Source organism: Pinus tabuliformis, chromosome 5_1 (assembly GCF_031772625.1).
Source record: "Pinus tabuliformis cultivar Carrire ecotype Pingquan chromosome 5_1, CPIR1, whole genome shotgun sequence".
In the NCBI taxonomy this organism is placed as follows: Eukaryota; Viridiplantae; Streptophyta; class Pinopsida; order Pinales; family Pinaceae; genus Pinus; species Pinus tabuliformis.
Window position 1 is genome coordinate 552,800,679 of NC_142305.1, and position 63,559 is coordinate 552,864,237.

A 63,559-nucleotide genomic window follows, 5' to 3' on the forward strand; every position below is an offset into this window, starting at 1 on the left:
TTCATTTCAGCCACCTCCTCTTCATCTTCATCATGAGACAAGCAGTTCTTGACATTGACTGTTTTCTCTATGCTTCCATCCCAAGCTTCCTCTTCTATGAATTGAACATCCCTGCTGACAAAGAACTTCTTGGTAGATGGAATGTACAGCCTGTAGGCTTTGGATTCATCACTGTATCCAATGAAGATGCATTTCTCCCCTTTGCTGTCCAACTTCCTCCTTAGCTGATCTGGAATGTGTGCATAGGCCACACATCCAAAAACTCTCATGTGGGTGACTCCTTGCTTTCTCCCACTCCATGCCTCTTCTGGCACTTTGTTCATGACTGCTTTTGTAGGACACCTGTTCAATATATAAACTGCACAATGTACAGCTTCAGCCCAATACTCATTTGGCAAATGCTTTGCCTTTAACATGCTCCTTGCCATATCCATGATGGTCCTGTTCTTCCTTTCAGCAACTCCATTTTGCTGTGGGGTGTACCGAGTTGTGAACTGTTTATGTATTCCATTTTCTCTACAAAACTTTAGGAATTCATTTGAGATATACTCACCTCCTCTATCAGTTCTCAATACTTTCTCAGCAATTGTAGCTTTGCTGTCTTCACTCTCTCCATGCCTTGATAGGCTGTCTTGAGGGTTTGCCATGCTTCATTGGCTGTCTTAGCTGCTGCTAACCTTGGAAACATACTCTGGTCTACTGCTAGATACAACAACACACGGGCTTTTGAATCTTTCTTCCTATTGTTCTTCAGCAGATCCTTCTCTCCTTGAGTTAATGCATTGAACTCAGTTTCATCTGCTGGTTCTTCAAAGCCTTCTTCAACTATTTCCCATAAATCTTGGGAAGCAAGCAGGGCTGTCATAGTTATTGACCAGTAGTCATAGTTCTTCCCATTAAACTGTGGGAGCTGGGTGTTAAACAAACCCATACCAGTGCTTGTGCTGGCCATTCCTTGACTGTGTATTTAAAACACTGACTGTCTCTTCAATAACAAACAAGATAGCTATGAAGAATACCTGAATCCTTTGTTGTCTGAGTCTTCTGTCTACCTGAGAAGTTTTGCTGCAGCAACAACCTTCTTCTTTCAGCTTCTTTAACTTTTTTAAAGAGCCTAAGCTTGCTCTGATACCACTGTTGGGTATTTTTTTACAAGGAGAAAATACCAAAAACCAAATATTCAAACACACAGAGGCAATGCTCTGTTTCTTTTGCTCCAGGATCTTTTGTGCACACAGAAGACTTAAAAAAAATTCACTGAGGAACAGAGGATTTCACCATAAAATATTTCTATTCATTAAAACAAAAAAAACATTCACTGTGTCTCCATATGAGAATTTACACTGCTGGAAAAATTCCCATTAACATTTACTGCTGTAAAAGCAAAACTTACACAGGCTTACAAAATTCGCTCCACCATTTTCTTTATGCATTTGCAAAACCACACATGGTTTTTCTTACACCTCTGTTTTACTATGCCTCACAAAAACATTACAAAAGACATTTGTGCACTGCTGTGCATACAGCCTCTGGTTCTTCTTTTCGCTGCTGCGAACACATTCCATTTACCTCCCGTGTGCCATGCATAATAAAAGTCAACACACTCAAAAACATAAAAACTTATTACATATGTTTTCACATTTAATACATACCGTATATAAGAAATATATATAAAAGACATATATTATACGTGCCCATACCCATAATAAAAAGGCCCACCTAAATCTACGTAGCACCATTAAATTCAATGACTCTCTCTCACCTACGGCGGTCAACCATAAACCTTTTACTCCACGCAATGCATTGAATTTAATATTTGCCGTATACAGGTTTGGAGCAGCTTCGGGCAATCAACGGTTGAAAGGAGTGGAGCAAATCGAACGGCGAAAATGATGTCGGAAGGCCAAAAAGTGCTGAACGTTAACCTCCGAGAAAATGACGTTGCGTTACGTCAGGGCTGAACCACGTGTCATCACCAAAATTTCTCGGGTTCAAACATCGGAAAAGTACCTTTGCCTGAAATCAACCCGAGAGCTTTCCGACGGGTTTTCTTAACGTTTTCTGGCAGTGGTCCGGCTGCGTTGAAATTACATTTTCAACAAAGCACCCAACAACCTCGCTCTTTTATGGAACTAAACATGCCACATTTAAGGTCACTTATTTAGTGTAATATTATAATGAGTTACTCAAACAGCAAGGCTCCCACTAATCCTGAAGGAAATTGGATATAATTTACGCAATGCATGACAACTACCCTTTGAGAACAATATATGCAAATTCAACATACAAGTAATAATAGATGAACAGAGTCAAGGGATTTTTGGAAGATCTAAAATCATGTTTACAAATGGACTAATTGTTTTTTATGTATACTCTAAATGAAATATTCATTGTACATAGCAAACCTTCCTGAAGATGTGAGCTGTGAAAATATCTCCCAAAATTAGATCAACAACCTGAACAAAAGTAATAACTATGAGACACTCTTAGGGTAAGCGTTCATATTAGCGAAAATAAGATTTGAAATTTCATGTCATGTTATCGATTCATAGAACTTGATCACAAGGAATATAGAGTTATAAAAACAATAATGAACTTGAAACTTGAAATACCACACATACATGTTCACCGATTTTGTATAGGGGCATTTTAGAGGCTGAAAATGTTTCCCTTTTAAGCTCCAGGTACAAAATATTGAATTGGAAGTGAAAGGGGAATTTTGTTACCCATACTAATGTATAGATCCATGCACCAACTCGTAAATGCCAACATAAGCACATTTTTAATCTAACGGAAAAAATAATTAAGGAATGCACGCCAAATCCCCGCCTTTTTTTGGAAGTGCTTCAATAAACATGCTGCAACGTTTTACATTGCAAATTCCAGACTTGCAGACCCTACAAAATTTTTAAACCCCCCACGTGTGGAAGCCCTGATCTAGAGGAAACATTTTGCAGTGAACCATGAAAGATGCTCTAAGGAGCTTCACTGCAAATAGGAAACATCCTTCGTCTTAGTTCCAGGTCTAAGAGTTATGTCGCCTACCAAAATTTCCAGTGACTTGCACCCAACCTAATCCCTTTGAATCCCATGTTATACGAATCCACGCACGAGAATGAAACACTGGTGAATAGCTTGAATAACACTCCATACACCTCACCCGTGGATCAATGCCCGACTCCAAACAAAGTTTTTTTAATGGAAACAAATTGAGAAGTTAGTCTAACAACTAGTCAACCATGGCCCTTACCAAGGAAACTACATGTTCTAACTACTATTTGGTAAGATTTTCGTTGATAACACTCCTCCGCCCCCTCCGAAAAAAAACAACAACAAAACCTAAAAATTTCTAGATTTGACCTGCACCTCTTTCCCTTAAAAAGCCCAGGTGACCAGCTTAATACTACATTTACCTCACAAGTCACAAGTGAACGAACGCCCCATTGGCTCCGAAGAAAACTATTCTTTTAGACGAGAAAGAAATGCTCAAGAATACAGTTTACAAGCCGCTCAAACGACTCTTACTAGTAGAAAATGATATATTTTAGCAACGATATGGAAACATTTTCACTGATGAGAATTTTTAAAAGAAAAGAGGAATTTCACTTAAGAAGGCAGCATAATAAAAAATGCTTTAAGCATACCGCCAAATAGTTGCTAAACAACACGTACAAACGGAAAACGACATGTTTTAGCGACCACAGGAGCAATGTTTATAATGTTTAACGTGGAGAATTTCATAGAGAAAGCAACAAATCCTCTAATGCTTTAAAATACAACCTAATATATACTCACACAATATGGAAAGAACATACTTTGGCGACGACTTGCTGAGAATTTCATTGACCATAACTTAAAACAAGGAAACTGGATTTTAAAGCAACAAAAGCTAAAATGCTACACAAATTACAACTGCGTGAAATTGATTTATTTGTCCAAAATGCGAACGGAATGTAATATGTCGCTTACGATTTATTCAAAAACTCAAAATGTTGCTCAAGGCCACAAGAACACAGACATAAACACAAGCTTCTCCTGAAATCAAACCTTACGAAAACAAATAAATGCTCGAAGAATGTAAATCACAAGGGCAGAGACAAAAAAAAATGGCCATTACCTCTTCAACAATGTTTATGCTTCCTTGGGAGTTATTTCCTCGCCAATCGTGTTCTTGCCCATCCCGCCAGTAGGCTGTATGCAAGGTCAAAAACACTTGTACAAAAATCAAGAAGCGCAAAATTAACCTGCCAATTCGACATATGTGCAAAGGACCATAGAACAGTCTGTTACCTAGTGCATATGTATAGTTGGACGAGCGACGGGAGACGCATTTGTGGTTTGATCACAGGCATTGTTGTTTGTGGTTACGTAGGCCTCGTGGGGGTTCAAACCTGCGCGCTGTCGGAAGGCCCCACCGATACAAGGCGTTCCCATTGTAATCGTTTTCGAAAAATATCATACTTCCTTTTAACTTTGTTATCCACTTAACAATGAAATAAAATGGAACGGAATTGTTTTTCTAGGTGGAGAGTCCATGACCCTCAAAATTTCCAGGTGGAGAGTCTAGGTGGATGCACTAATTGGGAGTGACAACGAAGCTTATGAATATCCCAGATAATCTCATCTGCAATTATTGTGTATTCATCTTGTGTCCTGCATGCTATGTCTGATCCTCTACATTGCCATGATCACATAGTAAGAGTGAAAGTAAATAAATTTCTACTTGGTTGGCGAATAATATATATGGAGTTATTTGTTCATTCATATGTGGGGCAGTATATGCTACTATATAATATACTCAGATTTATATATGGAGTTACTTTTTCATTAATGAGTGGGGTCAGTGTATGTCATTCATCTGATAATGTATTTGGTTAAATCCCACTGATGGCATACACTACCCCGTGCATGATGGATAGCTCCATATATATTGATTGCCCACTTGGTTGAGATGAGCAAGGGTAGTATGGACGATGCAAATGACAATGTAAGTTTGCGTGAAGGCTTAAAGGAAGGCATAAACCATTATTAAATGAACATTGCAAGGGAAACCCAGAATGAGTCCACCTGTAAGTGATTGACGAGAGGCTATCAATATTTCTAGAACTATAGTTCTATTAATGTATTGGGGTAGTATATGCCAATTCGTGGATTTAGACAAGTAGTAAATCCAAAAATTGCCTAAATCTAAAAATTGACATACACTGTCTTCATGCATTAATATACTTATAGCTCCAAAAAAATATTAATTATCTTCGTGAAATCAACATTATACAACAGCTAATCAACAATAAACACCAACAACACAATTAACAAACTACAAGTGAAAAATGTGAGCCATAATTACAAAATAAGACCAAACCCAAATCAACCCATGAAGGAAAAAAAATTAACTAACTACAAGTGACAAACGTGAGTCATAATTACAAAATAAGAACAAACCCAAATCAACCTATGAAGAAAAAAGAAAAACTATTTTCATTTTATAATGTTAACCTTATAGTCTTCAATTTGATTTTGTGAAATCGCAGATTAATGGATGGTCAACAGCTGAATGCAATGCGTGTATCACCTTTTTAAAACAGTGGGACCCTTGGAAGAAGCGTGTTTTATATATCTCATCAATTACATCATATTTTATATATGGTTGCATTATTGCAACGAATCATATCGCATATGCGATTAGAATCTGAGTGAAAAGTTATTATTAAACCCTACCAACCACCCGGAATAACACATAGAAAATACCCATCATTACATTCTATTAATTAAAATAACGTAAAAATACCCATCATTAGGTACTTGACTCTTACTATATTGGGAACGGAAGAAATCAATGGATCGATCTTGACGCTGTTGAGATTCTCTATTACTATCTACCTGTTAAAAAATAATATTTACAATGTTCGAAAACGTATTTTGTCTTTGGGAATATATTCCTTTGTTTGCTATGAAGTTTGAAAATTATTTTTTTCAGGGAATATGAAGTTTGAAAATTATTGTATGTGAGGAATATAATACTACGTATGTGGGGAAAGGAGTTTTCGCGAGCTGGGCGTATGCCATCGAATCGGTAAAAGGTGTTTGAATTGTACGCAGAAAGAAAAGTGAAGAGTCACTGGAAGCATTATCCACACGAGGGTCATGATAAACATGGAGCAACAAAACCACACCGAGGTTCAAGGTTCAGAGTCTTCAGACTGTCGGTACCATCAATCGAAATTTTACGGTGACGCCATTTCTGAATATTAATTTGCCTTTAAAGGGTTTTAATGCGCATTGTCGAATGTTCATTTGAGTTTCTATTGATATGGCTCAAAGGGTCTGCGGGCAGGAAAGACAGAAAAGAACAATGAGGGTCCTGGAAAGTCATCCGTTGATTGGTAATATGAAGCGAAAGAATTTACAATATACAGAGATAGGAGGGAACAATGAGGCTATGGGAAAGCCATTGGTTGCTTCATAATATGAAGGTAAATAATTTATAATAGGAAAATACAGTTTAAATGTTTGTTTGTTTTTTTTAATATATTTTAATAATTTTTTATTTAAAATTTAAATTTAGGTTAAAATGCTTGAAATCACAAATTTAAGTGGTTAAATTTGTTTGAATATTAGTTGACATTCTAAAAACTACAAATTATAAGATAATAAAAATTCACTGCTTAGAATTTTCGTTTTAATCTATAACAATATTTTTTTATAATTAAACATATTTTTTATAAAAAAAATATCTAAAATTAAATCTAATTATTATAATTTCGAAAATTATATAATCATTATATGAAAATTTTAATTGAATACAATAAAAAATAAAAATAAAGAATACAAATTCCCTAAGGAGAGTGTTGATACGAAGGGGCATTGTCTATTAATCAAAATGATTGTGAAGGAATTAATCAAAAGGTGAGAGTTGCCACCAAATGGCATCTGACATGGTCAACAATAACCTACAAATTCATTATAACCTATTTGTGCATGAGAGAGGTTGAAGGCCAGATGTATAAGAGTCTAAAGAAGGATAACATATCGTACATGTAAACTTGAGGAGTCGACAAGCGATAATCATGAATGAATTTGGGTGGACTATGGTATATGATTATACTAGTTTGGGAAAGGTTGATCATGAAAGGTGACCCAAAGTTTATATAGGTCCTCAATGGCTTCCATTTTCATAGATCATGTGGGAAGTTGTTGTCCTTTGTATTTTTACCATTTTCATGAAATAAAAGTATAGGGAGTTTATATAGTTCTTCAACGATTTCCATTTTCATAGATCATGTGGGAAGTTGATGTTCTTTGTATTTTTACCATTCCCATGAAAGAAAATTATAGGAAACATGTCAACCAATGTAAGTTGAGGGATTGATCTAGCTTTGCATGCAAGGCTAGTACTTGTTCTCAGTTGGAAGCTAGTCAACCTAGATCATGCCATGTTGATTGCACTACAACTGTAGAGACGGAGTTACATGTTTGCAAATTTCCTTATTTCCATCCTAAACTTTTCCTTAATCGTAGAACTGATGATATCAACATTTTCTCATAATTTTGATTTCATACCATTTTGGTTTTATGTGCCCTCTCTATGATTGTCAATTTTGGTGGGGCTTTATTGCATGGATTTTTGAGTTGTGTTTTAAGCGTTGATGCAGGCTTTGTTTCCATCTTGTGACCCTTTTTGGACTATCATCCTCCTAGCTTTTCTTTGGTTTTTATTCTTGTCTTTACTTTTTCTTTTGATGGTCGCTCCCTATGGTTTCCTTCCCACTATGGCTTGAATTCCCATCCCCTCTCTATGCCAATATGTATTCTACCTTCCATCTTTTATCTCCTATCCCAAGGTGATTTTTAATAATTTGTTTGGTTGCATGGCTAAGTGTTTCCTTTCAGCGTCTCATCATGGAGGGAGAAGAGATTGATTGGGTCCCTCCTCGACCTCTAACTCCTCTCCTCTCATTGCTAGTGAAACAAGTGCATAGTTAGCTTCGTGTGCCACCTTGGGTAGTTATAGAAGAATTATCACTAAAGTAGTATAAAGAGCCATTTTTGAAGTGGAAGACCAAGTCTGGCAACGAAGAAGGCTTATTCTTGACAAACATGTTGAAAGAGAAACCAAAGATTGGATCCCTTATGTAAGTATCTCTACTAGGGATCATTCCTCAACCTACATGTTAATGGTCAACTTAAACTAACACATTAAAACTCTAATGGGTAGAGTTCTCACTGACAAAGTTAATGCATAATAGGGACTCATAAATTCCATGGATGAAATTATGAAGAAGCTTCCAAATTCGTTGGGGATTTATGATATTTCCTCTTTTGACAATGATAGTAAACAATAGCCACCTCTCCATGTGGATTCTCTTCCTATAGTATCATCAAGTGATCCTCCTATTTCAATAGGAGCACAACTCAAGGAACCTTTTTTTTTATTTTTTTATGTTTATCATTTTATTCTTTTTTAGTTCATATTTTTAATTTCATTTGAAATACAATATTGTTATCCATAACACTTTTAATAGGAAAATTTTGAATTCTTTTTAGTTTTTTGTGGTTAGGTTGAGCGTTTTAATTTCATTTTGAAATACAATATGTTTATCCATAACACTTTTAACATGAAAATTTTGTACTCCTTTTTTTGTGACTAGGTTGAGCCTAGGATGGGGTCTCTCTATTTATTGGATGGAAGAAAAGCAATCAGCCCATAGTTGGATGTTATCACCAGGATTGTGTAAAGCTCGATCAAGTTTGGATGCCCCTTGGGATAGTTTAATTTCCCCAAAGTGACTTCCAACCTCAGCCCCTCCCATAAAATTGAAAAGGATTAAACCCACAAACCAATTAATTTACAACTTCATAGACAGAAAAATTTAAACCTTCTATTATACATCTAATTTTTCAAGCGATACATAAAAAAATAATTATTATAATAATATAAAAAACCACATTTTAAAAAAATTAAGAAATAAAATATAATGCAATTTTTTATGGAAAAGCTTTTGTAAAATGAATAAAATAAAAAATATTTAATTTCCAAACGAATTTTCTTTTAAATAAACAATTTGGGAAAAAAATTACGAATAAAATTTATATCATTTAATATTACTAATCAAATTTATATATTTAATAATTAAATTTTATAAAATTTTACTAAAATTCTAAAAAAAAAAAAAAAACATAATTCCGACTTATGCATAATGTATACATCTAAATTTGAGCATTACTCGTGAGATCATAGAAAAAAAAAAATTATGCATAAACTTTGGGATCAAAGTTGCCCTTTAAAGAATAAATCATACCAACCATGTAAATACTCTACATTTAATGCAAAATATGATAACTAAGTTGTCATATTTTCATTCATACTTTTTTTTGGAAATATATATATATATATATATATATAATTTCGGGGGAACAATGAATCTAATTATATCGATTAATACTAAAATAGTTATATAAAATTGAAGTAGTTAGATTGAAGTATGTTAAAATTAGTTGAATTTTTATTTCAGCGATGTTTGGATCTCAGTCTCCGATGGGGCAGTGTCCAAAGCTGCTCTTTAAAGAATAAATCATACCAACCATGCAAATACTCTACATTTAATGCAAAATATGATAACTAAGTTGTCATATTTTCATTCATACCTTTTTTTGGAAATATTTTTATGTTTATTAAAATTTATCTCATAAAATTATTAGGTAAAATAAAAGCGCAGCACATTATTTGATATTGTTGTAATTTTGTTATATATATAAAATTTATGGGGAACAATGAATCTAATTATATCGATTAATACTATATAAAATTAAAGTAGTTAATTAGTTGAAATTTTATTTCAGCGATGTTTGGATCTCAGTCTCCGATGGTACAATGTAGAGGCGTTTGCTCCTAGTAGGAGCGTTGCAAGATGGGTCTAAGGGAAGTGAAGTGTAGTGTAGTGTAGTGTAGTAAAATATTTAGTTAATCTTGATCGTTCAATAGGTAGAAGATCTCATAGTAGAAGTTATGTTAATTTAGGGTAGAAGTTATGTTAATTTAGGGTTTTTTTTCCTAGAAGGAAACCCTCTGTTTATATGAAAGAATTGTATTATGACTTTGTATTATTATTTTATGTGAGAGAGAGAGGATACCATTGAGAGTGAAGAGGAAGTTACAATGAATGTATTGTAGGATGTATCGCTTCAATTTGTTGGATAATATAAAAGGAATGACTATTTGTTTCTCAATGGAAATAGCCTAAATTGGGTGACCCACGTATATCTATGTCTCTCTTATTTTATGATCTTCCTTGTTTGCATTTACGCAATATTTTATGTTTTGAATGTATTTTTTAGCTAATTTCTAACAACTCGTATCCAAGTCGAAGGTTTATTTCAGTGATAAACTCACAACAAAAAAGGGTTCATGGTTCAAGTGGGAGTAATGGTGGAATATGGTAGGTTTAGGGCTGAGAAATTTAATGGCTAAAACTACTAGCTATGAAAGATGCGAATGGAGGATTACTTACATAAAAAATATCTTTACCTACCATTTAACAGAAATTCAAAGAAGTAGACAAGTATGATGGACGAAGAATAGGATATTATTGACAAAAAGGTAGTAGGAAAAATACGGTTGTGTCTAGAAGCATCGGTTGCCTTCAAAATTTCAAAGGAAACAACGATGGAGGGTCTTATGAAGCCATTATCCAACATATATGAAAAATTGTCATCCTAAAACAAGGTATTTATTATGAAGCGCTTGTTTAATATGAAGATGTGAGAAGGTGGATTTTTTGTTGATCACTTAAATGAATTTGACATGGTTACAAGTCAGTTAAGTTCTGTAGGGATAATTTTTTATGATGAAGTTAGGGCTCTATTCTTTTTGTGCTCATTGCGAGAAAGTTGGAATGACTTAGTATGCATATTAGAAAATTTGTCGAAGAAAGAACACCAGAAGAAAGACTATAAATCTCGAAAGGGAAATGAAGGAGATGAACAACAAGAGAAAAATCATCAAGCAAAAGTAGCTGGTGATGTGTTGCATGATGCTTTGATAATGTCATTAGAAAATATTATGGATACATGATGGTAGATTCAGGGGCTTCATTCCATGCAACACCTGATAGGAAACATTTTCACAACTACGTTCAAGTAGATTTTGACCACGTTCATTTTGGTGATGTTAAACCATGTAAAATCATTGGAATGAGTAAGGTACTTATAAAGCAATAGAATGGAAACCAATTGTTAAAGGAGGTATGAAATTTCTAGATCTAAAGAAAAATCTAATTTTAACAAGGAAGTTGGGTGGTGAAGGTTGTGTAACTACAATTATAGACAAAACCTAGAAGGTCTCTAAAGGAGCCCTAGTAATAGCAAAATGGGAAAAGGTTGGCACATTGTATTTATGCAATGCTATTTCTAATTACGTCAATGCTTTAACCTCCACGGGAGCATATATGACACTCTCATTCATAGGCTCGAGCACATGAGTGAGAAGGGGATGCAGATTATTCACTGAAGAAACTTGTTGTTAGGTTTGAAGCATGTTGATTTGTATTTCTGTGAAAATTATGTTTATGGAAACAAAAGAGAGTCAAATTTATCAAAGTTGTGAAATAAAACAAGAGTAAAAAATTATATATTATGCATACATATGTATGGGGATCTACTTAGGTATAATCTTTTGGTGGCTCTTGCTATTATCGTACCTTTATTGATAATGCAACTACGAAAACCTGAGTTTATTGTATTCGAAATAAATCTAATGTCTTTGAATCTTTTAAGAAATTGAAAGCGTTAGTTGAAATGAGGTACAAAAGAAGGTCAAGTGTCTCAGATTAGATAATGTAGGTGAATACTACAAAAAGGATTTTTATAATTACTGTTCATACCATGAAAGTCATAGAGAGAAGACAGTTCCAATAACACCATAAGAAAATGATTTGTCAGAAAGGATGAATAAGACAATAATGGAGTGTGCAAGGTGTATGAGATTGCATGCAAGATTAGATTTACAATTCTGGGCAAAAGTTATAGATATTGTTGTTTATCTAACAAATATAGGTCCTTCAAGTTCTTTGAACAATGACATTCCAGAGGAGGCATGGACATGTAAGAAGGTAAACTATGCATTTCTAAATAATTTTGGTTGTGAAGCATTTGTTCACATTAATAAAGAAAACAAAATAAAGCTTGAGGCAAAATCAAAGAAGTGTACCTTCATTGGATAGTGTGTTAATGATTTATGTTATCCCTTATATGATTTTGAAAATCATAAAATCGTCAAGAGTAGAGATGTGGTGTTCAATGAAAGTGTATTGTACAAATATCAATTATAGGAAAAGATATAGGAAAAGGAAAACTTAGAATACACGGTGCTTGATGAGATCACAAAAAATTGAAGTCAAAGGTACTAGGAAATCATAATGATCAACAACAACTACAAAAAAAATAACATCAATAGCAACAACAGTAGCAGGCATCTCAAACTCCTGCTAGTGTTATTAAAAGATCTACCAAGTCAAGTGTTAGGTCCCTATAATACTAGTGTAGTCCCTATTATTATTGTTGTTCCCATGTATCCCCCATATTGTTAATTTTGTGCCCCAAAGAAACTCACTATTATTAATGTTGTTCCCTTACCTTATTATTGTTATGTAGGCTCTGATTATATTGTGACCCCTTCAACTCCTCTATATACAAAGGATGTATAATAAATTATATCATCCAATAATTGTTCATTTATGTGATGTAAAGGAGGTTTACCCCTCGATGACACTATTTCTCAAGTCATTGATCTATCTTTTCTTCTAATTTGTGAGTTGGTTGCATAACTTTTGGCATAAAAGCTTTGGATTCTAGGGTTTTGCTGCTTCAAACAGGTCATTGTGATATTTCTTCTATAGATTTATTTCTACGAAGCTTCAGAAGTAGAAATTTCGAATGTATGGAGAGAATAAATTGGTGAACTTCGTGTAATATTTTTAGATTTTGGTTCTCTATATTTTCTAAGATATGGTTTTAAGAAGTTAGGTCTTTTGTAGACAACATAATTCAATCTCAAACACGTGACCTAGGGAAAATCCTCATAGCTTTCTCTCTGACCATCAAATTTTAATTTTGTAAAAATCTACTGAAAGTGCATAGACTTTAGTTTTTTGTAAATCATTTTCAAGGATGAAGTTTGAAACAGTGACACATGGAACTTCGTAACAGTTCACTCTACTGAACCATTCTATAATTAGGCCATCATGGAATATTGGGTAGTACCTTTTCTAGAAGAATCCAATCTTGGTCAGACTTGTGATATTGGAAATAAGACTCAAAGTGATACTACAATACGAAATTTCAGACCTTGGAGATTCGAAATTATAGAGATACAACAATTTGAATATCGAGCTCCTAAAAAACAAGGCAAAGGTGTGTATTTCATTAAAAAAATTGCATAGCCTTTGTTTGAAAATTTTAGTTTCAAGTTATTCAAAGGGAATAGTGAAGCATAAACGTCATTGTTTGATTTTGAAATTCCTCAAACAAAAAAAGTGGATACTCGCAGTAAGGAGCCAAAAATCTCTACTATGGCACATTAATAAGAGGAAGAAATGCAACATGATATATCAAAATTACGAGACCAAAAGCAACAAATTTCTCTTTCGCAAAGAGTAACCAAAAATGAATTGGAAGAGATGATCAATGTTAATATGGATGGTTTAGAAGTAAAAATAAAAATGGACATGGGAGGTTTGAACGATGATTTATAAGCAGAAGTATAATCAATGATGCATATCAATATGGAAGGGTTGAAGGAAGGGTTAACAAAATTGCTACAAGAAAGGCTTCCTAGTGGTGACAAGGTAATCCATGAAAATCATTATGAGGAAAAAAAATTATGAATTATCATTTTATAGAATCCAATGTTGGGTTTAAGACCCACCACATTCTAAAGATCAATATGAGGAAGTTTCATGGCAAGGATCCAGTAACATGGATACTATAGATGGAGAAATATTTTGATCTCCATGATGTACAACACACACAAAAGATATGCATTGCATGGTTATGTTTAGAACCTAATCAGTTTGTGTTGTAACATTTTTTGGTTTTTGTAAGTTATAATCAATTAGTCAAAAATGAAAATATTTTTCAAAAAATGTTAAGCTAGGATATGGACAAAAAGAATATTGAATAAAAAATGTTAGGAAATATCTTGATAACATGTCCATATCAAAGAAAATGTTAGAATAGATGCCCTAAAAAATGAAGGCAAAAACCACATGTTAAGTTAGAGAGAGAAGCAAAAAGAAATAAACTCTGAAAGTGTGCAAGTCCAAGTGCCACTACCTTTTACTTTATTATGCAAAATAATGGTTGTGTGCGGCTTGTCATAAATGCCACAACCCATGACAGTCAAATAGTTTAATCTTGACTAGTTCATGCTTTAAATTTCATGTTTATAGTTAGAGAATAAATATCTAGCTAACCTATTTAATCTTCGAAGATCAGTAGTTAGGTAGAGAATAATAAGGAGCTCATCAGTTTAATTTCAGCCCTTGGATGTTATAAGGTTAGAATTAGATAGTTTGTTTTTCAAAAAAAGGAAATAAAGTGTCTGCTAGCTTAAATGCACCCAATTAAGTAAAGAAAAAAGGTTAGGGTAAGTAAAGGGTAGGTAGAAGAAAGGTTCCAGAAGTATAAAGTTGCTTGAGGCATAAGCACATTGATCATTCTTCATCATGTGTTGCAGTGTGCAGGAGAAGTTATCAAGGTGAAAACATGTTCACAAGTTGATTTTGTTAACTTCCCCTCATTTCATTTCACCCCCACTACAACATTACTAATTTCCTCATTATCCCATCATTTCCTAAGAAAATACCCTTTACCCTTCATTTTCACCTTTGCCCCTTGGTTTCACAGATTTTCCTAGTAATTTACCCTCCAAACGCATTCCCCTACCTAAAAACCCCTTTTCCCTAGTGTGAAACCCATTCCCCTCTGAAAAAATCATTTTCCCATTGTAATTTTCCTACTTTTCCTAGAAAACCCATAAAACCCCATAATACCCCTTATCCTAACTTTTATTCCCCCCTCCGATTTATAAAGCTAACTCTGGTATATTCATGTTTTCCCGACAAAAACCCGTTTTACCCATAGAACCCCTTTTAACCTAAGTTTTATTAAACCTTACATTACTTAACAAACCTCTGCAAATCATCTTTTTCCCGATATAAGAAACCCACCACCCTTGGTGTTGTTAAATAAACCCTGCCTTAGTTAATCTTGGTCCCACTGCATACATCTGTGCATTATGTTTTAACCCGCCTATGTTTAAACCCCGCTTATTCATTGAAATAATTACAAATCCTTTGTAATTATTCCTCGGGCCCCGCTAATCTCCATCGACTGTCCTTCGTGCAACTCCACCACGCGATAATCGTCAAATCATTCGCTCCCAGATCCAATGACCCATAGCAATATCGCGCACTCCCGATCTCCTAGATTTACTTGCTCGAGAGCACGCGAGATTCGTGGTTTTGCTCAAGGCCCTTGTGGTTACGTGGGAGTCCCACATTAACTTGCGTGCCCTCAGAGAAAAACCACCCCACGGCTGAAAGCTATGTGATGATCCTCTGAAACTGCTTCCCCATGAAGGTCGAAACCATCACTGTTCACTTATCGGTTTTCACACCAAATTTTTAAAAGTTATACCATTTCTCGTTTAAATGCCAAAACCATCATTTTCTCTCTTTTCGCCCATTTACACAGTGAAACCCGCATAACCCTTCCTGCGCCACCCTGAGCTTTTACAACCCATTTTGACCTACGATTACCATCCAAACACTGCCAGGACTCCGTCCACAAACCTCTCAGCTCAAATAAAACCATTATCACCTCCCTATTTGCCTTTGTTTTTGTTAACAATTGTTGTATTTTGCAGGCGATCATATAAAAAATGTTTGTTCCAGATTCACAAGGAAACCCATTCACAATCCTTTATTCGAAGAAAAATACAATTACCATTTACATAGAGCAGAAGTTATTTACATAGTAAATGGTAGAACAAAGAAGAAATCCTCCATACGGAGACAGTAAATGTTAAACAGAGGAGGCAGATAATGATATAAAGTTAAAAGAAAAACATATGAAATATATAGAAAGATGATCAATAGCCAACTACTTAATACTGAGACATGTAAAAACTAAATGATTCACTGTTGAAATACACAGTAAAAACTTGAAATGTACAGTAAAAGTAAAAAGCACGGTAAAGGTTATTGACAGGTCAACAAGGTCAAAGAGTATCAAATGAAAGTGTATTAGATGAAAGGTCATAAGTAAATATGACATCCAGCGTGAAGACCAAACAACCAATCAGCTTAAATGGCAAAAGATCAAAGACCAAAGCCAACAGAACCTAAATAATAGGGACAACAAGCAGCAGTTCAATAGCTGTCTCTATCTTCTTGCATGAAGATATTTCGTTTTCCTTAAATAAATCTATTTTTGTAAAAACAACATAGGATATTTTCTTAGTTTTACTATTGTATTTATAACTCTCCTTACGAGTTATTATGGGTTCACCATTGAACCAGGTTGACCATTGAAAGAGAGTTGCACTCTTAATGAAGCATTTGTAAACATTTGATGTACTTAGCTTTTCTAGACCCTTAATACAAAACAAAGGATTCTGAATTCAGTTTTACACGGTTTTTGTTCCCTATAAGTTTTTCCAGTATTATGCATTATGTTTTTCTTCATATTCTTATGCCTTACAGAGATAACTAGGTAGGAATAATTGTGTTTCAATCTATTTCTATAAGCTTCTAAAGTGATAATCTATCAAGAGAATGGATTAATGAACTATCTGTTTAATTAATTCCCTCTGAATCAATAAATCATCAGCATCTTGTTGTAATCATAACCATATTCTCTTGAACTTTCTGAACATCGGTCAGAGGTTTACATACTTATGATTACACAGTTTTCTATCTGAGGATTGTGATAATCATATTATTTTTGTTTCTGCTCACCACTATTCAAGCTATATCACTGTGTGAAATTTTATAACAGCCCTCTGTTTTTGTATTAATATTATTCAAAAGGTTAGGCATTACAGTGTTACATCTGTTTCATTCATCGGTCTTCCAAATTAAAACTAAAACCCCAAAACAATTATCTTAGATGCTCTGGCTTGATAGTTGACCATTATCAACTCAGAGGTACAACATCAGTCTGGCATCATTGCCGGGTGTTTGAATTCCATTAAGTTTTCCTAGGATAACAATATCCTTTCTATTCCTTTAAGGTGACTAAAAGTCAAGAAAGGATAAAATCTTTCACCTGGCAACTCCACTAGCTCAAACTACCACCCTTTAAGCACACCAGATCTCATTCAGAATCTGACTTAGTTAATCCTCTGTCAGATCCTGAAAAACTTATAAGAAAAGCCAGTTCTAAAAGGAGACATCAACCATCTTCCTCTTCCTCTTCAGCCTTGCAGTCTAAAGAGTTAGTATCATTTGATGCTTTTAGTAATATTCCATCTGATCCTGATTTGACACAAATACCTCCTAGGGTTTCTGAACTATTAGATAAAGAAGTTGATTTAGATTCAGCTTTCCTCATTCATTCTTTTGAAAAGCATCCAGAACCCCCATTACCACTAGGATCATCTAAAACTGAGTCTGACTTGGGTGTTCATTTACCTGAATACAAACCCATAGATTTCATATCCCCTACCACTTATTCATTTCCTTCCACTTCTGAACGACTTGAAGCTTCTACTTATGAACAACCTGAAGATACCATCTCTATATATATACAAATCCACTCTTTGAAACAAAAGAGGGTATTCATTCATAGGTCCCAAAGTTAGTTCTTAAGACGCCTTTAAAGTCATTCAGGAGATCCCCTCCTTCTTCACCTCCACATAGTCACACACCCCCTCAATCACCTTCTTCTACCTCTTCTTCACCTTCTTCTTCTTCATCCACAAAAACACCTCATACACAACCTACTACTATGGCATTCCAACCTATTGTACAGGCTAGGTATGCAGCTTTAGTCTTACGTGCTAACCTGGATGCATTCCCAATCGAATACTTGAAATACCTTCCCAGATATAATGGAGAAATTGGTCCCTCAGCTGAGGACCATCTTCAATCTATTTTAGATGCTATAGACAACATGAATATCGAACAAGAAAATGTTTACATGAAAATGTTTGTACAGTCACTTGAAGGAAATGTAAGAATTTGGTTTAGGCAGTTACCTGTAAATTCCATTAGAAATTAGGAGGAGCTTACAAACATATTTAAAAATCAATGGGGTGTAAATAAAGATCCTCTTTATTTTCTAACTGAGTTTGAAGAACTTAAAAGAGACTTTGGTGAACCTGTATCAGATTTTATCAAAAGGTTTAATAAACTTTATCATAAGATGCCCCCTGATTGTAAACCCCCTGCAGCAATAGCTAAGTCTAGGTTTTCTAAAGCCTTTGACGATGATTTTGTTGAAATGCTAAGAGAGAAAACTTCAAGAACTCTTGAAGGTATGAAAACAAATTCTATAGAGGTGGATGCAAATAGGGTTGCTTCGACTTCCTTGAAAGCTAAAGAGGAAAAGGCCCAAAGAAAACTCAAATATATACAAGAACCCTCTGGTTCCTCTAGTTCTTCTAAGACTAAAACAGAAGATTCTAAAATAGATGAAATAACTTCTCTTCTTAGAAATATATCTAATAGAATTTCCAAGATTAGGACTCAACCTAGGAAAGTTCAATAAACAGTTACTAGACCCCAAAATCAAAATCAAGGCCAGTATAGAAGGAATCCACAATTAAAAATTCTTCAGACCTAGTAATGATCAGCAGGTTCCCACTCCTTTACTGATAGATGACCAACAACCTGATGAAAATAATATGACTATTACTGAAGATATCAATAACATGGATACCTATTCTAATCAGACAATTATGATTCGTCTCTGACAACAAAATCAGGTTCAAGAAGTTCAAGAATCCCCACAGGTTTCTAAATACCATGCCTTCTCTGAATTTTTAATTAGAGAATTGAACAAGAGATATGATCTTAGGCCTAGACCTATCCCTGGAAGACCTCCTAAGGGGACTCCAATAATTGAACCTCGTACCAAAGCTACTGAAACTCAAACATCTATTATTTGAGCATTAAATCAGTCAACTGATACTGCTCAAATTGATAAATATTGTTTGACTACATTTAATGTTGAAAAAGAGTTAGAAAGATTTAAAATTCCAATTCCACTTTCAAAACTTTCTAAAAACCCTGGGTATAAAAATCAAGTCTCCAAATGGATACAAAACACCTCGGTTGATGCTGAAAGTGATATCATTAGTCTGCAATATGAAAAACCAACAATTGTCTTTGGTCCTAGCTCAATATGATAGATGAAATAGTGCCTCCTTTCTATGTAACTCTTAAGACAAATGATTCCATGTTATATAATTGTACGCTTGATTCTAGAGCATCACATAACCTCATGCCAAAAACTATCATGGACCATTTGAAACTTGACATAACTAGATCCTATCATGACTTGTACACCTTTGAATCTAAAAGGGTACCCTTCTTAGGATTGATTAAGGATTTAGTAGTCACCCTTGCCCAAATTCCAGTGAAAAGTGTAGTGCTTGATATAGTTGTCACATATATCTCTCCCAAATTTGGAATTCTCCTTTCTAGGTCTTGTTGTGCCAAATTAGGGGGAACTCTTCATATGGATATGTCTTATGCAACTATTCCAGTTTATGGGGGAGAACCACTAAGCTTATAAATAGAGGTAAGATTTGTGCACACTGTTTGCAAAACTAACCAGCCAAGGAACCATCCCATTTATGCAATTGTTCAGGATTTTGGTTTCTTTCAACTCTCTTCAAACCAGATACATGAAACTCAAGTTAAAATAGAACATGTAATTGAAATTCCTATACCAAATCAAACTGATGTATGGAAACTATTTTTTGATGGTTCTTGTACAAAAGATGGGGCAAGAGCTGGGGTAGTTTTAATTTCACTAGAAAAAGAAAATATCACCCAATCATGCAAACTTGACTTCGAAGTTACAAACAATGTGGCTGAATATGAAGCTTTCCTTTTGGGACTGCAATTAGCCAAAAGCTTAAAAGTTCAAAACTTAAATGTTTTTACTAATTCAAAACTTATTGTCAAACAAGTGAGAAATATTTTTCAGACTAAAAATGCTAGACTTAGTTCTTATCGAAATGAAGTTTGGGATTTAATTGAAAACTTCTTTGATGATTTTAATTTGACTTATATTCCAAGAGATCAGAATATTCATGCAGATGCCTTAGCTATTTCTGCTAGTTCATTTAAAATTCCTGATCAGACCAATGTACTCTATCAAATACAAGTCAAATCCATACCATCCATCCTAGACAATCCAAAACACTTGCAGATATTTGAAGATGATGAACATTTGAAATATTTTCTGCAGGTTATAGATGGTTTTTTAGTTTTACAAATTGATGAAGATAGAACAGAAATAAATGAAACTGTAAATGGAAATGATACTTCAAATCTCAAAATTGTTGATCATGACATTATTCAATTGTCTAACAATTTTATTCCCAAAGGCCTCATTCCTTTAGAAGAGTTTTTCGATCAAAATGATGTCCTCCAAAACCCTTAGTCTATTTCTTCACAAGATGAGATAGAAGAAATTAATATTGGAACAAATGATGGTATTAAAAAAATCCAAATCTGTGCATCTCTAGATCCTGAGATGAAAGCTCGATATCTTAAGTTACTTCAAAATTATAAGGATGTTTTTGCATGGACCTATGTTGATCTAAAAATCTATGATACTTCCATTAATACAGCATAAGATTCCTTTAAAGCCAGAAGTAGTTCCTTATCAACAGAAACTTAGGAGGATCAATCCAACTCTTCTACCAATTGTAGAAAAGTAACTTAAGAAAATGCTAGATGCCCAGATCATTCTCCATCTTAGATATTCTAATTGGGTTGCCAATTTAGTTCCTGTTAGAAAAAAGAATGGAGAAATTAGACTTTTTGTGGACTTTAGAAATTTGAGCAAAGCATCATTAGATGATAACTATCCTTTGCCCAAAATGGATCAGTTACATGAAACGGTTTCAGGATCACAAAGACTTTCTATGCTTGATGGTTTTTCTGGCTATAATTAAGTAAATGTTGATCCAACAGACAGAGAGAAGACAACCTTTACTATACCGTGGGGCACATTCATGTATGCTAGAATGCAATTTGGCTTATCTAACGCTGGAGAAACATTTCAAAGAGTTATGGATGTAGCTTTTGTGGGTCAGGTAAATAAATTTGTGGTCATTTATTTTGATGACATAACTATTTTTTCTAAAGCTGATCAAAAACATCTAAAGAACTTGATGAAGGTTTTTGACAGGTGTAGAAAATTCAGAATATCATTTGAATCTTAAAAAGTCTTTGTTTGCTATCAAAGAAGGAAAATTGTTGGGCCATATAATTTCAAAAGAAGGAGTAGTGATTGATCCCAAGTGTTTGTCAGCCATTGAAACATTAACCTTACCTAGAAACAATAAGGAGATTCAAGCTTTTCTAGGCAAGATTAATTTTTTAAGGAGATTCATCCCAAACTTTGTTGAGATTGTAAAAGATATAACTGACATGCTCCGAAACGATCATGAAGTTAAATGGACTCTCTTCCAGGCATGCCTTTGATTAGATCAAGAAAGCTATCTCTGAAGCTCCCACCTTGGCTAGCCCTGATTACACTAAACCATTCAGTGTCTTTTCCTTTGCCTCAGAAACAACCCTTGTTGTTGTTCTACTACAAAAGAATGAAGATTCCCATGACCAAACCATAGACTGTTTTAGTAAGGTTGTGAGAGATTTCGAGCTTAAGTATGACATAATTGAGAAGAAAACTTATGCCCTTATTCAAGCCTTGAAATCATTCAGGATATATGTCCTACATTCTCCTATTACTGCCTATGTTCCTAACAGTGTTGTGAAAATGGTTTTAACCCAACCAGACAGTAATGGAAAGAGAGGTACATGGATCACTCAAATACTAAAGTTTGATCTAACTATTAAAACTACAAAGTTGGCAAAAGTCCAAGGATTATCTAAGCTTCTAGCTCAATCCAAATGTAAAGTGCTCAGAACAATTCTGTCTTAGAGATACAAGGGAAGAATCCACAAGAACTTTCTCAAACTTCAGATAAGAATAATACACAAGAACCTTCTGTCCTTGCAGAAGAGGAGAATCCACAAGAACCTTCCCTTCATATTGAAGAGGAGTATCCATAAGAACCTTCCCTTCATCCTGAAGAAAAGAATCCATAACAACCTTTACCTTCAAATCAGATCAGTGCCTTATACATTGATGACAAATTTCTGTTGTCAGATTGGTACCAAGACATTGTAAATTTCTTGATCCATTTTGAATGTCCAGCATCATTCTCCAAAATCTAATGTAAAACTCTCAAACTGAAAGCAATCAAGTATTGTACCATAAATGCAAATTTGTACTGGAAATACCCACTAAATATTTTTTTATTATGTTTAACAGAATCAGAAACTGAAGGAATCATTGATTAGTTTCATACAAGATTTTGTTGAGGACATTATGCTTCGAGAGAAACAACATATAAGATATTAAGGGTAGGATTTTATTGGCCAACATTGTTCTTACAAGTAGGAGCAAAGGTTATAGGTTGTGTTCCTTGTCAAATTTTTGCTTGTAAGCAAAAATTAGGAGCTCTTCCAGTGGTTCCATCAATAGTCTCAAAACCTTTTAGCCAATGGGGATTAGATTTTATTGGAGATATTCATCCCACTTCAAGTAATCAGCATAGATGGATCCTCACTGCAACAAACTACTTCAATAAATGGGTGGAAGAAATTCCAGTAAGAAATGCTACTGATTCAGTAGTAATCAAATTTATTGAAGAGAACATCTTACCTAGATTTGGTTGCCAAACTCAAATTGTCACTGATAATGCAACAACTGTTTCTAGTGTTAAGATGATTGAGTTTTGCTAGAAATATTAGATTTTTTTTACATCATTTAACTCCATATTACCCACAAGGTAATGGCCTTGCAGAATCCTCCAATAAAAGTCTGGTAAAGGTAATAAAAAAAACTCTAGCAAATCATAAAAAGAGCTGGGACTCTCATTTAATTTATGCAGTATGGGCAAATAGAATTACTCCAAAGAGATCTACTGGCAAATCTCCTTTCCAGTTAGTTTATGGAAAAGATGCAATCTTCCCTACCAATTTGACCTTCCCTGTTTTAAAATTCCTGCAAGATTCAACAGATGAACCTGATGGTTTCTCAAGGTGAATAAATCAAATTATTGAACTAAATGAAACCAGAGATGAAGTTCAATACAAATTGAAAGACTATCAAAATAAGATGAAAATCCTGTTTGACAGAGGAGCCAGGGAGAGGGACTTCAAGGAAGGTGATCTAGTTCTAAGATGGGATTCAAGGAGAGAAGAAAAGGGAAAACATGGCAAGTTTGACAACTTGTGGTTTGGACCTTTAGCAATTGCTGAAGTGATTGGAAGAAACACTTATGTACTACAAAAGCTTGAGGGGCTATATTCCACTTATCCTGTAAATGGAAGGTTTCTCAAACATTACATTCAATACTTAGAAATTGAAGTAGATTTCATTACTACCATTGTGAAAACTATGGTTTCTATTACTTTTCAAGCTGTTAGTGTGATTTTTTACAGCAAAAGACTCCATATCCCAAGGAAAAGGCACATGGATCTGCACATTCTCTGCATTCTACAGGAGAAAGTAGTCCCCAGTTGGAGCCAATGTTGTAGCATTTTTTGGTTTTGGTAAGTTAGAATCAATTAGTCAAAAAATGATAATAGTTTTCAAAAAAAGTTAAGCTAGAATATGGAAAAAAAAATATTGAATAAAAAATGTTTGGAAATATCTTGATAACATGTCCATATCAAAGAAAATGTTAGAATAGATGCCCTAAAAAATGAAGGTAAAAACAAAATGTTATGTTAGAGAGAAAATAAAAAAGCAATAAACTCTGAAAGTGTGCAAGTCCAAGTGCCACTACTTTTTACTTTACTATGAAAAATAATGGTTGTGTGTAGCTTGTCATAAATGCCATAAACCATGACAGTGAAATAGTTTGACCTTGACTAGTTCATGCTTTAAATTTCATGTTTATAGTTAGAGAATGAAGATCTAGCCAAACTGTTTAATCTTGGCAGATCAGTAGTTAGGTAGAGAATAATGAGGAGCTCATCAGTTTAAGCTGAGCCCTTGGATGTTATAAGGTTAAAATTAGATAGTTTTATTTTCCAAAGAAAAAGGAAATAAAGGGTATGCTAGCTTAAATGCACCTAATTAAGTGAAGAAAAAGGTTAGGGTAGGTATAAGAAAGGTTGCAGAAGTACAAATTTGATTGAGGCATAAGAAAATTTATCATTCTTGATCATGTGTTGCAGTGTGCGGGAGCAGTTATGAAGGTGAAAAGATGTTCACAAGTTGCTTTGGTTAACTTCCCCTCATTTCATTTCACCCCACACTACATACTTACTAATTTCCTCATTATTCCATCATTTCCTAAGAAAATACCCTTTTCCCTTCATTTTCACCTTTGCCCCTTGGTTTCACACATTTTCCTAGTAATTTACCCTCCAAACTCATTCACCTACTTAAAAAACCCTTTTCCCTAGTGTGAAACCCATTCCCCTTTGAAGAAATCATTTCCCCTTGTAATTTTCCTATTTTTCCTAGAAAACCCATAAAAACCCATAATACCCCTTATCCTAACTTTTATTCCCCCCTACGTTTTATAAATTTACCCCTGCTATATTCATGTTTTCCTGACAAGAACCCTTTTTACCCATCAAACCCATTTTAACCTAAGTTCTATTAAACCCCACATTACTCAACAAAACTCTGCAAATCATCTTTTTCCCGATATAAGAACACTTTTATCTAAGCACCATTGGTGTGGTTGAACAAACCCCGTCGTCATTAACCTTGGTCCAACTCCATAAACCCATGCATTATATTTTAACCCGCTTACGTTTAAACCCCACTTATTCATTAATATAATTACAAATCCTTTGTAATTATTCCCCGGGCCCCACTAATCTTCGTCGATTGTCCTCTGTGCAACTCCACCACGCGATAGCCGTCAGATCATCCACTCCCAGATCCAACAACCCATAGCAATATCATGCGCTCCCGATCTCCTAGCTTTACCTGCCCGAGAGCACGCGAGATTCGTGGTTTTGCTCGAGCCCCTTTTGGTTATGTGGCAGTCCCACATTAACTCACATGCCCTTGGAGAAAAACCACCCCACGGTCAAAAGCGGTGCGATGAGCCTCCAAAACGGCTTCCCCACGAAGTCCGAAACCATCATTGTTCACTTATCGGTTTCCGCGCCAAATTTTAAAAGGTTATACCATTTCTCGTTTAAACGCCAAAACCATTGTTTTCTCTCTTTTTGCCTATTTACAAAGTGAAACCCGCATAACCCTTCCCGCGCCACCCTGAGCCTCTACAACCCAATTTTACCTCTGATTACTGTCCAAACATTGCCAAGACTCCGTCCACAGACCTCTCAGCTCAAATAAACCCATTATCACCTCCCTGTCCACCTGTGTTTTTCTTAACAATTGTTGTATTTTGGAGGCGATCATATAAAACATGTTTGTTCCATATTCACAAGGAAATCCATTCAAAAGACTTTATTTTAGAAAAAGACAATTATCATTTACACAGAGCAGAAGTTATTTACACAATAAATGATAAAACAAAGAAGAAATCCTTCACACAGAGACAGTAAATGTTAAACAGAGGAGGCAGATAAAGATATACAGTTAAAAGAAAAATAGATGAAATATACAGAAATATGATCAATATCCAACTACCTGATACTGAGACATGTAAAAACTAAATGATTCACTGTTGAAATACACAGTGAAAACTTGAAATGTACAGTAAAAGTAAAAAGCACAGTAAAGGTTATTGACGGGTCAACAAGGTCAAAGGGTATCATATGAAAGTGTATAAGATGAAAGGTCATAAGTAAATATGACATCCAACATGAAGACCAATCAACCAAGCAGCTTAAAGGGAAAAATATCAAATACCAAAACCAGCAGAACCTAAACAATAGGGACAACAAGCAACAATTCAATAGTTCTTTCTATCTTCTTGCATGAAGATATTTCCTTTTCCTTGAAAAAATCTATTTTTGTAAAAACAATATAGGATATTTTCCTAGTTCTACTGTTGTATAAATAATTCTCCTTGTGAGTTATTATGGGTTCATCATTGAACCAAGTTGACCATTGAAAGAGAGTTGCACTCTTGATGAAGCATTTGTAAACATTTGATGTACTTAGCTATTCTGGACCCTTAATACAAAGCAAAGGATTATGAATTCAATTTTACAGTTTGTGTTTCCTGTAAGTTTTTCCAGTATTACACATTATGCTTTTCTTCATATTCTTATGTCTTACAAAGATAACTAGGTAGGAATAATTGTGTTTCATTCTATTCCTTTAAGCTTCTGAAGTGATAATCTATAAAGAGAATGGATTAATGAACTATCTATTTAATTAATTCCCTCTGAATCAATAAATCATGAGCATCTTGTTGTAAGCGTAAGCAAATTCTCTTGAACTTTCTGAACATCGATCAAAGGTTTTCATATTTATGATTACACAATTTTCTATCTGAAGATTGTGAAAATCATATTATTTTTGTTTCTACTCATCACTATTAAAGCTATATCACTGTGTGAAATTTTATAGCAGCCCTCTGTTTTGGTATTAATATTATTCAAAAGGTTAGGCATTACATTGTTACATCTTTTCATTCATTGGTCTTCCAAATTAAAATAAAAAACCCCAAAACAAATATCTTAGATTCTCTAGCTTGATATTTGACCATTATCAACTCAGAGGTTCAACAGTTTGTATGGTATCAATGGCTTGGTTCTTGTAAACCACTTGTCGCTTATTGAATTTTTACAGAGGAGATGTTAACACACTATGAGGATACAAAGATCAACACCTTGTTTAGCCAATTGATAAATCTCAAACAAAAGTGTTCAATGGCGGAGCACATTCAGGACTTCCAAAAAATGAATATCAAGCTAAATGATATTCCAGAGGAGTATAGGATTGATATCTTCATAAGGAATTTAAAGGATAACATCCAACATGAGGTTTGCCTTTGGGAACCTAATTCTTTGGAGAAGGCATTTAGGGTGGCATGGAAAGTTGAAAGAAAAATTATGGCAACAAGGAAGTATACCACTCACAACTATAAACATGGAAGTGTTATTTCTCCTAGCCTTCTAAAACCTACAAGGTTTACACCACAAATATTGGAGGAAAAAAGATCAAAAGAGCTTTCTTACAGTTGTGATAGAAAATACACTAAAGATCATAAGTGTGTTGAGAAGAAATCATTTTACATAGATTGTGAAGATGAGGAAGAAAAGGAACAAGAAACATCAAAAGAAGAGGATATACACCAAGAAACAACCCTGGATAAATACTAAATGAGGGTGAAATCATGAATATGGGTTACAGTTTTGGGCCAAATGTGGCGATGAAATTTCAAGTTTTTCCTCTTTTATCGAATTGCAACCCTCAAAATTCATACAAGAATTATGAGAATTGATTCGAAGTAAAAAGAAAATATATGGAGAATTATGTTGTTGTCCTAATTAATTTTTTTCCAAAAAATATTAGTGTCATATAATTTCTCAATTTTTCATGAAATCCAATATATGTCCTTCAAAATTTTCACGAAACTTAAGAGATATGTGTGTGTTCACGTAGCATAATTTAGTCTAAAAAGTGTAATGTTTAATATATATATGAGCATGGCCTACACGAAGAGAACTAAATTTTTCATATTAAAAATGTTTTTTTTAATGCAAAATTATATTTTTTATTACTTTTCGAAGTTGGCAAAGTAATATTTCAATTGCATTTTGGATACACATGTGTTCATGTAATATTTTTTTCAACTAATTAAATAAATTGAAAAACCAAGAGTTCCCTTTTGAAGAGGAATTGTAAAAGATAATAGTCGTATTTTTTGAAAAAATTTCATTGTGTATATTTTATGTTAATGATTTTTTAGTGAGCCCATTTGAAACTATCCGAAAAAGTTCTAGGTGTTATGTTTAAAGTAAATTAGATGAAAAATATTATATGAATTCGAAAGTGTACTTTTCATATTATATTGGATAGAGGATTCTTTCACGAATCCAATGTGATCAACTCTACCACTTGACGACACATTTTGCCCTAAAACCGATAGGGTACAAAATGAGTTTGTAGAGAAATTTGAAAAGGTGCTAAAAAAATCATTTTTATAACTTCAAGAGCTTAATTGAGCACTTTAAACACTCGATTGAGTTATTAAATTCAAATTTGTTGATCGAGCGTTAAAGAAACCCTTGATCAAGCGGCATATGTGGTTAATGAAAGGCTTGATGAAGCCATTAAAAAGCTAACCTGCTAGTGGCCTTACCAAAATTTTATTAATGGTATTAATAGTGAATCATATGTCTCAAGGTCTCGATCGAGCTATATTTTAGTGTCTAAATTTGATTGTGCAAAAAAAATAGCAAACATTCTTTCATACAAAAATATCAGAGTGGGGAAATTACAAAAAGATTTTTACAACAAACATGGAGAATTAGATATTTCGATCTAGAAAAGAAAAGAAATTTCCATCCACAAAGGAAATATGAGATAAAGCTAGAGAAATTATGAGAATAAGACACCAGAAATTGAGAGAACAAGAAGTTCATGCAAATATTGCGACTTAGAATTGTCTCACTTCTCATATTACTTGCTCCATATTGAATGCATTAAGAAATATGATTGAAAACTAGAAACAAATGGAGAATGAAATAATAAAACTAAGATAGAATAAGAATTGAAAGTAATACCATGTAGTTAAAAAATGAGATGTAACAACAACTAAAGAAAACCAATTGAAATCATAGAAAATTGGAAACCACATGAAACCATGGTTTATTGAAATTTTTTGAAACCACAAGAATTCATGCAAATTATGAGTCACCTTTTAATTTTAATGGTTTAATATAACCCAAAAAAATTAGGGATGTGATTTAACTAAAGAAAACTATTGGAACATAATTTCCATATATTATTTACATGAATTATAATTCATGGAAATTTACTTACAAGAGGGATTAGAAAAAATTGTTGTCAAATAAGTTTTGTAAAACCTATAAACATTAGTTTGATTAATGTTTTCTATCCAAAGTATGAGTTAAAAGAGATAAAATGTGGCAACATCTACAAGGAGTAAGAATATCCCTACTTCCAATGTGCGTGAATTCAGAAGACATTCCTTATGAAACATATATTTAACAACATTTAAATTTCAGAAAATTCACATTATATATAACATTTAATGTTTCTTTAAATCCTAAATGATGATACCTACCTTTTAAATCCTCACAAGTTTCTTCTTTAAATTCTCACATGAAGGTTATGAGAATTAAAAAGAAACAAGTATTCTAAAGACATACAAAGTGTAGTCTAGATTCGTGCTTGCATAAAAATGAATGTATTATTGCATATAACTATAATTATGCATGGAAGACTCATTTGATTAATCAATATCAAATTTATAAATAATAAATGCAAAAGAAATATATTAACATGCATGTATTGATGATATGCTAGAAATGTTTAGAGTGTTAATCTTCTGAGATTGTCGCAATCTAATGTTGATTAAATTCATTTAGTTGTTTCTCAACATATGTAATCATGAAATATATTGCAAAATGTGGTTCAAAAGTAAAAAAGAATTTTTGAATTTAAACTTTGTCAAGATTTGATAAAAATAATTGAAAACATAAAATACATTGGATATCAATCTTTGCACATGCATAAAAACGTAGAAACATATAGCTTTTTAAATCCTCCTAACCCTCATTGTGCCCTACTAGATTGTTGTGGTAAAATTTCCATGTACATTCTCCCAAAAAAATAATCAAATTATTTGTGCCCCTCTTCACCACAAATGATAACAATGTAAATTCATTGTTGACAAGGTCTTGAAGCATATTCCTTGTTCTCTAAATCCACTAAGACCTTTATCTCTTGATTTCTTTTTGTTTGATTGTCAACAATTTCATTTTCATTTGCATCTCATATTTATTCCACTTTTTATTTGGAATTATGAAATTCTCTATAGTTGTGATAAGTTGTTCCTTTAAGAATGATATTCTTACTATTATTTTATGGTAATTTTAGTTACACGTTTTAAAACTATAAATGATATGGTGCTTTTAATGAAGAAAGGATTTTCCAACTAATTTGATTTTGTATAGTAGGCTTTCAAATATTAACATGGTGAAACTTTATTTGAATAGGTTCCTTATTTTATCATGCAGTGTGTATTTATGTATTGTGTGGGTTTTTAGTCACAATTTATCGTATAGTTGATTAAATTTGTATGAATTTATAGATATAGATTTTATTTTATCTCATGAAATAAATTTGGCTCTTAAATTTGGTAATCTCTAGCTTGAATTTTGAGGAATCTCCCATTCTCTCAAATTCAAAATGTTCGCCAAATCATTAAGTTCTTTAAGTAATAATTCCCTCTGAAATATGTACATTTAGAAGTTTCCTATATAGGAATTTAATCTTAATTCCTATTAGTAAATTTAGCTCGACAACTTTGCAAATTATTATACAGTAGATATAAATAATTGACATTGTATTTAAATAATTGAAATGTTTGGTATACGATATATGAATAAAAATATAATACTTTCCTTGTTACAGTGGCGGTCACTTTTGGTTTGGGATTTATATCCAGTCTTTTGAAGCAATAAAAAAATTGTTTCTAAGAATAAGTAAATTTGAAAAAGGTCTTGAAATGCTTCAATTTGTTGTAGATATCACTTTTAGTTTATGATTTATATAGTCTCTTGAAGAAAATAAAAATTGATACTAAAAAGAACTAATTTTTAAAAAGGTCAAATGCTTCTCTTCATAAATGGAGACAATATGATCTAACAAATTAATTTTTTTTTAAATTGACAATATTGTGTTTGATTAACCATTTATAGAAATATATTTTAACCACACATTATTATTATATAAAACATATATTTCACACATACTTGCAATTCAAATGAATTGTATGTGCACTAGATTGACCTTGCACACAACATCACTATTAACAAATTTTCTATACTAACCATTACATGTAGAGTAATTGAGGCATATTATTTTACTTTGGAATGTTGCACACAAAAATATGCTCACATAGTATAATTAGGAAAGAATTAAGTGGCCCATCATCCACACATCATTTATTTTCCTGAAAGGAACAAACATCACATAGTGTAGGGGAATTGTATTAAAGGATCATGAACCACATATCCACATACTTGAAATTAAAACACTTTGTATGTACACTAGATTCACCTTGCACACACCATCACTAATAACTTATTTGGTATACTAGCCATTACAAGTAGAGTAATTACTTATATTTTACTTTGAAATTTTCACACAAACATATGCTCACATAGTATAATTAGGAAAAAAAAGAAAGTGACATATCATCCACACATCATTTATTTTCTTGCAACGAACAATCATGATATAGTTAAATTAAATGAATGGTAAAGGATCGCCACATATCCACATCAATTCACACTTTGTATGCTCACAATTTTACTTGCAGACACATTCACCCCAAATGCTAAGATCACTTAAACTTTTTATAAAGGATATCCTCTTTCCCGAATCTTTGTATCTTATTTATTTGAATTTCTATTTTGTTGCACACCGTGAGTGAGGCAAAGCCTTTCTAAAAAAATCTTAACTTGAACACACTAAATTCCCCACAAGGGCCACAAGATAATTTATAGTTTAGGCTAGGACCATGGCAGTAGGAAGAACATAAGACATCATGGTTTTTTTTCAAATTGGAACATAGAAATTTGGATTTTAGGGAGCTTAGAATCCAACATCATCTAGTGACAAATCTGATACATAGAGAGAAACCTGTGAAGGGGGTAAGATATAGGTGGCAGATAATCATGGACCTTCATGTTGTCTTTTGACACATGGTAAGGGTTCTAGGTCCAAACTAACAGCTAAAGTTTAGATTCATCCATTCCCACTCGATGTAGGTAACTTAGCATCCAAATCTTAGGGAATATTTCCCTATAGGTTGATGTGTGGGAGAACTTAGACCTGAGGTGGTCTTGGTCAGGCTACTAGAAGCATTTCCAGCTCTTTCAAGACATATCCCTAATACATTTTTCCACTTTAACCCTCTCCATACCTTGGTTGTTTTTTTGGTTACTAGAAGCATCACTAGTGACATTTATGATGTGGCCCCAATACGCTAATGTATAATATTTTAAAATCCTAGTTGCTTCTTGAGGAGAATGGCGTTAGGTATTTTTAGGAATTTTTCTCATACGCAAAACCTTTGATAAACTTTGTTTGTTGATTTTTTCACATGTTTGAAATAAAGGGAAAATTAACCATTTGTTTTTTCACTTTGTCTTATGTAGGTGATTCATTTGGTTTTCCTAAATAAAATCTATGTGTTTAGGTGTCCTTATAAATGCAACAGCCTAAGTGTTGTTGATTTATTTCCTTTCTTTCCAACTGATTTATTTATCAGAATATAATGGTTCTCATTAGTTACATGTTTCATAGGGATTATATCATCTTCAGGTGCCTCCTACAGTAAATTCACATTATCATTAAATTTATTTTACTTTTCATATATGGTGAACCTTTTAGCTTTAATCATATTATAAATCCCCCTTTTTGTTAACACACGGATCGATACCTTTATTGACCTTCTGTCTTCTTCAACCCATGTTTCCCAGAGGTCAAAACCCTTTTCTTTTCATGTTCCAACTAAGCACCCTTGGTCCATGTGACTAGAACCCTAGAATTTCCAAATTAATATTTTTTGAGTGAGGAGGAATTCTTTTACCTTTCATCATATTTTGAATAACACTTTTTGTTAGCATAGGGATTTATACCTTTACAGGTGTGCTCTTCTTCGACCCATCTTTCCCTAAGCTCAAAAGCATTTGATTTCCATGTTTGAACTTATAACCCTTGGTCAATGTAGACTTCTAATACTTAGTTTTCAACTATCAACTTGCTTTTCACTTAACTTTTCCCTAGGGTTTGTGACTAGAACCTTAGGTTTTCTAGATTGATTTTTATTGATTGAGGATGAATGTTTTCATCTTTCATCATATTCTGCATCACTATTTTTGTTAACACAAGGAATGATACCTTTAGTGACATCACTCTTCTTCGACCCATCTTTCCCTGAGCTTGAAACCCTTTTATTTCCATTTTTCAACTTATAACCCTTTGTCCATGTAAAATTAGTCTACCTAGTTTCCAACTGTCAACTATTTTTCATTTAACTTTTTCGTAGGGTTTGTGACTAGAACCCTAGGATTTCTAAATTTACTTTTATTGATTGAGGATGAATGCTTTTATCTTTCAGCATATTTTGCATCACCCTTTTTGTTGACACAAGACTGATACCTTTACTAGTGCACTCTTCTTTGACGCATATTTCCTTGAGCTCGAAACCATTTTATTTCCATGTTTCACCTTATAACCCTTGGTTCATGTCAACTTCTGCTACCTAGTTTCCAACCATCATCTTATTTTTTATTTAAATTTTCCCTAGGGTTTATGACTAGAACTCTAGGGTTTCCAAATTCATTTTTATTGAGTGAGGAGAAATGATTTTACCTTTCATCATATTCTGAATCAACTTCTTTTGTTGACATAAGGACCAATACCTTTATTAGTGGCTCTTCTTCGACCATTATTTTCCTGAGCTTGAAACCATTTTGTTTCCATTTTTCAACTTATAATGCTTTGTCCATGTTCATTTCTACTACCTAGTCACCAAATGTCAACTTGTTTTTCATTTATCTTTTCCCTAGGGTTTGTGACTAGAACCCTAGGGTTTCGAAATTGATTTTTATTGTTTGAGGATGAATGCTTTTATCTTTCAACATATTCTGCATCATCCTTCTTGTTGACAGAGGGACTGATACCTTTACTGGTGCACTCTTCTTCGACCCATCTTTCCCTAAGCTCGAAACCTTTCTATTTCCATGTTTCAACTAATAACCCTTGGTCCATGTCAAAGTTTTCTACCTAGTTGCCAATTGTCAACTTATTTTTCCTTTAACCTTTTGCCAAGTTTGTGACTAGAACCCTAAGGTTTCCAAATTATTTTTTGTTGAGTGAGGAGGAATGCTTTTACCTTTCATCATATTTTGAATCACCCTTTTTGTTGACATAGGACTGATACCTTTACTAGTGCATTCGTCGTTGACCCATATTTCCCTGAGCTAGAAACCCTTTTATTTCCTTGTTTCAACTTATAACCCTTATTTCATGTCAACTTCTTTAACTAGTTGCCAACAGTGAGCTTGTTTTTCATTTAACTTTTCCCTAACGTTTGTTACTAGAACCTTAGGGTTTCCAAATTCAGTTTTTTTTAGTGAGGAGGAATGCTTTTACCTTTCATCATATTTTGAATCACCTTGCTTTGTTGACACAAGGATCGATACATTTACTGGTGGCTCTTCTTCAACCAATCTTTTCCTGAGCTTGAAACCCTTTTATTTCCATTTTTCAACTTATAACACTTGGTCCATGTCAACTTCTACTACCTAGTTCCCAACTGTCAAGTTGTTTATCATTTAACTTTTCCCTAGGGTTTGTGACTAGAACCATAGGGTTTCCAAATTAATTTTATTGATTGAGGATATATGCTTTTATCTTTCATAATATTTTGCATCACCATTTTTGTTACATGGAGACCGATACATTTATTGGTGCACTCTCTTTCACCAATATCTCACTAAGCTCGAAACCTTTTTATTTCCATGTTTCAACTTATAACCCTTGGTCCATGTTAGCATTTTGTACCTAGTTAGGAACTGTCACCTTGATTTTCATTTAACTTTTTGCTAGGATTTTTTAATAGAACCCTAGGGTTTCCAAATTAATTTGTGTTGATTGAGGACTAATGCTTTTAGCTTTCATTATATTTTGAATCACCTTTTTTTGTTAACACGTGGACCAATACATTTACTAGTGGATCTTCTTCAACTAATATTTCCCTGAGCTTGAAACCTTTTTACGTCCATGTTTCAAATTACAACCCTTGGTCCATTTCAACTTTTGCGACCTAGTTTCCAACCGTTAGCTTGCTTCTCATTTAAATTTTCACTGCAGTTTGTGACTAGAACACTAAGGTTTCCAAAATTATTTTTATTGATTGAGAATTAATGCTTTTATCTTTGATGATATTTTTCTTCACCCTTTTTGTTGACACAAGGATCGATACATTTACCTATGCACTCTTCTTTGACCCATCTTTCCCTTAGCTTGAAACCCTTTTATTTCCATGTTTCAACTTATCACCCTTGGTCCATGGCAACTTCTACTACCTAGTTTCCAATTGTCAACTTGTCTTTCATTTAAATTTTCCCTAGGGTTTGTGACTTGATCCCTATGGTTTCCAAATTGATTTTTGTTGAGTGGGGAGGAATGCTCTTACCTTTCATCATATTTTGAATCACCTTTTTTTTTACAAATGGACTGACACCTTTACTACTAGCTCTTCTTTGACCCATATTTCCTTGAGCTCAAAACACTTTTATTTCCATGTTTCAACTTATAACCCTTCGTCCATGTCAACTTCTGCTACCTAGTTTCACAACTATAAACTTGTTTTTCATTTAACTTTTCCCTAGGATTTATGACTAGAACCCTAGGGTTTCCAAATTGAGTTTTGTTGAGTGAGGAGGAATTCTTTTACCTCTCATCATATTTTGAATAACTTTTTTTGTTGACACACGGATCGATAACTTTACTGGTATGCTCTTCTTCCATGCATCTTTCCCTGATATCAAAACCCTTTTATTTTCATGTTTCAACTTATAACCCTTGGTCCATGTCAACTTCCTCTACCTAGTTTACTACTAACAAATCATATTATGACCTTCCACTATGGTGATTTCTTAAATAAACATGTGGACATTTAGTATTCACTTATTTTATTATGATGAATCACCTGACTTACAAGTATATCTTGTATTCCACTATGCAGGGATGAAAATTTAACAATGACATGAGGGAGAAGATGTGTCCCATCAAGTTGATCAACTAGATGATCATCAAGATGTGCCTTTAGATGAATATGTGTCGTATCAAGATGATAAGTTGTCACTAGGGGAACAACATGTGTGATGTGAAGCTAATGAACCAATGGAGGAAGAATATTTTCCATGTCAATTTGATAAACCACTAGAATAACAAATTGTTTCCTTTCAAGTTGATAAGATAACAGGGAGTTTCAGTGGTTTGGAAAGGGATGGACCGTTTGCAGAAAGTTTGGATGCATGCACAATAGAGGACCTTGGGGAGCCATCAATTGATTACAGAACTGTAGTGGCGGCTTTTGTAGAATCAGGTGGACTGCAGTAACACCTGAAGACAGGTCTCAGATCACAGATCATCTCTGAGCACAAGAAAGTGTTGGCGCGGTTTCGTCATGAACAGTCGCGCCATTTTTGTGCGGAAGGAAGAGCTGGCGCGATTTTTTAAGGGAAAGACGCGCCAGTTGGCGCGGTTTTGAGGGTGATAAGCATGCTAGCGTGCCAGAAAGTACAATTGGCGCGAAAAATAAAGGATTAATCGCGCTAATTTTGGGAAACGCGTCCATTTTGTTTCTGGCGGGGGAATTTCGCTGTCGAAGGAGTGCCAACCTCTTTCTCTTTGAAAAATCTGCAATTTTTGTAGATCGAAGTTGCCCGGTGGTGGCACTTTGAATTTCCGGCTCTGTTTGGCGGCAGCAGAACGGAGTAGCCCGATGGTGGCGTATTGGAGTCCCTGATCTACTCGGTGGAAGCAGATCAGACTTGCCCAGTGGTGGCATATTGGAGTTCTTTGATCTGCTCAGTGGCAGCAGATCGGACCTGCCCGGTGGTGGCGCATTCGAGATCTTTGATCTTCTCGGTGGCAGCAGATTGGACCTACCTGGTGGTGGCGCATTGGAGATCTTTGATCTGTTTGGTGGCAACACATCGGATTTGCCCAGTGGTGGCGCATTGGAGTTGTTTTGATCTATTCGGTGGCAGCAGATCAGATTTGCCCGGTGGTGGCGCACTGGAGTTACTGATCTGTTTGGTGGTAGTAGATCGGACTTGCCCGATGGTGGCTCATTGAAGTGTTCAGTTGGATAGAAATTTTATCAGTCCAATATGAATAACAGTATAGAATCATATCTCCACGAGTCTGGCAAACTCGATGGATTGAATTTCTCCAACTGGAAATTCAAGATGCAGACTTTGCTTGAAAGTGCAAATGCGTGGTCGATCGTTACAAGAAATGAGCTGAGATCAGGAACAGCTACACAAGAACAAGATTGGGATAAAAGGGAGACAAAAGCAAAGGTTATATTGAAGATGTCCATCAAGGACAGTGTTATCCCACATATTAGAGACTGTAAATCAGCCGCTGACATTTGGATGACGATCAAAAACCTATACGAGACGCAAAATACAAACCGTGTCTTGTCACTCAAAGGCAAGTTGTTTGCATTAAAGATGGAGGAGAATGAGTCCGTTGCTGGATTCATTGCTAGAGTCAAAGACCTGAGTGACAGATTGGGAGCTATCGGAGAGAAAGTTTCCGATTCAGATCTGGTCACGCTCACGTTGAACAGAATGACTGATGAATACCAGACGTTCATCACAGGGCTGTCAGCAAGAGAGAAAGCCCCTGCATTTGAAGAGCTGACAGGGATTCTGCTACAGGAAGAAGAGCGATGACAAAATTTGAAAACTCAGAGCAATGATCTTGCTCTGATCGCAAAAAGGAGACAACACCAGCAACCGTAGTAGAAAGGATCCAACACATTTCAGAAGAGACCGTTTAAAGGTATGTCTGCTAATAATTTTCCCATCAAGAAATGTTTTTATTGTGGGAAACCTGGACATGAGATTAAAGATTATTATAAGAGGCAGGTAGACGAAGGAAGAAACAAACAGAGAAAACATAAAGGTTACTTTGTTGGGGAAGAAGTGGACCGCAGCCACGAACTTTGACTATTTACAGTCGATTGTGTTCTTTCAGCTTCAAAGGGAGATGAGGATGACATATGGTATGTCGACTCTGGCGCATCCTCACATATGACTGGTAAGAAGGACTGGTTTGAATTTCTTGAAGAAACTTCATGTGGGTCGAAAATCTATTTAGGAGATGATAGTGGATATGAGATCAAAGGACATGGTGACATTCGTGTAAAGTTACCTAGCGGTGACATTAGACACCTTAAAAATGTATTGTATGTTCGAGGAATTAAGAAAAATTTGGTCTCTGTCTCAATGATTACTGATCAGGACATGCAAGTTCAATTCTTTAAGACTAACTGTGTCATTAAGGATAGCCAGATGGAAACAATTGCAACAGGAGTGCGCGTGGGGAACCTGTATAGACTAGATGTGAAGAGTATGCCACAGCAGGCAATGGTTGCAGCTGGATCGACAGCCAAAAATCTCTGGCATCATAGCTTCGGCCATATTAATCTGCAAAACCTCATCCTACTTCAAAGAAAAGGTATGGTCGATGGACTCCCTTTTTCCATAATGTTAAGCTGGATTGTGATGGATGTGGATTAGGGGAAATTCATAGAGAACAGTTCCCTTTGCATGTTAAAAGAAAGGAAAGAGATATTTTAGAACTGGTGCATACAGACATCTGTGGACCCATGCAAACCAGGTCATTAGGAGGAGCATATTACTTTCTCTTATTTACAGATGATTGCACTAGATTTTCATGGGTATACTTTCTGAGTAAAAAGAGTCAAGCCTTTCAGTATTTTAAAGAGTTTAAATCCATGGAAGAAAACCAGACAGGAAAGAGGATAAAAATTCTCCGCTCAGATCAAGGGGGAGAATATAGGTTGGGAGAGTTCATGGATTTATGCAAGCATCATGGGATTGAGCAACAGTTTACAGTGCCCCACACTCCACAACAGAATGGAGTGGCAAAACGGAAGAAAAAAACTCTTGTGGAGTGCGCAAGGAGCATGCTTCAAGGTAACAGTCTATCAGATGGTCTGTGGGCAGAAGCTATTAACACTGCTGTATATTTAAAGAATAGGAGTCCTACTAGGTGTCTAGGCTTCAAAACCCCTTTTGAAGCATTGTTTGGATTCAAACCAGCAGTAAGTCATTTAAGAATACTTGGGTCAAAAGCTTATGCTCATATACCTAAGGCAGATAGGAAGAAGTTAGATCCTAAAGCCCTGAAATGTATATTTGTTGGATAGGGCACTGAGTTCAAGGTATACAAGTTATTTAATCCTGTGACTCACAAGGTTTTTGTAAGCAGAGATGTCATATTTCATGAACAGGTTGAAGAAGGAAAGAATGACTCTAACAGTGATTGGCACATTCCATTGCTATTGGAAGAAAACAGTGAGGAAGATGAAGAGCGGGAGGTGAAACAAGAAGAAGAAGAAGTAACAGACGATGTAATCAATGAAGATGCAAGCCCAGAAAAGGCTGAAATAGACAGAATTGAGGTAAGTCCCCTACCAAGGAGATCAAATAGGAAGACTCGATTATATTCTAAATTGAAAGGCTATGCATTAATGTCAAAGATTTTAAACATTGTAGAACTTGCAAATTATGAGGAAGCAAGTAAATTTGATGCATGGAGTGCTGCAATGTATGAAGAAATAGATTCAAGAAACAAAAACCATACTTCGGATTTGGTTGAATTGCCTGAAGGTAAAACCCCCATAGGATGTAAATGGCTATATAAACCAAAAATAAATGCAGATGGGAGGATAGAGAAACTTAAAGCTAGACTGGTAGCAAAGGGTTACTCACAGAAAGAGGGAATAGATTTCGATGACACCTTTGCTCCTGTAGCCAAATTAAACACCATTAGAATGATAATTTTCTTAACAACAAAACACAAATGGTAGTTACACCAGCTAGATGTCAAGTCTGTATTTCTGATTGGTGACTTGAAAGAAGAAATCTATTTAGTACAGCCTGAAGGTTTTGTGAAAAAGGGACGGGAACATTTGTGTGTAAATTGAAAAAGGCACTTTATGGTTTAAAAAAGGCACCCAAGTCGTGGTATGAGAAAATTGACTCATTTTTTGTTCAGCATGGCTTTCAAGGAGCTTGAATGATCCAAATCTGTATACCAAGTTTAATAAACAGAGGCAAATTATTTTGATTTCTTTGTATGTAGATGATATGATCATAACAGGGAATGCTAACAATCTGATCAAAGAAATCAAACAGCAGATGTCACAAGTGTTTGAGATGAAAGATCCCGGAAACTTCCATTATTGCTTGGGATTGGAGGTATGGAGAGGCTCTGGACAAACTTTTCTTACTCAAGGGAAGTATGCTAGAAGCTTGCTGGAAAGGTTTAGAATGGAGCAGTGATCAACAACAACACCATTACAGCAGAACTTAAAGTTGAGCATTGATGATGGCACTAAAGAGGTGGATGCTACCATGTACAGACAGCTAGTTGGCAGTTTGATATATCTGACTACAACTACACCAGATTTGGCATATTCTGTTAGTGTGTTGAGCCAGTTCATGTCAAAACCACTCGAAAGTCGCTGGGTCGCAGCAAAAAGTGTGTTAAGGTATCTTAGTGGTACTAGTAATTATGGCATTTTGTACACTGACACTTTTGATGTTATTCTAGCAGGTTTTTCAGATTCCGATTGGGCAGGTAAATTGGATGATCGAAGATCTATCACAGGTTACACATTCAGCATTGGATCAGGGGTCATAGCATGGAGCAGCAAAAAGCAGCACATTGTAGCTCTATCTTCATGTGAAGCTGAGTACCAAGCATTGCGTGCAGCCACATGTGAAGCTATCTGGTTGAGAAGACTTCTCAACGATGCAGGAGAAGAGCAGAAAGAATCAACTATTATCAAAACCGACAACCAGAGTACCATCAAGTTTGCATACAATCCAGTCTTTCATAAAAATACCAAGCATATCGATACTCAAGTTCATTTTGTTTGAGAGAAACAACAGTCAAAAGAGATATGTGTGGAATATTGTAAAACTTGTGATAACATGGCTGATATTTTTACTAAGCCTCTTATGCGTGTAAAGTTTGAATTGTTTAGAGGGATGCTAGGAGTTCAGGATAATCCTTTCTCCATTAAGGGGGGGAGTTGAAAATAATTAATATTATTTTGTATTAATGGAGAAATGGTTACACAAGTTGTAACATATCTCCTTAGTTTAGGATTTGTTCCTCGAGTCTAGGAGTTTGGTTGCAACTTCCTGAGTTCTAGTAAATCTACTTAATGATGTAATTGCTCATTTTGATGGGAAGTAGAGTGAACGGAGAGAGTTCTCTTTGTTTTGAGTGAATTGTCAAGATGCAGTACTCACCTGTGAGTTGTAACTCCTTTTTAATTCAAGTCTGATTTTTATCTAAATTTAGTTTATTTAATACTAAAATATATAATCTATAAAATAGTTAATTATATGAATGAATAAAAAAATTTCCACAATTTGTTATTTTAAGTGTAAAACTACAAACTTTGTTCTTGTACATAATTTTATTTGTTATAAAGCATTTTTAAGAAATTTTTCAAATTGTCACATATTAAAAGAATAATATAATATATTTGAATAGTTATAAGAAATATGCTTCCCAATTTTTTCCCATTACATTTTAGGCAAACAATTTTCTCCCGTGCAAAATCCAACTCGATCTTAGTAACTATGGATTAAAGTGCCGGGACTATTGAACTTCTTGTGGTGGAAGAAATTTGATTGAAATGCCCCGGCGACAAAGAGACTCTGGTCTGAGCACAAAACAGTTGCGGAGGGGTTTTGGTGCTACAGAAACGTTTCGTGATCGATTTGTCGAAGCAACTCTCAAGCTAGTCCATTATAATTTTCATAATATCAGTTAGGTCGAATTCTAATGAACATCCATTTCCATTTCATTCACATGGCCTCTAAGCCTTTCCAATATTACACTATGAACTTGAAACAGCTATTCAAAGATTTAAAAAGAAAAGACTACTATTGCTAATATCTCCAAAGCATCTGAAGTTAAACCCAGGCTTAGCTCAGGTAAGATACATCTTATTCGGAAAACTAAGCAATTCATATGCATATCCACAGCAATTTGAAAACAAAATCAATCAACTATTTAGCTTTATCAACGACAAACGATTAAGCAATGTACAAGACCTTTCTCTTGTCATAACATCTATGAATAATACGATATTTCACATGTTTTGTGCACAAAGGATTAACGATGCAAAATATTTTCCATGGTGAGCACTGAAAGTAATCACTCACTAGATAATGCTAGGTCAATTGATTTGGAAATCAATATGCAACCTATGTTTTACTTTAGAACTAGTTTGAGGACACGAACAATTAAAATCTTCCATAGGTCAGGCACAACTTTGTTCGATTAATGTTATAGAATGGGACATAACTTACAGTTCCCCATCGATCGGAGTCTCAGAGGATCACCTGGGTATGCGATGGTACTCGCAGAGGGTTTCCTTTTCAGCTTCCCTCCTGTGGAAGTTCCGGTGACAATTGCAAGCTGCACACTTCATTGCTGCAGCGGTTCCTTCCTCGCCGCAGGCCATAAATTCTCCACAACCATCGACAGCATAACCCCCAATGCTGGCAGCGTGATTCTTTCGGCATTCTCCATAGCGCACACCCTTCCTACACGCAGTATCTCCTCCTCTTGCGGTTGCTGCTGCTTGATCGGTTTGCACTTCTTCTGCGGATGTTATTGATTGGGGCTGAATCTGTGCCGATCTTGTTAAAGGGACCTGTGATCGGCGATGGAAAAATACAGATCTAAAGTCACCCGCGCCCATGTCCTTCCCCTGTGTATATCTCTGCAACCCCATAGAATTGCTATTGAAAGAGAACAGGAAGAGATGCGCGTCCCAAGCTGTCCCTGTAGGGTTTCCTTATTCATTTGCACCATTGAACCGCAGCTTATATTTCACAAACTTCTGGACTAAATTTCGTCTTAACAAGTTAATCCTTTTCTGTGTTCGCTAAAAAGCTTAATAAAAGTAACCATCCACGGTATTTCTGAATTTGTAAAAATAAAGCGTTATCGCTCCAGCAAATCGTTATTAATAGCGCGGCTCATGTGCTTCCATTATTATTCCAGTACAAATTGTACGATCTAGACGGTATTTCTATCTCAGAGAAACATGGGGGATAACTACAATTGCTATCCTGTTGTGATTTAGACCTAATATTCTCCCAAATCCAATCCTATAATCCAAAAGTGCATCGACCATATATATCTCGGTGGACCTCATAATGGCGAACATGGGGTCCTTCCAGAAAGATGCCATCTAAAAAAAATTACTTTCCAGATTCCCTGATATGAATTACATCTCTGCACAATGTAGACGATATTAGAGTAGATTGAGCAGCTTTTAGCTCCAAAGTGCGAAGAGTAATTATCATGATCGACATCTTTGATTAGGTATTTGTGCTTATGATGGATCAAGCCTCTGTTACATGTAATTACTTTTTGACCACTGGTTCAATTTTTTGACCATTAACTTCAAGTCCTCGTATTCTTGCATTATTTTATGACATTCCACAACATGGATTGGGTGTTTGTGCTCCCAATGGAATCAGGTGTCTCTTACAAGTAATTACCTTTTGACCATTACTTCAATTTTCTGCCTATTGGACTTCAAAACCTCGTGTTCTTGCATCATTTTATGAGATCTCAGAATCGGCCAAGGACTGAATATGAAAATTAATGTCGCAGCTTTCCTGGTAGCGACTGATAGACATTGATGGCGTTCCTTTTAGGCAAAGATCATGTCATGTGTAATATTTTGTTGCCCGAGGACCCGACCACGGTAGTGATATACAATTAATGGTCTTAGTTTGCCCATTAGTGATAAGTATCCTTATAACATCTTGGGTTTACAAGCAAATAAATGTGTTAGGGAGTGGTTTGTGATAATAAAAATCGAAGTAGAGAAAGAGGCATGATTTGTGGTTATTGAAGATTTAAAAGAAGAAAAATATTATTTATTCAAAGTCTCAATAAAAGAGGAGGATTCAATCATGAAGTTTTCTGATAACAAGTTTATATGAAATAGTTATTAGTTGAGGAGGATTCAATCATGAAGTTTTCTGATAACAAGTTTATAGGAAATAGTTATTAGTTGAGGAGGATTCAATCATGAAGTTCTCTGATAACAAGTTTATATGAAATAGTTATTAGTTGTAAATTTTATATATATATTAATTAATAATTAACATGGTGTAATTAGTAAAACTTAAAATAAAGTTATATTGAATACTACGTTAATAATAAGTATATATAATTTTATTATATTTATATTTATTTAATAATGTATGTAACCTTAGTAACCATTCTTTACAGGGTTAAGTTCGCAAGTTGAGAAAAACTACTAAATAACTTTCAAATTTTTACCTAAATATTTTTATCCTTTACTTTTTCTATTTCACTTTATTATGTTTAATTTTGACTTAACTAATTATTTTTTTATTGTTTATTTTTTCTATTTTCAATTCAGTTTTTTAATAAGATATCAATTAGTTTTGCAATAATTACTTAATATTTTATATTAACACATAAATAAATATTTTATAATCAAATCATAACGAATGAAATGTCAATGATGAATTGGTTATTTTATTCCTTATCTTCTATAAAGACTAATAATACCAATGACCAAATCTTTCCCCATTATATTTATTGGAATGAATATTTTAGAACAAACCATGACAAAAATACTAGATGTACTAATTACATGTCAATGTGTTGAATAAATGTCAAAAATACTTACAATTACTAGTAGGGAAGTTTCTATTAATTTTTTTAGTATCCACTAATCCATGTTGTTGATGGTTAATATGAGTGAGAGGGATAATGTGTGAAATGGTGTGAAAGTGAGACAGTAAAGGTTTTAAGACACGTATCCCTCTTCCACGCATCCTTCTAATCTTCTACGACAGATACTAGCTTCGAAACCCTCTACACATTCTTGATATGTTTACAACGACTAAATGTTATTAAGCGCTCAAATGGTGTCCTGATTACATGTCAATTCACGGAATAAATGCATAAAATACTATTTTATAATATGTATGGATACGACCTTTTTTATTTTCTTACAACCAATAATTATTTCACAATGCATAAGGGTAAATGATATGAAGCACTTGAACGATGTCTTGATTAAGCATCAATTCACCAAATATATGTCGAAAATACTTATGTTTACTATTAAGGAAGATTCTATTAATTGTAGGATTAAGTCGCTATTAATGTTTTAATATTTGCTAATCCTGGTTATGGACGGTTGATTGAATCTATGTAAGATTTCATCAAAATGTTGCCAATGAACGGGGCATTGTGTGGAGGAAGTGCAGAGAGGAGGAATGTCTGTGAAGGTGTGGAAGAGAATTAATAGAGGTTCTCTCGCACATATCCCTCTTCCACACATCCTTTCAATCATGCTATTATCATGGAAAATTTTAGGGGCTAATATTCACCGAGTGGGCTAATTTCTATGATTTCCCACAAAAAAGATTCGTCAATGTCCAATTTTATAAAAGACGATTTGCCCAAATTTTAGAATATAAAATTATTTTACCTTAAAAATCGCCAACATTATATAAAGGCTATATATAAAATCATTATAAACTTGAATAAGTTTACAAATATATCAGTGAACATTTTATAGTTTTCATATTAGGGATTAGTGAGATTCCCGAATGTTTTTAAACTCCAAGTAAATTTTTCATCCTTAAAATTTCCCTTGACTATTATGGATACTAGCCGCAAAGCCCTCTCCACCTTCTTGAATTTTTGTAACTAGTAAATGTTATTAAGCATTGGAATGATGTCCTTATTACACATCGATTTGCTGAGTAAAGGATCAAAACACTGTTTTATAATATATATGCATATTATTTTCTCGATTTGCTTACAAACATTAATCATTACATAATGTGTTAGCCTAAATGATATTAAGCACTCTAACGATGTTCTTATAGCACATCGATTCACTGAATAAATGTTGAAACATCTTATTTATTGATTATGGAGCTTGTATTAACAGTAGAACTAAGCCTTAATTAAATTTTTAATAATAAGAGCTAAGTACTCTGGACCCGTAATCATTACACAATGTGTTAGACTAAATTATCTTAAGCACTTAATGATGTTATGATTACAAATCGATTAATTCCCACTTGCAATATCATATTTCTTGTATTGTCAATATTTACCTTTAAGAATTATACCTACAACCACCAAAATTGTAGCTTTTTCTAATCATAGGATTAAGCCTTAATTAAATTTTTAATAGGTGTTAATCTGCATTGCGGGAGATTGATTAAGCTTATGTGACATTTTGTGTGTCAAATACCATGGAAATTGACGTTTTATAGTTTTTAATAACTCGAGTTTGCAGTTTTAGTTTTATTGAGTGTGTTTTTTCATCCATCATATTAAAAATAGTTCATGGATGTGAAAAAAAATGTCATGCAGGATGACGATGTGTCGAAGTGAAAAAGTGGAGACATAACGGTTCTCCCACACATACCCTCATATGCACATCCTTTATTATGCACATTAACAATATAAGAGATTTCCACCGTGTCAAGTGAAAATATGAAATTAATAAGTGGGGCGTTATCTAAGTGAAGAAAATAACTATTATGTAGGCACACAAGGTTATAATCAAAACACGTCTTTTATGGCCACTCTCCATGGAACCTGGTAAAGTAAATCGAGAAACTCCTTTTGGTGAGTTCATATATTGTTACAAAAATCATTGAAGTATTCGCTAATGTCGAGATCATAGCAAGGAGAGAGATGTATACTACTCAGGTTTAAATTTTTGGATAGCGAATGACCATCATGTCATCAATTATTTTGTATTTGGCCACATAACTCATGTCAAAACTGATTAGACTTGGCATCTTCCTTAATATTAAGAACATAAAATATATGTGTGGGGAATAAAGGTTCTCACACATATCCCCCTTTATGTATAGATATTTTTTCACGTGTATTTTCTTTAAAAAATTGTCAATATTTTAACGCTCCAAATTTAAACCTATGACTTTTGACCTTTGATAAGGAAATACATATTTTGAATCATTAACTAACTGAAGAACATTTCCTCTCTATATATGAAAATTCATTTTGTTTATCTAAATTTAATTTTCAGTGAAATACAAATAATAAGGATCATTTAGATTTTCAGAAACATATTACAATATAAAAAATTAAAAGTGTATTTTTTTTTGCTGTGAAGGGGAATCCATTGAATTACTTTCTATAAATTAAATTGGTAATGCACTTAGTTGAGTTAGATTGGATTTTAATGTATATAACAATAATTAGAGTTTTTTTTGTTACTCATTGTTTGACGAGTGTAACCATTTAAGGATATGCCTAACCCCAGTTTAGGAATATCTGGGACCAAAACATTGGAAGGGATAAATCTTTTAACTACATATTGATAACCACTTAGAACTAAATATTCTTTCTTCACATGAATAATAAATTTTATTCCATAATCCAATAATGTGAATTCATTTTGTGTTTCTATAGTTTGTGGCCAAGTTTTTTTTTAATGAAGACAAATGATTTATTTCATGATGACCAAGAATCACATGCAAGTATGTTTCTTAGTACTCTTAAATATGAGTCCCACTGAAGAAGACAATAGCAAAAATATTGTCGAGTTTTACGAAACTATATATTTGAGTCCGTAAGATAGTGAGTTTCCTATCCAACGACTTTAATTATAAAATTTAACCGTTTTGAGAATAAATGAATGTAATAGATGATTTGTGCAATTACAAATTGTTTCCTAAAATAAATTTCAATATATCAAGAGAAATATATTCATACGGTTGGAACACCCAAAAATTAAATATATTAGACCTAGTTGAAGGATATATGTTTCTATCTCTTTACAACCACGCTTCTATGTTATAATAATTGGAAGTTTTAATCATAAAATATGTATTTGTCGTGCAGAAAGAGGATATGTGAAAGAAGTATATGGAGGGTGAATGTGTGGGGAGGTGCAAAAGTATAGATATGTACAGAAGGAGAGACATGTGGAAGGGATATCTGCACCTTCCACAAAACACTTCTTGCAATGCATCCTAATCGAACATGGGAAAGGAACACATGGCATAAATGTCTATGCAGCAAGTGTGTGTAGGCATACATTCTTGGAAATGAGGTTATTTAGATTTATGATGCTATTCTATATATAAAAAAAAAAAAAAAATAGTCTTTCTTGTTTTCTAATTCTTATTGGCCTATGTTGTAATTACCTTCACTTGAAAAAATCTTATTAACACTTAACATTGGTGAAAGTAAAGGATCTGCAGAATAAAGAATGTGCAAAGTTAATGCATCTATGAGTTAAGGATTGTGAAAATAAGATATGTGCACAAATGAAAAATGCGTGGAGAGTGAAACCAAATAATTAATTAATGATCATGTTTTTAAGTAGTGGTGCGTGAAATGGAAATGTGGGAAAGAAGTGCGCGAAGGGAAAAATGTGTACTTATGTACGAAAGTGGAAGAGACATGGGAACCTTCCATGTCTCCGCAAAGAGTTTTTGGAATTTAACTAAATATTTTACACACGTCTTTGCTTATTGAACGAACCCCCTGGAGTGTCTCCTCCATGTTATAAAGTGAAAATATTAATGTAGTTGTTTCTTAAGGAAGGGATGCGTGCAAAAAGACGTGTGAATCTAATTCATATATGAGTTAAACACTTTTAAACTAAGGTGTGTGAAAAGCTGAAGTGCATATGTGAATAACACAAATTTCATGTGCAAAGGAAAATAAGTAAGTTTCACAACTTTGTATAAACTAGAACTAATATGGATATAATTAATTTATAATCGAGTACAGCAATAGTGTTATGCATGATGAAAATGTGTGAAACAAATGTACCAAGGGGAGAATGTGTGCGGAGCTGCAAAACTTATGTATATGAAAAACAAGTGCTTTGTTGGATAAAGGTGCACCAAATAATTTTACAAAGAAGAATGTGTGTGGGCATATAAATGTGAGTATTTGTAGTGAAGGGAAAGATTTGTGTCGCATAAGAATGAGCCAAGACAAACACTATCCGGAACCAGATCATGTGACAACCTAATGTCTATGTGGAAGTCAACAATGTATAAAGGTAATGAATGTGTTCATGCAAAGGAATAGCCATCATTGAACCCCTTTTGTAATTGCAAAAGTATAGAAGAATTTAGCGTTATAACTAATTGATGCATGCAATACAAACGTCCAAAAGTACTAAATTAGCCACTTAATGTTTTTTTTTTTTTTTTTTGTGGGAGAATTCACTCATTTCTTAGTGGATAGAATAGAAAAATTCAATACGATAAATATGATAAAGATTTATTTGTAAAAGGAAAAAACATCTCAAAAGTTATGTGTTATGTTCAAATAGAAAAGAGAGTTCATGTTAGTGAAGATTGTCATTGATGTCAATATGGCATTGTTGGAGATGGAAAATATTCCTGTATATCCCTTTAGTGATGCTACCCTTATCCTCATGTAAACATTAGGAGAAAACCCTAAGCATGAGATGAGGCAAATTCCCTAGATGACAATTCCCTAATCTAATGATGCATGATTTCATTACTTTAGAAAATCAATCTGTCATTTGTGCACTACTTGCACAACTCGCCAAAAGCATGTTGTGTCTATAAACACCCATTGACCTAAGATAAAATGATGCTTCTTGTGGGAAAGAAAAAGGGGAATGATGAGTACTTTGGTTCACTCTTCAAAGAAAAATGTGGTTTTGGTACCACATGTTGACAATACCACCTTAGAAACCAGGTCATTATGCTTGAGCATCAGAAGTCTACATTAAATTCATTGACAGTCATAGGGTACAGATCATTTGTGTGTGAATTGCATGGAAATTGGAATAAAGAACGTGTTGCATTTATTCGAGAGGTTGTGGAGTCCTACAACAAAACTATTAGCACTATGAAGAAAGTGTGAATGCCTATTTCAATATCGATTAGTTCTACAGTAAAGAAAAAAGGCACAAACAATTATATAGAACATTTATATTTAGGTCGACTTCAAACACTTACAGGTCAGCTCCATTACCAACCGACATGTCTGTTCATATTTATCAAAACCAATATAAAGATAAGCTTGGTGTGAATTATTCTGCATTGGATTTCAATGAAGAATTCAGATAAAAGGAACAGAAGCAGAAATAAGGCTGAGGAGGAGATATAATTTTTTTGGTTGGGTTAACTTCTGATTGGCTCATCACGACAACTCAGACAAGTAATCTACGAAAATTACATAGATACATATCTCGGACCTGTGTTATAGAAGTCAGTCACTCGGATTCTGTTTGGACAACTTACAATGGAGACTCGGGTTATAGCTGAGTAAAAAGCTCACACTACTCAATTATACCAGGAACCGTGGTAGAATATTTTCAGTCAAGAAAAGGATCAGCATAGTGAAAAAAAGGGAACATAATTCGTGTATGTGACAGTGTAATCCAACAAAGAAAGGTACATGAACTCATCCAAGAAATAAGCAAAACATAAAAAGAAAAAATGCAGAGAACTTTCTCTATGAAAGCATTGGGAATTTAAAAAGAAGAATAGAGTGCAAGCATTGCATTTTGGACTTCTGTATGAGCTTGAAAGATCACGTGATGACTGATGGCCTGTAGCACTAGAAATTAAACAGTGGAGTAAAGTGCATTTAAATTGTGATTATTTTACTGTGGACCTGTGTGCAACGTAGGATTGGAAAGGAAGCAAAATATATCGGGCTATTTAACTTATATAAGACTATGGTAGATCTTTAACTTATATAAGACTATGGTCGATCAGTCCCGGGAGATTTTAGATTGAAGAATGCTTTTAATAAATATGAGGATTTTAAGTGCATTCTTGGATGCCCTTCTTGAATACTTTAAGACTATATTGAATGCATTCTTTAGAGAAAAGTTGGATAGGATGTTGAATACCCTTTGAAGAAGCTCATTGAAGACATATGGAAGCATTTTTGAAGGCTTGTAGACGCTGATTGTGGAGACCCTTGGAGACATGATGCTTTGTTGAATCCCTTATGGAGTAATGTTGGAGTTTTTGTTTTGGTGACATGAAGAGCAGTGGTGATACCTTTTAAGAAGATAAGGTTTTCATTGATGAAGTGATTTGTAAAAGACATTATTGAAGAGATTGATAGGTCTCATTGAAGAAGATATTAGGAGCTATGAAGAATCATCAAACATATATTGACAAATTGAGGCTATGGGTTGGATCCCCAAAGGTTGGAGCCTCATAGAGACAAGGTTGGTGCCTTGAAAGATAAGCTTGGGGCACTATAGGATAAGAGTCCTCAAGAAACCAGCTTGGAGCCTATTCTAGAGATAGGGTTGGAGCTCTAGAGGTTGGTGCCTTAAAGTGACAAGGTTAAAGCCTTGGGAAGTCCAAGTTAGTGCTTGGAAAAATACATGTTGGAGCCTAGGAGATTGAAGATTGGTGTCTTCGTCTAGGGTAGGATCCCTACACATTATTGTATTGAATTTACGGTAAAGAAGAGATTAATAAAATTATTTATTCTTATTTTTCCTTTTTTGTTATAATTATAAGTGATCTAACTTGTAAAAATAACAATTGAAAAGAAATATTGATTCACCCCCTCTCAGTATTTCCAGCGATTCAAAGAACCCCTCCAATCTAACTTGCTAATTACTTAGTTTGTGGCTCTTCTAATAGGGTTGGAAAGAGTTAAAGAGAAGAGAATACCAAAAAAATTGAGAATTATTTTTAAAAGAACAAAAGATGATATGTATATTATGTAGATTCAATATTTTATATTTGTACATTTTTTTCCTAATGTATAATTCAAGTATGCAACATAAACATAGATGTGAAAGTAGGAAACTATGTTTAAATTGACATTAATTATTTAATGACAAAATTTTTCTAAATTTGATTATTTGCATAAAAGCTAATTGTAAAGTCAACAATCATAGTTTCTCTCATTTAATAATGTTTATTGATCTTTGTTATAAGTCTTTATGCTTCCTAATTCTTGAACAATAACTAAAAATGTTACAGTAACAAAAATTATATTTGGATTCAAATGCCAATAATCAAAGCTATGATTAAAATATATACTACAGGTGGAATATATAAGATCTAAAACTATTGTCGAATCTTCATTTTCATTTTCATCCATAATAGAACATTAGATATAATATAAAATCTAAAATCATATCCTCGAAAACTTATGTTCAATTAATGTTTTTCGCCAATGCTACAAAATTGTGTATTTAACAGACAAGTTTAAACTTGAGTGATGATATATGTCAACCAGCAGAAATCTGTTGAGAATTTTCTATTAGGTTGGTGAAATGAAAGTGAACGCAGAGCACGGGAGCAAAGTTTGAATTCCTGTGACAGTGGCATATGTGAAAGATGAATTCTGAAAGTGCAGCAGCTTAAGAATCACACTTTGTATAGATTACACCTGAAGAAAAACATTTATAAACAACACAGACTGAACTCAGGGTGCTCAGTGAGCAAATCCTGGGAGTTATTCTTTTTCTCTGTTGCTTAATATTGGAAATCAGATAGCGTATATGGATTTATAACAAAACAAACTAAACATGGAGAAAGTTACAGAGACTTATTGCATGGTAAGATACGCAGGGATCCAGCAGTCATGAACAGGCACAGAACATCTTCAACACATCAAGCATCCACGAAATTCCATTGCTTCCTTTATTAACTTTCAGAAAATGATTACAGCATAAGAGACTCTTCAGGAGAAATTCACAACAACCTTTTCTATCTCATGCGAAGGGGATTTTATAGAAATATGTATACAAAATATCTCAGGTATTGAGTCATCTGAGAGAGAGAAATATCTTCAATAGTGTTCAGAAAGTAGGCAAGAAGTTATTATAATGCTAAATGCAGCGTAAATGCCCTTTATGTCTGTCAGAGGATTGTTTTGACTTTTAGGAGTCACTGAGTCGGTTGCATTACTCTGTGTTAATTCTGGAGATACGCATTTACTTTTGGCTGCGCAGGGCGTTCTCGGGTTTGCCAGCTGTGGTTCTCTCTTTCTGCTTTGTTGGCCTCTACATCCGCTGAGTTGGCTCAGCTTTGATTTTATGATGCCTGCTGACTTTGTTGACTGCTCTTTTCATCATAATTTGTAGAAAAAACAGAAGTTGGTGAATAACTTACTGTTTTTACAAAATTCTCTGGATTGCATCTGTCCACCATTCCTGTGTAGGGAGCTGATGCCTGAGGATGGCCTCCATTGTCTCTTCTGCTTCAGTATATTTGAAAAAATTTGGGGCCACATCAAATAAGTGATTAATTTCATTCATTATATAAAATAGATTTTCTATCTTACCATAGAAAATCTGCCCTGTAATAGGCCCTGTGTCTTCTGAAGTGCTGGCCTTCTCATTGACTTGTGCTGAGGCCAAAACATTCACTCTTTTAGCATACTGTTCATGGGTGAATAATTTCCCTCCGCTGTTCAGTAAGCTAGGGAGTCCTCTATTCTGCAATACCTGGAATCTCTCCATGAACCTGTTTACCTCTGTTTGCATATCCTGGGTTCTTCTGTCCAATGTCTGTACCAGATTTCTAAGAGTAAGAACCCTCTTGATCATTTGAATAGTCTCAGTTCTATTTGCAATTCCCATGGTGGCCAACTGAGAACTTGTTTTGTGATTGAGCACATTGATCATTCTTGTAGCAATTTCAGGCATATTTCCCAATAAGGCCCTTGATGTTCGGATTTCCCTCTGTGCCTTTGGGATGAGCTCTAGTTGCTCATGGATTGTCTCGATGTATGGCCATTGGTTGTTGATGGATTGACCAATATTGGACCATATCATTGCTCTGATCTCAGCTATGATTTTATCTAGCTTGAGCTCATTCTCAAGCTCCTTGATCTTGTCTTTAAGGGCTTTGATTTCCTTGGCCTTTTCTCCCACTTCTCTTTTTGTCTTATCATGCCTTTCATTTACCTTGGCCAGCTTTTCCTTAGTTTCATTCAGCTCTGTCATCTGGGCTTCCAAAACTTGTATTTCATTTTTTAGCTTTTGCATATCTAGGCTCTGATCTGTGCTGATGGGTGCTGCTGAAGTAGATGTGGCTGTTTGTTCAGCCTGCTGAGGTGGAGGTACAGTAGTAGGAACAGTCTCCTCAAGATTGATGACTTGCGGAGAAGGCTGAGATGTCTGCCCTTCTTGTGCTTGTTTTAATGATGCTTGTAGAGGTGCTTGTATAGCTTCATATTGCCCCAATTTTTCTTGTGCCTTCACAAGCTCTTTGTAAATGGAAACTAGCAGGGCAGTAGAATCCTGCTCATACCTTTGCTTTGCTACCTCATCAGTCTGTGGATGGATAGTGGCTGGAATTTTGATCTTCTTTCTCAGTGCAGCCATGTCAGCATCTCTAAGTTTCAGGATCTCTTGTATCCCTTTGATGTCATTGGGATTGTGCCCAATTTCTACAATGATTTCCTCCAGGGATCTTATCCTGTTGTCTTTGGCCTGAGAAGAGGCCCTCTCCAGTTCTAGCTGGGAAGCTGTGGCATTCAGACTGCTTGTTAATTTGTAATTCTCCAAAGTCTTGTCGGCCAATGAAGCATACACCATTTCGCCAGTTTGCTTATGCAGCTCAATTTTGTCCATAGGGTGTATGTCTTTGGCAAGGACCTCTAGGTTAGTCCTAAGATAGTCAGCAGTGGATTGTGGCCGGAGTGCCGTAGGCATAAAGTGACTCATTGTCAATTTGCCTTCACTTACATCAAAAGCAGACATAAGTCTCTGCTGATTGGAAGGAGCCATGTTTAGCAGGTGATTGTACAGTTGTACTTTGATAGGGTCACTCCTCCTCTTAATGTCTATAAATTGCTGCTTGATGCTTACTTGCTCTTCTTTCTGCTGGCTGGAGGAGCTGACCTCCCCTCCCATGGTCCTGTCCTGTTCCTGCTGGAAGGAACTTGCTGAGGCTTCTCTGCTGGGTGGGCCCATGCCCAATGCCTCTCTTATTGCTATATCCTCCTCTGGAAAATCATTGAGTCTCTGCCTTTTCTCTCCCTGGTCTATAGAGGATGTCAGGGGAGTCTCTCTGTCCCTTTTTCTAAAGACAAATGTATCCTCCTTTTGAGGGGTTTGGAGGACCGAGGCATCAAAGGTGGTGTCTTGTCTTGTAGGTGCCGTTCTTTCAGTGGTCTGAGGAGTCTTCACTGTTTTCTTTTGCTGGGCAGACTGCTCCTGCCCTTGTTCTTCTTGATGTTGTTGATCTTGTTGTTCTGATTCTTCTTGCTGCCCTTGCTGCAGCCCTTCTGCTTGCTGCTGTTGTTTTTGTTGCTGTTCCTGCTGTTGCTCCTGCTCCATCTCTTTGCCTTTGCCCTTTTTTGGGACGTTTTCACCAGTTCTTGTAGCTTGATGTTGGGCAGTTGAGGAAGATGCTGTTGCTCCAATTTGTGTGCCTGGCAGTGAGGGGACCTGTGAATAAAACTCAAGGTCAGCCATCTTCTTTTGGTTGTTTAGAGCTCTTTGATTAAGCTCTTCTTGAGTCACATTTTCTTCTAAAGTTCCTCTTCTCCACTTGCTTTGGTTGGCGTATTTTTCTAAGTGAGGAAGGCTATAATGACCATAAGCAGACAATTTGTATTTGAGTCTCCTCATTGTAATGAAGTTGTTGGGGTCATAGGGTTTCCATATGAGGCTGTATTTAAGACCAAAGCCCCCCAGTATTCTGTCTGCTTCCTTCCACCCTTCATCCCTTTCATTATAGAGGAAATGGCCAAGTTGACTTTTGACCTTTAGCTGTGCCTTTTTACCTCTGCCTGAGAAGTGGAACATATCCACAAAGCCAAACTGCCTGAAGTATTCTAAGGCAAATAGCCTCATAGGCACAAATCTGGGTAGTCTAAATGGGGGCAACTCACACCCATATATTCTAATGACGGTGTGGTGTTGGTAGAAATACCAATCCCCAATACTGTATGCTTTTGATAAATGCAGGAGTCTTTGCATTTCGTCTGTCAATCTGGGAGGAGGTGAACCCAACAGTAGAGTCAAGGCTGGATGGATGAAAAGATCAATAAATTCGCAGTAGGTGTATGGAGAATAGCTTACTATGTGAAAAACGGATGTCCAATACACTACTGATCTCAGATTGCCCTGTGCATCTACTCTCTTCTTTGGGAAGGAGAACTTATCATGCTGGAAGTATAGGAGCAGATGATATAGGTAAGAGGTGTATCTAAATACCCTTTCTCTTGACAAATTCATCAATTGGTCATGCATCTTGTCTGATATGTATGTGGCATAATCATAGTAGATTGGCTTCTTTCCTGGGGAAAACATAAGCATCATTTGTATAACTGTTTCATCCACATGTTCTACTGAATCATATCCCAGGATGGGACTGATCATGTCAACAAGGTCTAGGCCCAATTGGTTGAGGTAAACACAGTTGATGGGAGGAGTTTGTAGAGTGTCGGCTTGGATGAACAGCTGGTTGATCTTTGTAATTTGGGCCTCTGTCGTTCTGGCTCCCTGTACTATTAAATCAGCTAATGACAGAGGGACCAACTTTTGATCTGTCTTGAACTGCAACATCTCCCTGATGGCTTCAGGGGTAATGAGGAACAGAATTGATCCTGAAGAGTCCAGCACTGCCCTCTGGGATGCATCATAGTGGTCAGCAACTAAGTAGACAAGCTCAGGGAATTGATTAACCTGAGGAAGCTTGAATATTGGGAGAAATGAATCCCAAATTCCCAGGATGTCTGTCCCCCTCTCATGTTTGATCTTTATTTCATTGAGGATTTGTAAATGGAACCTGCTTTTGCTCAACATTTCCTCTGATATCTTGTAGTCCAAGTCTGCTAATGCTCTGGTGTCCAATGTTCTATTAGGGACATTCAGGGGAGCTACATTGAGGGCTATAGGAGCTACAGGGGGGTCCATGACTCTTCTTGGGATGTAGCTCTCTTTTGAAGACTGCTGTTACTATGCAGAGTAATACTGACAAAGTTTCTTTGCAGACAATGATGGTTTTATGAGTGAAGGGTGAAGGTAAGGCTGCAGCAGTTGAAATACTGCCTCTGAGTGATTAGGTGGGTGGCGGAAATGTTCAGAGGATGCTCTTTTGTGGTGGATTTATTTCCTGCAGGTGACGGGTTCACGATTGCGCGAACCAGCGACAGTTTTTCTTTCGAATTACCTACATTGGTTCGACAGAAGCGTAGTGATGGCTCTGGTTCAGTTTAAATGTCAATTCGGTGGCATTTAACGGTGAATTTGGGGTCTTAAGGTCTGTTACTCATTGATATGCGAAATGCAGTGAAAATGGAGTTTCAGAGCTTCAAATGAGGAATACCTGTAGATTTGGATCGGTCAGAGCTTGTTGGCGCTGAAGAAATGGACGTTCTGGTGGTCAGGGAACACTTTTCCGCAGCTGGTGCAGGTTTAGTCGTAGTTATGCATGCAGAATAAACGACGATGAATGCACAAAAATGGCAAAAAACACGAATTTTCGGCTAAAATAGACCTTTTGGTGATTTTGGCGCGAATCTGTGCTGACGTCATCATGACGTCATGAGTGGGGTCAGGGCCGGATGACGTCAGCAGGACGTCAACGGGCCAGGTGGCGGGGTCTGGTTGGTCCACAGGGGCAGTGAGATGGCAGGACAAGTGGACCAATGGCTGGGCAAGGGAATGACAAGACAGCGTACCTGGGTGACGGAGCGATGACAGGTTGCTGACGCGGCGAGGACGTAGTGTAAGCGGAGCGGAAAAACGGAAACCGGCAGCGGTTTCGTATCGCACCGCTCCCGGTACGGCGGTGGTTTGCAGCGGTTGTACCTCCGACGCGCTGTGATGAGGGCGCGTGGCAGCGGAGTGACGTACTCAAAATACGGCCGTCGGGAGGTAAGTTTCGGGCATTGAACGAGCTCCGACGTCATGGTGGCCGTCAGATCTGCGGAGGCTAAATCGGACGGTGGTCGGATGACTGATGTGACGGGGAGATAGTACGCATAATCCGCGGACGTCGGAAGGACTCTGACGCGATCAGGGCCGTCGGATCTGGAGGGCCTGATCCAACGGTCATCGGGGAGGTGAGATGGTCAGTGTATACGGAAGCGGGCGGAGGCATAAATACGTATTTTGAACGAATTTCCAATGTATTTCAAAAAAACAATTTGTATGCGCTAACCTTGGTTAGGGAGCAGAAAGTGGGTTTTTCATAATTTTTGCTCTTTGAAGCGGGTGAAGGTGGGAATTTAGGCTTTTTAGGGGTTTTTTATGTGCAAAAGGGGTTAAAATAGAGGAATTAGCTCATGAAGGGGAAGGGGTAGTTGGCATAGGTTCATCAACATGACCTGGTGTCATTTGATCCCTGACTCGAGACTTTATTGGCTATAATGCCAAGGGGGTGGGTATTTATAAGATTTTGGGGTTTATACACCTTGGTGTTAGTAATATTAGGGAAAAAGGTGATATAAGGGATTTATATAGTAGGGTTAGTGTTAGTATGGAGGAGAGGGTAAGTGGAGGGGGAAACCATTAAGTTTATGTGAAACAAACTTGGTTTTAAGAGTAGATCAAAATGAAAAGATCTTTAGACAAGAAATGTGGCTTCTTAAAGATTAAGAAACACCATGAAACATTAGTCTTTTCCATGAATCTTAGCTGATGGGGGAAAGTTAGAAATGAAATTGGAGGAAAATGAGGGAAATTAGTCATGCTTCCTGCTGTTACTCGATGAAGAAGAACACCCTTGTCACTTAATTAACTTTGCTTTGATGCCCACCATCACCATCTCTGCAATGGTAGGGATAACCTTTCTGCAACCCCAACTACTTACCCAGCTACTTGCCTAGCATTTTTATTTCTTCTTGGAGGGTGCACTTGGACTTGCAGACCCTTACTTGCCTTTTCTTTTCTTTGGCTTTTTCTTTTGCTTTCTCTATCTACTTCTACCCTTATCTCTTCCAAGGTCCCAGATTAGGCTGTTGGGAGCCTTTTCTTCTCTACCTAAACTAGTTGTCTGCCAAGATTAAGCAGTTTGAACAGACTTCTTTCTCTAGTCTATAGCAGAAAATTGAAAACATGGCATGATCCAGATTAAACTGTTGGATCATCCATCAAAATTTGGAAAATAAGGTCATCAATCATTGAAACACTTTACACACCTTCTTGTTCTCTAGGAAATATGGGATCTTTGTGATATCAAAGCAGAGCATATTTGGACTTTCTCTTGCTAATCATGAAATATGAAACCTATTGGTATAGGTATCCAACAGTGGCTCCACATGGGGATGGTTTTTCTTTTGAAAGACCAAGAACAGCAGGTCAGATTGCCTTGCTTTTGACTGCCCATACCAATCTTGAAATTTGCTGTTTTGATGTGTCAAAATTGTGTGCTTCTTTCTTGGAAGACCTCTGATTCTATTTGCCTTTTGCTGGTCGGTGAATAACTTTGAAAACTGCATTTTTACAATCTAAACAGAAAATAATATGTACATCTGCATATATACAAGGGAACCTTAGGTTGCACTCATGGGGAATAGTCAAAATAGTGCTTCAGCATCCTGCCATTGACAGGACCTTCATCCAAGTCAGTTTCAGTCAGACCTTTAAGGAAGTAAGTGTTGTTACCTTGTACTGCTTGGACAGCAAATGGTCCTCTCCATAAAGAATCAAATTTTCCATGTTTTCCTTTCTCTTCTCTTCTTGCATCCCATCTTAAAACTTTGTCTCCCACATTGAAATCTTCTGCTTTGGTTCTTCTATCAAAGGCCTTTTTTAATTTTTCTTGTAATATCTGCACTCTGCTGAAAACTTGTTCTCTAGTTTGCTGTAAACAGATTATCTGATTGATCCTCCTTTGCATATCATTTGGCTCTGCTTGACTCTCTTGCAGAAGCTTCATAACCGGCACTCCTAGTGATGAAGGAAATTTGGCTTCTAATCCATAGACTAGCTCATATGGGCTGGTCCCAATTGATCTTTTTGTTGTTAGTCTATCTGCCCATAAAGCATTGACTAGTTTCTTATGCCAATTCTTTTTGTTCTCTTCCAGCACCTTCTTTATGATATTTATTAAACTTTTGTTTGATGATTCAGCAAGGCCATTTCCTTGAGGATAGTAAGCAGTAGAATGGCCCAAAGTAATGTGAAATTTATGGCAGAAGTTCACCATTTTCTTGGATCTGAAAGCAGCAGCATTGTCTGTTATTATTTTGTCTGGACAGCCAAATCTAGCCAGTATATTGTTTTCCAAAAACTGAATGATCACTGAATCATTTGCTTGTCTGCATGGGGCAGCTTCAATCCACTTGGTGAAGTAGTCTGTTGCTGTTAAAATCCATTTGTGTTGGCCTGAAGATGAGGGATGAATTTCCCCAATGAAATCCAAGCCCCATTGTTGGAAAGGTCTCTCTGTTGCAATGGGGCTTAAGGGAAGTGGCAGCAACTGTCTTTTGCCCTCAAACAGTTGGCATTTGTGGCAAGAGGTTGTGAATTTCTTAACATCAGAGAACATGGTGGGCCAGTAATAACCAGCCCTCAGTATCTTGTCCACAGTGGACTTCCAGTATAAATGTCCACCACAGTCTCCTGCATGGAAATCTTGCATGATATTGTTAGTTTCATTCTCTATTAGACAGTGCAGCAATATACCTTCATGGTTTTTCCAAAGTAAATTTCCATCCATTACACAAAATCTAGATGTTTTCATTTTTAGGAACCTACACTTAGTTCTGGACAGTCCTGGGGGAGCACACAGGTTTTGTAACACATAACAGATATCAGAATACCATGGGGATTGTTCAAAGGCTACATTGATCTTTGGAGTCGCCAGCTCTGTTTCACTGTCCAGTTGATTGATGTCTAGGGCTTGGAAATTTGCTTCTGTCATTAACTTGGCCAAGCCTTGCCCTTTTATTAGCTTTGTAGGTTTTATTTCAATGTCAAATTCTAGTATGTTTGCAATCCATTTTCCTCTTCTGCCCTCTAAGTTTTCTTGGGTGAGAATGTCTTTGACAATAGGACTTGGTACATAAGCCACAACATGGGAGTAAAGGATGTAAATCCTAAAGTCTTTAATAGCTTTGATCAAAGCATAAGCTTGTTTCTCCATAATTTGATACTTTAGAGGGGCATCTCTAAGAGCTCTGCTGAAGAAGGCAATAGGCTTCTCATTCCCTTGGTCATCTTTCTGTAATAAAACAGCAGCAATAGTATGCTGGGAGGCAAAGGAGAAAATGATAAAGTCTCTGTCAAACTGAGGATTGGTTAACACTGGGGTTTGAGTCAATGCCACTTTTATACTTTCAAAGGCTTGTTTTGCTTCAACAGTCCATTTTACTTTTGAATCCTTTTTCAACATGTTGTTCAATAATCTGATTAGTTCTGCTAAATTCGGGATAAACCTTCTTAAAAAGTTAATTTTTCCTAAGAATCCCTGCAACTCCTTGACATTCCTTGGGTGAGGCATTTGTAGGATAGCTTGTATCCTATCTGGATCAATTCTTATGCCGTCTTTTGAAATAATGTGCCCTAAGAGTTTCCCTTCTTCTAAGCCAAATAATGACTTCTTGGGATTTAAGGAAATGCCATATTTTCTGCATGTTAGGAAAATCTGTCTCAAATGTTTCAGGTGCTCTTGGTCAGATTTTGAAAAGGGTGTAAGATCATCTAAGTAAATGACCAGGAAGTCATGAATCTCTTTTGCAAAAGCAATATCCATTGCTCTTTGAAAAGTTGCCCCTGCATTTTTCAATCCAAAGGGCATTTTTACATATTTGAAAGTTCCCCATGGGGTTGTAAATGCAGTTTTATCTTGGTCATCAGGATGTACCAAGATTTGATTAAAGCCTGAGAATCCATCAAGCAATGACATCCTTGAAGCCCCCACCACTCTTTGGAGAATGTGATCCATTTTGGGTAAAGGATAGTTATCTTTGAGTGATACTTGATTTAAATTCCTTAAGTCTACACAGAGTCTAATTTCACCAGTTTTCTTCCTTGTGGGGACTAAATTTGAGATCCACTCAGAGAACCTAATTGGTGCTATGATACCAGCTTTGAACATTTTATGCAATTCTTTTTCAATGGAAGGGAGGAGCACAGGATTGATCCTTCTCAATTTTTGTTTGAATGGTTTTTGATTAGGCTTGAGGGGAATGGTGTGCTGGATGACAGAAGTATCATAGGACTTTAGATCCTCATAACCCCATGCAAAAACATCTTGAAACTCTTTAAAGAGGTCAATGTATTTGGGTTTTTGATCAGGGGGCAAAGAAGCAGATAGCTTTATTATTTTAGGCTTGTCAATAGTACCAATGTTGCATTCTTCAACTGCTGTGTCTAATGGCTGCATCTTTGGCTTCCTGGGGACGTCATTTGAATCAAAAATGTCCTCTAGTGGGGTAAGGCCAACTGGAAGGAAATTGTCTTTGAGTTGTATGATTTCAGCTTCAGCGCTGCTCACCTCTTCACGGTCAATTTGGTGAATTTGCTGAATGTTTTCATTGTTGAAAATGGTTAGACTCAGTAATTGTTTTGCTGTTCTAGGTGATATTGGCTGAGAAATCTGTTGGAACTGTATTTGTGATGGACTTGCTCCATTAAGTATTTGTGATTGACTTGCTCCATTAAGTATTTGTGATTGACTTGCTGACTCAGTGTCAATATTTAATCCTGTGAATTCTTGTTGCAAGGTTAAAAAATTGTTTATTTGCATGTCATCCTCAAATACTTGCCATTCTTTGACATTGTTAGGAATGGAGGGTCTGTATTTGACCTCGGCTGTGAAACAGTTATTGGGTTCTAATGGGAATTTGAAGGTGCTGGAAAATGTTGCCAAGCTGTGTGCATGGAGATTGTGGCCCCTTGAAATTTTTGTGATAAAGAACTCAGAAAAAGTCTCCAATATTTCAATTACAGCAGACCTGTAGGACCTCAATCTTTTGTCATTGGTGACAAAACTTCCTTTTACTTGTTGAATCACTAGATCAGAATCTCCCATGATGGAGAGCCTAGGAGCTTGTAATGACTTTGCTAGCTTGAGACCTAGTAACAGAGCTTCATATTCTGCCATGTTATTAGTGCATCTAAAATTTAATCTATAAGCCCTGCCTTCTGCATGGTCTTTCCCTTTGTTATGTATCCAAACTCCAGCTCCTGCCCCTAACTTGTTAACTGAGCCATCAAATTCTAGGACCCACAGGATATCTTGCTGAACAGGAGATTTAAAATTCTGTTCATGGGATGGTAATGTAAGCAGGAGTTGGGGTTTCTTCTCCAGCTTGTTTT

At 35.4% G+C, this 63,559-nt stretch overlaps 2 protein-coding genes across 2 annotated transcripts; one reads left to right on the forward strand and one right to left on the reverse strand.

The window, feature by feature from the left end:
• Nucleotides 1-37,436: 37,436 nt before the first annotated feature.
• On the forward strand, nucleotides 37,437-37,928 carry LOC149165991 (uncharacterized). The gene has a single exon (XM_089430013.1). It carries the CDS (start codon nucleotides 37,437-37,439, stop codon nucleotides 37,926-37,928), a length of 492 nt encoding a protein of 163 aa, XP_089286139.1.
• A 4,640-nt stretch (nucleotides 37,929-42,568) lies between these two features.
• LOC149165992 (mini zinc finger protein 1-like) lies at nucleotides 42,569-43,470 on the reverse strand. Its single transcript, XM_089431254.1, has one exon. It carries the CDS (start codon nucleotides 43,043-43,045, stop codon nucleotides 42,647-42,649), a length of 399 nt encoding a protein of 132 aa, XP_089287380.1. The 5' UTR covers nucleotides 43,046-43,470; the 3' UTR covers nucleotides 42,569-42,646.
• Nucleotides 43,471-63,559: the final 20,089 nt, after the last annotated feature.

Excerpts from the sequence above, each read along its gene's own strand:
- LOC149165992 (XM_089431254.1), bottom strand. The coding sequence starts at position 43,045 with ATGGGGTTGCAGAGATATACACAGGGGAAGGACATGGGCGCGGGTGAC.
- LOC149165991 (XM_089430013.1), top strand. The coding sequence starts at position 37,437 with ATGCAGACTTTGCTTGAAAGTGCAAATGCGTGGTCGATCGTTACAAGA.